Source organism: Neofelis nebulosa, chromosome 13 (genome assembly GCF_028018385.1).
Source record: "Neofelis nebulosa isolate mNeoNeb1 chromosome 13, mNeoNeb1.pri, whole genome shotgun sequence".
Taxonomy (NCBI): domain Eukaryota; kingdom Metazoa; phylum Chordata; class Mammalia; order Carnivora; family Felidae; genus Neofelis; species Neofelis nebulosa.
In genome coordinates this window covers 9,415,375-9,487,463 of record NC_080794.1, presented here as the reverse complement: position 1 = coordinate 9,487,463, position 72,089 = coordinate 9,415,375, and the positions used below count along the sequence as shown (strand labels likewise).

At 37.1% G+C, this 72,089-nt stretch overlaps 1 pseudogene; it reads left to right on the top strand.

The window, feature by feature from the left end:
• Nucleotides 1–13,975: 13,975 nt before the first annotated feature.
• On the top strand, nt 13,976–71,447 carry LOC131493657 (mitochondrial intermediate peptidase-like; annotated as a pseudogene).
• Nucleotides 71,448–72,089: the final 642 nt, after the last annotated feature.

Genomic DNA, 72,089 nt, shown 5'->3' with positions numbered 1-72,089 from the left:
GGTCCAGAGATTGAGCCCTGCACTGGGCTCTGTGCTGGGAATGGAGCTTGCTTAAGATTCTCTCTCCCCTTATCCATCCATCCCTCCCTTACTTGTGCATGCCCATGTACCCACTCTCTCTCTCTCTCTCTCTCTAAAAAAACAAAAATCAAAAATGTTCTAAATAAACTGTTAAGAAACATGAACTTGCAATGAAAAACCTTTAAATACATAAGGGAAAAAAATGATGGTCAACAAAATCAACAGTGTACAATTGCAGATAGGACATTTATATATAATGAATATAATGGTCATTCTTTTTTTTTAATGAACTATAAAAAATAAAATCAAAATTATGAAGAAAAATAAAAATCTATTAATGTGACCAAGCTTGTTTGATTAAATAAAAATACACTTTTAAGAAATTAAAAATGTTAGAAATGCTTTTAAAATTCAATCAGTGTGTTGGTAAGCCAAAAATAAGGCACAGTTGGGGAGAGAGTAAACTGGATGACACATCTGAAAAATAGAAAACCCAAGATAAGAGACATAGAGAGAGGAGCTGGGAAGTGTGAAGGAGAGGAAAATTGGAATAGAGAAGAAAGCAAGAAAAATTTTGGAACAAAATGCAAAATAAGATACCTAGGAATAAACCTAACTAAAGAGGTAAAAGATCTATATTCTAAAACTATAGAACAGCTTATGAAAGAAGTAGGAGAGGACAAAAAGAAATGGAAAGCATTCCGTGCTCGTAGGTTGGAAGAACAAACATCGTTAAAATATCTATACTACCCAAAGCACATTTAGTGCAGTCCCTATCAAAACACCTCCAGCATCTTTCGCAGAGCTAGAACAAATAATCCTAAAACTTGTATGGAAACAAAGAAAACTCCGAATAGCTGAAGCAATCCTGAAAAATGAAAATAAAACTGGAGTCATCATGATTCTGGATTTCAAGCTATGTTATAAAGCTGTAGTCATTAAGACAGTATGGTACTGACACAAAAAGAGACACATAGATCAATGGGACAGAATAGAAAACCCGGAAATGGACACACCACTATATGGTCAACTTATCTTTGACAAAGCAGGAAAGTATATCCATGTAAAAAAGACAGTCTCTTCAACAAATAGTGTTGGGAAAACTGGGTGGTAACATGCAGAAGAATCAACCTAGACTATTTTCTTACACCATACATAAAAGCAAATTGAAAATGGATAGAAGCCTTACATGTGATACAGGAAACTGTCAAATTCCCAGAGAAGAACACAGGCAGCAACCTTTTTGACCTAAGCTGGAGGAGCTTCCTACTAGATATGTCACCAAAGGGAAGGGAAACAAAAGCAAAAATGAACTACTGGACCTCATCAAGATAAAAAGCTTCTGCACAGTGAAGGAAACAATCAACGAAACTAAAAGGCAGCCTGTAGAATGGGAGAAGATATTTGCAAATGACGTATCTGATAAAGGATTAGTAACCCAGATCTATAAAGAACTTATCAAACTCAAAACCTAAGAAACTATTAACCCAGTTAAGAAATGGGCAGAACAGATGTATAGGTACTTTTCCAAAGCAGACATCCAGATGGCTAACAGATACATGAAAAAATGCTCAAATCACTGATCATCAGGGAAATACAAATCAAAACCACAATGACTTGTCAAAATGGCTAAAATTAGCAACACAGGAAATAACAGGTGTTAGTAAGGATGCAGAGAAAGGGCAACATTCTTGAACTGTTGGCAGGAATGCAAACTAATGCAGTCACGCTGGAGAACAGCATGGAGGTTCCCCAGAAAGCTAAAAATAGAACTACCCCACGACCCAGCAATTGCACTACTAGGTATTTACCCAAAGGATACAAAAATGCTGATTCGAAGGGGTACATGCACCCAATGTTTATAGCAGCACTATCAACAATAGCCAAACTAAAGACAGTACCCAAATGTCTATCGACTGATGAATGAATAAAGAAGAAGTGATATAAGGGTGCCAGGGTGGTTCAGTCAGTTGAGCATCTGACTTCACTTCAAGTCATGATCTCATGGTTTGTGAGTTCGAGCCCTTCATCGGGCTCTGCACTGACAGTGCGGAACCTGCTTGGGATTCTCTCCCCTCTATGTGCCCCTCCCCCACTCTTTCTATCTCAAAATAAATAAATAAACTTAAAAACAGGTGTGATATACAATGAAATATTACTCAGCCATCAAAAAGAATGAAATCTTGCCATTTGCAATGATGTGGATGGAGCTAGAGAGTATTATGCTAAACATAATAAGTCAGTCAGAAAAAGACATATGATTTCACTCATATATGGAATTTAAGAAACAAAACAGATAAACAGATGAGAAATGAGTGGGGGGGAAGAAGAGAGGGAAACAAATCACAAGAGACTCTTAATGATGGAGAACAAACTGAGAGTCGCTGAAGGGAGGTGGGTGGGAGATGGGCTAAATGGGTGATGGGCATCAAGGAGGGCACTTTTTGAGATGAGCACTGAGTGTTGTATGTAAGTGATGAATCACTGAATTCTATTCCTGAAGTCAATATTGTACTGTATGTTATGTAACTAAAATTTAAATTTAAAAAAGAAAAACAGAAACAAAATATTTCTCCATGTAAATGATACACAAAAGCCAAAAGAAGAGTATAGAAAGAACAGAAGCGATGCAGTTTTCAAAGTATAAAGCAAGTGATTCTGGCAGTACCCGGCTGGCTCAGTTGGTGGACTGTGTGACTCTTGATCCGGAGGTTGTGAGTTCAAATCCCACTCTGGGTGTAGAGATTACAGAAAAGTCAAATTTAAAAAAACAAAACAAAAGCCCACAAGTGATCTGTTCCAGTATTGATGGAAGCAGGCACAGGTCCTTCATTTCAGAAGTTCAGTGATTCCCAAACAGGAATAACACTGAAATCAGAAGATACTTCAATTAAAGGGATTTATAAGTCTCCAGAAAGAAGGGCTATACCACCAGAAAGGAAGGGCAAAGAGCATGATGATTTCTTGTTTCTTTATAATAATGATGCAGCCAAGAGCCAGTGGAATAAGAACTTTGAATTTGAAGGCAAGTTGCCCTCTACATAGAATCCTATACCAGGGATGCTATCTTTTAGGAATAAAGACTTATACTAAAGAGTTTATTATTAAAATATCCTCTCTAAAGGAACTTTTAAAGATTGTGCAAAAAAAGCGAGAAATGTTATAAAAGAAAGAAGTTGTGGAAGGAAATTGGTTCACTAATGAAATGTTATACTTTGCACAAACCTAAGAAAAACGTGACTTTCACGTTCCTATGAATCAATTTGTTAAAATCAGTGGAGGTACATTAGTGAAGTTTAAAAAAATTAAAATATTAGAGTTTTAATTACGTTTTTTCATGTGTAAAAATTATAGGAAGTTCTAATACACCGCGTGTTGTTTAACCCTGCCAAAAAAGAAGTAAAGATTTATCAAGTACAGGGCCACCTGGGAGGCTCAGTCAGTTAAACATCTGACTTGGGCTCAGGTCATGATCTCAAGGTTCGTGGGTTCGAGCCCCATGTCGGGGTCTTGTGCTGACAGCACAGAGCCTAGATCCTGCTTCGGATTCTAGGTCTCCCTTTCTCTTTCTGCTTCTCCCCAACTTATGCTCTCTCTGTCTCTCTCTCTCTCGCTCGCTCTCTTTGTCTCTTTCTCTCTCAATAATAAATGAACTTAAAAAAATTATTTAAAAAAGGAATGAGAAAGTCAAAGTATAAAAAGGTGGTCTATGTGCATTACATCATTTAGCATAGAAATAAGATGAAATGACTATTGTAAGCACTGCTACAGAAAGAAGGCAAGTGTAAATTTCTTTCTCCATACAAGTTATACATGATGTAAAACCACATGGACTAATAACATACAAGCAAAACATTTAGGGGAGAAGTAACAGGTGGTATGAACACCACACAGAGTAGAGAAAAACTTGATATTTACCTAATTCACCAGGGTTTAAGACTGTTTTACATTGGATTCTAAAGTGTAAATAACTTCAGAAATATGAAATGTAATTATTACTAGAAGACAAAAACCTCTGTAAGCACGCTGTAGAAAACAGGAGAAGGTGAACACTAGGAGTTATAGTTGATATCATAGAAAAATTACAAAAAAATAGAAGGAAAATAATGAAAAGAAAACAATGCAGTAAATGAAGTCAAAGATACCTAATGTATCACTTACAAGTGCTGGCTACTACAAAAATAAAGAATTCTTTATTATTGTTGCTCTTCAATTCAGCCATCCCATGATGATTTGCCAAATTAAGGGTTTATTTTTTATTTAAAATTTGTTTAATGTTTATTTATTTGAGAGAGAAAGAGAGAAAGAGAATGAGCGGGAGAGGGGCAGAGAGAGAGGGAGACACAGAATCTGAAACAGACTCCAGGCTCCAAGCTGTCAGCACAGAGCCAAATGCAGGGCTTGAACCCATGAATCATGTGATCGTGACCTGAGCCGAAGTCCGATGCTTAACTGACTGAGCCACCCAGGCACCTTTGCAAGATTAAGGATGTTTTTAAAGAAAATCAAGCAAAATTGCTGAGTACATTTAAAACAGGAATTATGAAAATACTCATCCTTCATATATCAATCATAGAATCTAAATGAGTAAGATTTTTGATATATTTATAAATACATATACAATTAAAAAGCCTAAATACATATCTATACTTATATTGAAGCCATTCTTCCCTACATATACAAACATTTGTTCCAAAGGTTAAATAATAACTTTAAGTGTTTTCCAGAAAGAAACATCAACTGATTCCAACAAAAAAATTGAACAGGCCACCAGATATTATTATAACATTAAGTCTAGGAGTCAGTTACAAAAGTTAGAGAAAAAGATCTCAACAAAATTATGAAATATATGCAGATACTAAAAATGAGAATTGTTTAGGATCTCTAGAGAAACAGTTACCGATTTTTTGCCGAGAAATATAATCATTCAATACATGGAACACTGACTCACCTGGGATTTGATGACATGTTGATCAAACTAGCAAGATTTTTGTCCTTTACGAAATAATTCTCCTATCAATGTGGACAAGTAAGACAGGATGGCCAAGACAAGTTTTGAAAAATCTTCTAAATGTAAAAACTTGACCACCCAGTTATTAAGTTATATTCGTAGAAGTAGGAGAAAGAAGTTGGTGCCAAATAAGGTTCAAGTAGAGAAAGTGTGAAACAGATTTTCAACATGTACAGTTCTGATCTGTCATAAAGGAGCATCCTGAATCAATATGCCAGATTGCATTATTGCTTTTATGAACTTGGGACGATAGACTAAATAATTCGTTAGTCCAATTCCTCTCATATCGTTTACGCAAATACATACTGGATAGACTAAACATTTAAATACAAAGAGGGAAACTGTAAACATACTTGAGGGATATGTCAGTGTGGTCGGGAAGGATTTTGAAGCAGGAACTCAGAGAAAGCATTAAAAATATGTAGATAAAACTCCACTAAGTGAAAACTCCTAAATTGGGAGAGATTTGTCACATACAAATTCAAATACGTGTTAAAAATTAAGACAAAAATAAAAAATCTGTATCATAAAAAGAAACTGATATAGTCCTTCAAGAGTTCTTACATACAGAAATAAGGCAACAATAAAAAAATAGGATGTAAATGATTGTTAGTTATATGCTGAAGTCCAATTCAAAAGTAATCAAAAATATGAATTAAACATTTTAATGGGGGGGCGCCTGAGTAGCTCAGTTGGTTGAGTGTCCAACTCTTGATTTCAGCTAAGGTCATGATCTCATGGTTTGTGCCCTGGAGCCCTGAGTCGGGCTCTGTGCTCACAGCGTGGAGCGTGCTTGGGATTCTCTCTCTCCTTGTCATTCTGCCCCTCCTTCTCTTGTGCATGTGCTCTCTCTCTTTCTCAAAACTAAATAAATAAAATTTATAAAAATTAAATGTATTTTTAGCAGAAATGAAAAATATAATTATCTGTATTGATGGGGGAATACATAAAATTCCCTCAACTATATATCTATGTATATATACATATATACAACATACGTACATATATATTATTGAGGGAATTACAATGGTATAAGTTTGGGCAATTTCTTAATAAAAGCCAAAATACTTGGATAACACCTATTGTTTGGCATATGATTAGCTCTCTTACTGACTGTAACTAGCCATAGTTTTATTGCCCATAACATGAGAATAACAGTAATAATTTCTGATTATTTGTGTTGTATTTATTGGCATAGAAAGAAATTAACTTGTTATAAAGTAAGAAGAAATTACCTAATTGTATATATTCAGGTACCCAGTTATGTACCTTAATAAAGAAAGAAAGTGGGAGGCATACAAACAAAAGTTATCCCCTGGTGATTGGATTACATGACTTTTTTTTTTACTTTAATGAACTCCTATTAATTGTGTAATTAAGTATAAAATATAAATCAAGCCATAAATTGAGTAGGAGTATAAAGCAGAAATTGTATTTCCTTGCCCTTGAGTGTAATCAAATGGTAGTGCCTTTTACCAACTAACTTTACTAACACTTTCTTTGTGGTGTTATAAATTGTACTTCCCAAGAGATTGCTCCAAGTCTTTTTTTTTTTTTAATGGATCTAGCCTCTGTGAGAAGTCAGGTACGATGACGTCCCAGCTTATTTCTTTGCACCTGTTTTATTGGAGCTTCAATGTTTCCCATTGTTTATTGGCCTTAACTGTAATACAAACCCCACTCTGTCCATCTTCCAGGTTGGTGTGGATTTCTCTATTAATTCATTCCCCATTTGCTACCTTCTTACCATGTTTTCACATTCCCCTAAACCCTTGCGTATTCTCTATATTTACACTAATAGATTTTGTGCTAGCCTTCTTTTTCAACTAGTCCATCAATGAACCAAACAACAAGCTCACATTAAAGGATTTAGACGTTTTACATCAGATGAGTTATCAAATGATAAAGACGTTCAGATAGATAAAAATATTTTTGGTGATCAAGACTTTAGTTTTTTTACCTGTGCCATTTAAAATACCCCATCTCAAAACAGTGTGGAGGTTCCTCAAAAAATTAAAAATAGACCTACCCTATGACCCAGCAATAGCACTGCTAGGAATTTACCCAAGGGATACAGGAGTACTGATGCACAGGGGCACTTGTACCCCCGTGTTTATAGCAGCACTCTCAACAATAGCCAAATGATGGAAAGAGCCTAAATGTCCATCAACTGATGAATGGATAAAGAAATTGTGGTTTATATACACAATGGAGTACTGTGTGGCAATGGGAAAGAATGAAATATGGCCCTTTGTAGCAACGTGGATGGAACTGGAGAGTGTGATGCTAAGTGAAATAAGCCATACAGAGAAAGACAGATACTACATGGTTTCACTCTTATGTGGATCCTGAGAAATGTAACAGAAACCCATGGGGGAGGGGAAGGAAAAAAAAAAAGAGGTTAGAGTGGGAGAGAGCCAAAGCATAAGAGACTCTTAAAAACTGAGAACAAACTGAGGGTTGATGGGGGGTGGGAGGGAGGGGAGGGTGGGTGATGGGCATTGAGGAGGGCACCTCTTGGGATGAGCACTGGGTGTTGTATGGAAACCAATTTGACAATAAATCTCATATATTGAAGAAAAAAAATAAAAAATAAATAAAACTTTCAAAAAAATAAATAAATAAAAAATAAAATACCCCATCTCCTCAGTATAAAAATAACATGTTGCATGTTCAAAGTAGTTGTAATATGTGTCTAATAATGCAGTTTGCAATTCTATGTTATGTGCAAAAGAAAAAGGAAAACAGGGTTCTAAATGAAGAGTTGGGCTCAGTGGCTTCAACAGCTGTTACTTGCCATTTATTAAATTTATTTAAGTAATAAAGCACAAGACTATGCAACTGTGGTGAAACTTCTCAATTGGTTTCAATACAACATAGAGTTGATTAAGGTTTTTATTATATCTATCTATCTATCTCTTACCATTTGACTTTCAACTATTTAAAATATATTTGTCAGTTGTCTACTAAAACTCAGAATACCAATGCTTAAATTTTTATGAAGTTCCTTGTGGTCGGATGGTGACATATTTCATCAACTATTTTTATAATATTTTATAATATCATATTCTATAATGGTCTGCTATATGGGGTTGTTTTTATAAAAATATGTGAATAACACTTAAAATACAAAATGTTGTTGCTTGAAAATTGGAATGGCAAGATCAGATCTAGGATTTTTTTCAACTGGAGAAGAAAAATGTGATGAGATCAGAGGATAGTGACAAAAGGAACCCCATTTTTTAACTACGTTGGGCACATTCTTTTTTGTTTCCCAATAGTAAAATAAAAGTTGTAGCACGAAATATTACAGAATTCTTGCTGAGATTTTTCTTTTGTAATGAACTCTGGATTCATATGGCATCAAAGGGTGAGGAAAAAAGTTGGATTAAGCCCATTTCCAGCTTGCTGTTCTTATTTCTTTATAGATGCCTGCCTACTTTCCTGGGTCTGAGTCTCCAAGGATGATGTTAGGTTTACTTCTAAAAGAAAATATTATCAGCAATCCCGCACTTCTGAGCAACACTAGCATAACACGTAGACCCCTGACACTATTTCTTCAGTGTATTAGGCAATGATCTTAAGAAACCACGAAGTCCTTAGTTATCTGACTGTGAGTTGCAGGTGGTAAACATTTGATTAGAACCAACCATCACATTTAAACTCCTAGACCATTGCTTATTAGAGTTTTATTTTGTTTTTCTTTTCCAGTTAATTTTATTGGAAATATTCCGGGGGGGGGGGGGTTGCAAGTAATTTCATGAAACAAATCTGTTTGGGGAATAATTTAATATTGAACACAAAATTGTATCTGTCCATTGGATTTCATGTTGGGTTGATTTAATTCAGAAACAATATATGAATTATCCAGTAGTTTTACTTAAAAATTTTTCCTAGTTTTTACTTCCTTTAAAATTCTTATACACTTAAATTTTATCTTACTAATGGACAGTTAAAATGTAATTGATACATAAAAATATAAGTTTGCTTTTCATCTTAAACTAGAGCTTTTCTAAATTAAATAAATGCTAAAAAGGTCTTCAAACTGAGGCCATAGTAGATACTCTCATAGAAATGACAGCAATAATGGGGCGCCTGGGTGGCTCAGTCGGTTGAGCGGCCGACTTCCGCTCAGGGCATGATCTCACAGCTCGGGAGTTCTAACCCCGCGTCAGGCTCTGTGCTGACAGCTCAGAGCCTGGAGCCTGCTTTGGATTCTGTGTCTCCCTCTCTCTCTGCCCCTAACCCATTCACATTCTGTTTCTGTCTCTCTCAAAAATAAACATTTAAAAAAAATTAAAAAAAAAAGAAATGACAGCAATAATAATTAGATGTCAACCATATGTTATTTGTACCTATTACCAGATATCAATAATCTGCACACAGCACAAACAGCTCTTCTTATTTTCTATACACTAGAACAATCTCTAGCTAGTTAGTTCTCAAACTAAGAAAAGAGAAAAATCTGTTTCAGGTTCAATATCGTGTATCATATTTTAATTCAGAAGATGTATCATCGGCTTCTCTTTGCAGTAACCTGTATCCTAACAGGTAAACCATAGAGAAGAGATTCTAGTTTAAAAAAAAAAAATGTGTTTATTATATAATCTCATTATCTGAAAAAACAGATCATTCTTTCTTCCTGCCAATATTGTCCAAATTTTCCATCATTAGTGTGCATGTAAAATAACACACATCATTTTTTTTTCACTTTGTAGTTTCTTTTTTTTTATGCTCAGCAAATTACGCCTAGTCAGCTTAGCTTGTTTAGACAGATTTTCATAGCTTTTAATTTAAATATTGCACATCATTACTCTGATTTTATGACTTTGGAGTGATACATCAAGGAAACAATCCCACCCTTCCAAAGGCAAACACTGTCACTACACTGGAATAATAAAAATGACCAGAACACCAATAGTGATGAAGGTATCTAACTGTGAAAAAGTCCGCAAGGTGTTTCATGAGCTAAAATGAACTGTATCTGTTGTGAGCTTGTTTATTGTGAGCTTATTATGTTCCAGGAAATAGGCTAGGAACTTGCACTTTCATGAACGTTTTCATCCTCATAACAATGGCATGAGGAAGATACTGTTATTATCATTCTTCAATCTTTTCTACTCTGGATGCTGGAGGATCACTCCACTGAGTAACCCTTGATAAGGTCAGGAGACCAGCAGGTCGATAAATCAGATAAGTATTTCCTGCCCTTGTGCACCTGGGCGGACTCACACTGCATTTTCTGTCCCGCTCCATTCTTCTCTCCCCTCTCTTCTCTTCCCTCCTTGCCTATTTTATTGTTTCTCATTCTTTGCCCCTTACTCTTTATCTTCACTGCAGTACAGTGAGTCTGAGCTGGTATGCCCTTCAGAAACACAAAATAACAAAATTAATACCAAAATCAATTTGACTTCTCCAGTGTGTCATTCATCTGCCTTTTATTTTCTCCAAAGTAGCTTTTCTAAGCATTTAATGTCAGGGAATATCAAGTTTGTTTTGCACTGTGCAAGAGTCTTACACACTTCTATCTTCTCTCAGCATTTTGCCTTTGCTTTTTATGACGAGCAAATTTAAATTGTAGGCCAGATTGTGCCATTACCTGTGCCTGGTTTGTTCATTTGAATACTGTTTCAACTTACACTTATGAGCACCTAAGATTTTCTAACACAGTCCTGGGCTCTGGGCTCTGGAGATGCAACAGTGTAAAGACCAAAACATTGGGAGGAAGGAGCATCCGACAAAGCAGAGTAACTCAGACTTGGGGACTCAGGGGACTTGCAGAAAGTGGCTCTGAGGAAATTGTTTTTGATCTGAGATCTGGTGAAAGGACTGAAGAGGTTTCCGGGCAGTGGGGAAACGTATCTTGGCATTTTCTATACCTGTGGTCTCTCTTCTAAGTATATGTATCAAACCTTTCTGCTCTCTTAGGTTGAGAGTTCTTGAAAGCTAGCATGAATATATGTGAAGCACACCATCAACTGTGTTCATTCTCCCCTCTCAAACTACAGCTCCAAAATTCTTTTTTTTTTTTTCAACATTTTTAATTTATTTTTGGGACAGAGAGAGACAGAGCATGAACGGGGGAGGGGCAGAGAGAGAGGGAGACACAGAATCGGAAACAGGCTCCAGGCTCCAAGCCATCAGCCCAGAGCCTGACGCGGGGCTCGAACTCACGGACTGCGAGATCGTGACCTGGCTGAAGTCGGACGCTTAACCGACTGCGCCACCCAGGCGCCCCTACAGCTCCAAAATTCTAATTACTCAACTGGTAGGTTAGACACAAACGTGTGCATGCGCACGCACACAAAAGAATGAAGTAATGGAGATGCTTCTAAGGAAGGAAGAAAGGGTTCACTGAATTGTCAGGTGCTGATGCAAAACAAGCTATGGCTTCCTAACTTGTGTTCTGAATTTTATCGTTTTAAATTAAGGAGAGTGGCTCTGAGTTTCAGGGAAAGGTGCCAGATTATTTTATTGAGAGTATGAATTCCCCCCAGCTGAGAGAAATAGATATGATAGGTTTCTTAATAGCTATCCATTGTTAAGTTACAAGATCTATTTGTCATTTAGTTCTCATGCTCAATCTTGGTATCTTTGCTGATTTCATTAATTGTAGATTTCAATAGATTTCAGCATTTCCTCTTTCACATTCTCTCTCATATTCTACACTTTTATATTAGAAACATCAAAGTTACTGTCAGTTCCTGTCATGACAAAATCATTTTGGGGAAATAGGTTCATGAGCGTGACAGGACCAAAGAGGAGTTATACATTCCATCTCTTAATCTACATTTCATACTTTGGAAATGCAAAACGGAGATAGCAAAAAGACATGGTCTTCCCCAACTCCACATATCACAACCGCTCAGTAAACAAAGCTCGTCAATGTCGGCAGCTGAGTGGAGGGGCTGACAGCATTTATACAAGTGCTTTCAGGAATGAGTGGGCAAACTCATTTAAAAACTGGGACTATAGCCAATGCACATACCTCTTGGTTTTTTGGTTTTTTTTTTTTTTTTTGCTCTTAAAATGTTTGACAAGTGAAATACTGTAATGTCATGAAAGAGAGGATTCTTGTCATATTTCCAAGTTGGCTGAGTTGAGGAAGCATTGCTGGAAGGTTTTTATTCTTTCAGGATCCCACTCTAAACGGAAGACCCAACTTCCAACATTTTCTCTGTGCTTTCCTCTTTTGCTGTCTTTGGCTTTTGTTTTTATGATGGCCAAAACAGCCCTGTCAGACTTAATAATTTTGGAAAAAGTATTTCAAAGTACCACCCAAAACAATTCATGTATCACTTTGACATGGATAACATGCAGAGAGACAAAAAAGAAAAAAGAAAATACGTTATATTTTGTTATTTTTTCATATTTATACTTGTTAGATGTATTTTCTTTCATAAGAAAGATGAGTTTTGAAATAAAGAAAACAAGTAAGTCAGGAAGAGAAGCAGAGAAATTTGGTGTGAAAAATATAGTCTTTGACAATGGGAAGATTTGGATTTAAACATTTTCTTGGCCACTTAGGAGCTAAGTGACTTACAAACAATTTTCAAAATGTTCTTAAGATCTCGATGCCTCATGTTTAAGAGTAATAATGTCAACTTTCAAATGTTCAAAGGTGGAGAAGATGAAGTGAGTTTACATATAAAAGCTACATGCTGTGGTATGTGGTATTTGTTTTAAATGGTATATTTTGGCTGCTGTTATTATTATTATTAATTATTATTATTATTCTGCCATCCTCAGGAAGCCACATCAAATATAAGGTATGGGTGTTACCTCCTGTGTTTGAATAGTGATCAGTCTGTGACTTCAAGCATCTTTCTGTCAGAATGAATTTCAGATTATGTGAAGGTTCATACATTAAAAGGAATGGAGGAAAAAAAATAAAAAAAAAATAAAAGGAATGAAGGGGTGCCTGGGTGGCTCAGTTGGTTGGGTTTCCAACTTTGGCTCAGGTCATGATCTCACGGTTGGTGGGTTCCAGCCCCGCGTCGGGCTCTGTGCTGACTACTTAGAGCCTGGATCCTGCTTCGGATTCTGTGTCTCCGTCTGTCTCTGCCCCTCCCCCACTTGTTCTCTCTCTCTCTCTCTCTCTCTCTCAAAAATAAATAAAAATGCTTAAAAAAATTTAAAAAAAGGAATGAAGCACAATAGAGGAGATAAACCACAGAACAAATAACAGATCAAAACCACCAGCACCACAATATAGTTAAGTAATGTGGCAAATAATCATGGCCAGATTGTTATTGAGCAGGCTTGGCCCTTATCAGAAGAAAATGTATTACATTGATCCTGTGGTCCCTGGAACAAGAAAGGAAATACAACTTGTATTATTTTAACTAGCATCTTCTCAATATAAAGTCTACCATTATGGAGGAAAATATTCTAAAATGGTGTTTAAATGAACACTGAATTCATTTTAGAACCGGTTTGAGTAATAGAAAAGTAGAAATTAAACTCTTGGCTCAATTGGAAAAATAAAACTTCTTCATCTCATGCCCTTAACTCGTGAGGTTGTGGTACATGATATAAACTATTTATTATGGGGTTGAGATCTCCTACGGTTATGGGAGAAGTTGAGGAAATTAACTGTCAATGGGAGTAGTGGTGGATCAGAGAAACGTCACCAACCAGAGATCACAGAGTGAACTGGGGACAAAGTCTCTGCAGGGCTATGGACTCTGCTTTTGCTGAGTGGATAGCCTTGATGGAAATTCAGCAAGGCAGGCAACTTCCAGGCAGCATAAAGGAAGAAATCAACAACAAAGTGGGACGTGCAAGACAACTCTATAAGGAAAATCAGGAAACCATGAAGACAGAGTGGAACCCCTGTCTCCCACCGACCACATACGTACCCATAGAAGAACTTTCTGCCCTTCATGCCATGGTTGCACACACACCTGGCCCAGAACTCTGAAAACATAGGGAGGAGATGCGATGGGAAGTGGAAGGGTGAGGACATGGTTGTCCCACGTCACTGAAGTGAAGCAGCCAGTCTATGACAATGTGTGGGAGTTTGGCTTGCAGAGTAGAAGTTGTCCTGTTTCTCTCCTGCCTTCCACATCTGCTAATTTCTCGTGTGGTAACCCTAACCCAGAACCGTATCAGGAGGAGAACATGGGAAGCATAGCCTCCATCTTGGCAAAATTGACACAGTAACAAAACAAAACAAAACAAAAAAACTCACAGTAACAAAACAAAACAAAACAAAAACACATCAATGCCTTAAAGATAAAGCAAGTAAATTCTGTTGATTTGATGATAACAAATTGGACAAATCAATTAAGAAAAGATACATTAATCGTAAGAGGTGTGCTTCAGTAAATTTGGGACACATTTTAGGTTTCCGTAAGAAAACAAATGCTAGGTACAGATATTAATTCTTGCTGGTCATTGGTGTTTCTCCTGCATTGTCCTGAAGTCAGAAATTTCTTAAGACTTTCAGGTGGCTCAGTTCTATCAAATACAATCTCTTCCACTCAGGCTCAGAGTGAGACTCAGAGGTACATGAAATTAGAAGCACATGGGGCTGGAATCTCTGAGCTCCTCTTGTGTGCATTATATTAGGTGAGCATCAGCTTCCTACTGTATACAACAGAGCAAATGTTTCACTTGAATCTCGAAATGCTAAAATCTTGAATTTCACTGTAATTCACCACAGCTGAGCGGATGTAGTCATGGCTCCTCGGTCCCACTGTTACTGTTTCCTCCTTCTTCCCTCTGCTGGGAGCTGTCTGTCCATTCTCATCATCTTACACACATCAGGTCAGGTCTCTATGCTAACTAAACTATAAATTCTCCTGCAAAGAAGCATGCTTTTATTATTTTCACATCTGACCTTCTTTCACATTATGATGTTAGGTGGAATGTTTTCTTTCTCTCTCTCTTTTTAAGTCATCTGTACGCCCAACATGGGGCTAGAAATCACAACTCCAAGATCAAGAGCTGTAAGTTCTACTAACTGAGCCAGGAAGGTGCCGCCAGAATATGCTCTTAACAGAGATTTGTGAAAAGGTGAATGCATCAAACCGAAGCCTTTGTGCACATCTTTCGCTTGTCCTTGGTTAGTAAATGCACACGTAGTTGGCTTCTGCTTTGATTTGTGTTTGGTGGCTGCTCTGTAAGTATTTCAAAAACTTGGCCATGGTTTGTCTGAATCATTAGCTTCTTCCAATAGTATCATTAAATTCTTGAGCTTTTGCATGGCGTCTTCTAAATATATTTCAAATTTACAGTTTGATATGCTGTGACCCCATGTTGATACAGAATGAATGGCGGTTGACACACTTCCGTCTTTCTCTTTTTACTTCAAAGAGAACTTGCACGCAACTAAAGGATTGATTTTCTTGGAGAGTATTATCATGTTTTTAACAGTTACCTGCACTTACTCTATTTTACAAGTGTTCCTTTGTGCTTACTGTTGTTATTCTATTACATTTCTTTCCTAGAAATAAATATATAGAACATTTTTTTTCAAGTTTTGCTCACCATTCATTAGTTAAGCTCAGCATTGAGAAAGATGATTAAGAGTATCTTTCAGTTACGGTCACCTGATGGCTCCGTCAGTTAAGCATCTGATTTGAGCTCAAGACATGATCTCATGGTTCCTGAGTTTGAACCCCACATTGGGGTCTGTGCTGACAGCTCAGAGTCTGGAGCCTGCTTTGGATTCTGTGTCTTCCTCTGTCTCTGCTCCTCCCCTGCTCTATGCTTGCCCTTTCTCTCTCTCTCTCTCTCAAAAATAAACATTAAAAAAAAAAAAAGTATCTTTCAGTTATAAAAACAATCAAAGTTTAAAATATTCTATTATTTTAAATGATCCTTAAATTTGAAGTTAATAGAATTATCTCCTTGGTGATGAAAATCCTTTAAATGTTAATTTCAGAGGCGCCTGGGTGGCTCAGTCGGTTAAGCGTCCGACTTTGGCTCACGTCATGATCTCACGGTTTGTGAGTTCCAGCCCCGTGTCGGGCTCCATGCTGACAGCTCGGAGCCTGGGGATTCGGATTCTGTGTCTTTCTCTGTGCCCCTGCCCTGCTCACACTCTGTCCCTGTCTCTCAAAAAGTGAATAAACATTAAAAAAATATTTAAAGGTTAATTTTATTCTTTTGTTTACTTATGTAACATATTTGACCTTTCAGTGTGAGCTCTACACTAATGTAAATTGGGAGAAGAGTTGAAATGTAAACCTATATCATAAACCTGATGAAGTCTAGAAAGTCTTAATCCATATCAATTTTGTCTGTTCACTTTTATGTCCCCTATTTCAGTAGTAGCTACTACTCTTATTAATTAATGTTACAGAAATGACTCCTTGATTGAATTTCTTTTTTTAACACAATTTTAAAGAAAAGAGCTATCTTGTCATTATCAATAGTAATCTGGCAATATAAAAAAGGAAATATTTGAAACTACAGTGTAAATGACTTGGTTCATCTAGTGTATGATCTAGCAAATGATTTATGTTTTAAAACATTATCCTCTGTTGACGATCATATGGCAAAGAAAAGAAATTTGCTTACAATGGGATTTCAAAGGGTACAAAATCATGTATTTCATAGATTTTTAAAGCAACCAATTTTATAGTTGAGAACATATTTCTCCGAAAACAGACTAAAGAATTTCTCTAAAGCAGTTGTGATCAGGCACACTGAAGTGAAATATAGAATCTTAAGCATGAGTGATTTTTTTCCAGTTTTAATTAAATTGACCTTAATAGTGCTGATATGTCCCTGTCTTTAAATTGAGCAGAATTTAATGTGTACATCTTTATAGTAATGGCCTCTTATGAATAACACTTAAAAGTTCTTACCCGTGTACTATGATTAAATGCCTTTATCTTGAGGGACCACATTCTACTTTATTTGATTCATTTTTCCCCCCTCTGTCAACTCTTATTCACCAAAATCAAAAGTTTGGAGTCTGCGTGGTTGCAGAAAAATGTTAACGTGAATTAAATAGCAGAATAAATGAGGATGTGTCTTAAGATCTTTTCCGTGAAAGAAACTGTCACGCTCTTCGCTGATAATCACGTCTACACCCATAGCTTGAACCACCCACCCAAATGTGGCTGATTCTGCTTCCACAAAACCAGCCTCAAACATTCGCCTGTGATTACTTATTTCTCACCTTGTCTTGGGCCTTCTTACTCCGTGGGAGCAGTCAACGCTAATGTTCGAATCACAGTGCCTTTTACTCTCCTCAGATGTGTCTGCCAGTTAATTTTGGGGGTCCCTGCACGCGTTGCACATGCTAGTAGACGTGTCTCCTCCTGGTCAATTGCCCCCTCTGCATCCCCATGAAAGTACCTCACCGCTTCTGTGGGAATGCCAGCTTCTCATTGAGAAACTCAGCTGACCCAGACAGGTGCCCCTGTTCTGCCTTCAGGATGCCCCTGAAGGCAAGTTTCTGGAGCCTGTGGCAGAGCAGCGGGGAGAGCAGGGCTCTAGTTAATCTATGTGCTTCTTATGCCCAAAGAAGCTGGTATAAGAAGGACACTCTGACCCTCCGTTGTTCCTCTGAAGGCAGGAAATAAATCTCCCACATGAAGCTACCCTCCGGGTATAGGGATGACATCCTTTTTGCCAGAGATAGGGAATCTGGGGACTGAGAAGGCTGTATACACAAACCTCATTACTTCACTAATTTGCTTCTGCAATATTTTTATTTTGAATATTTTAGGGGCGCCTGGGTGGCTCAGTCGGTTGAGCGTCCGACTTTGGCTCAGGTCATGATCTCACCGTCTGTGAGTTTGAGCCCCGCCTCTGGCTCTGCACTGACAGCTCAGAGCCTGGAGCCTGTTTCAGATTCTGTGTCTCCCTCTCTCTCTGACCCTCCCCCATTCATGCTCTCTCTGTCTCAAAAATAAATAAACATTAAAAAAAAATTAAAAAAAATATTTTAAATACCTGGCTATTTGCAATGGCTTTCTACTTTTATTAGCTTACATCTGAAAGGCAAAGTGTTTATCAGTAAGAGTAATGGTTGCAAATCAAAGCTTCACATATTTTGGAAAATGTGCTCATGTTTTGTGCTAAACTATTATCACACCCCGTTAGATGCCCCCTGTGTTTCCTCCTGCTAGCATTGACGTGTCAGATGGGCCTCTAAGTTCTGACTGGGTCTCTGCTCGTGGTTAGAATGTGCAGCCTGTGATACAGTTAAAAGTGTATGTAAGACCATTCCTTGAGGCACAGTTTAGTTGATGTATGAGAATGTCATCTGTAAAGTTCCTAAATCGCAGTCTTTAAATCTTTGACACTTCATAGCAACTTCTAGATAAAATAAACGAGTCAAATTAAAAGTAATAATATTCTACCACACTCATAAAGAAAGTCTTCAATCCACATTCAAACATTCTCCACCTCTAGCCTTGCTATGACACTCTCATGTAGCCACTCATTATGATCCTTCACTCCGGCGACTGTACCCAAGTGGATCTCTTTATCATTCCTTGGTTACATTTCTGCTTTCAGGCTTTACTTCAAAGCGTTTTTTATCCTTGTGAGGCCATATCCGCCCTCACACCTCTGAGTGTTGAAGTCCTGTTATCTTTCTAGACTCCCTCCAATGTGACCTTTCTTATGAGGTCTTCTTTGATGACACCAACAAGGAGTCACCTATCCCTTCTTTTATCCCAACAGCACTTAACCATATCTTGGGTAACAGTTACTTTGTTACTGCTCCGTAGCAAAGTGGTGTATGAATACTTTTCTCCCACTAAAATACACAACGGACCAAACCACGTTGTTTGCATACCCCCCTCCATTCTGCAGAAGACCGTCTTGGTAAATAAATGTTAGCACGAGGAATAAATAAAACAAGTATCTGTATTACCTTTTAAAAATGAGGGGCACTGGGGTGGCACAGTCAGTTCAGCCTCTGACTCTTGATCTCAGCTCAGGTCATGATCTTCCAGTTTGTGACTTTGAGCCCCGCATCGGCTCTGTGCTGATGGTGTGGAGGCTGCTTGGGACTCTGTCTCTCCTTCTCTCTGCCCCTCCCCAACTTGTGTGCTCTCTCTGTCTCTCTCTGTCTCTCTTTGTCTTTCTGTCTCAAAATAAATAAACTTAAAAAAATGACAGTTTAGAAGCAAGATTTCTTTGCTCCTTTTGTGCTACACCAGAAATATTAATGGCAATGTTTTGAACCTATTCCTCATATATTATTTTGGACAATGTTAAAATTGCCATGTGTGCTTTCCATGCATGAGACTTTCTTGGTGTAATTTTTACCTTTTCAAAGTTAGATTTTTAAAAATTCCTACAAGTTTGTTTATTTCCTCTCTCACCAGCTTCCTACAGTATTGGTTTCCTTGGTACACAACTTTCCATTTCACTTACTTTTACTGAAAAGATTTAACCCCTGTGTACAAGTTTATATTATATCAAATTAATACAAGAGTGCAAACAGGCTTCATTTTAAAAAGGATGGAAGATGGGCACCTGGGTGGCTAAGTCAGTTAAGCGTCTAACTTCAGCTCAGGTCATGATCTCATGATCTGTGAGTTCAAGCCCTGCATCAGGCTCTGTGCTGACAGCTCCGAGCCTGGAGGCTGCTTTGAATTCTGTGTCTCCCTCTCTCTCTGCCCGTCCCCTGCTTGCCCTGTCTTTCTCAATAAATAAATAAGTAAACATTTTTAAAAATTTAAATGAATAAATAAATAAATAAAATGGAAGATTTCACAAGTTTTCAAGTTACCCTTCAGCAGAATTATGCTAATCTTTGTTCCAGATTTAGTGCAATTTTCATCAAAACAAGCATGTCCTGATCATTGTTGGAAACTATAAATCCTATAGAAATATAACACAGTGAATTTAACTACAAACATTCAGAAAACTATCTGTAGTGCACAATCTCAGAACTAGGAAGAGTGAACAACTAAAAAAAAAAGTTTTACAGCTAAATAGAACATTAATGAAACTTCTAGAGAAACCAATAAGAAACTTTAATTATCTTTTTTCAAGTTGTTCAAATTATTCTATCATGTTAAAGGGAATATAGTCAGTATACTGTACTGGAGAGAACTTGAGGTCAGAATACCTGATTTTAAACTCTTTCTTCCATTATGTATTCACTATGTATAAGTCTACTACGGCAGGAAACCTCTTCTATGCCTCCTCACCGTATTTGACAGTAAAAATGGCAATATTTGGGAGCCTAACATTTTGGTGAATATATGTGTTTATAAGTCAGTTTTAATCACATTAGTATTTAAGTCAAGTTAAAGATATTAGCTAAAATTTTACTATTGCTTGAATCCCTCAATTTGCTCACAGAAATTTTGTGTTTTTTAATAAATGTATTTAAAACGTATTCATTGTCATGTGGGAGCTAAGCCTATAGCATGCATGTGGGACAGTTCAGGGAAGTTAAGAGGGCAAAAAAGTGGTTCTTGTTTGGAGAGAAGGGAAACGTTCTGTATGAAATTGTGAGGGAAAAATATTTTGACCAGAAATTTCCTGCCTTGCCAAACTATGATTCACAAACAATGAACCATAAAGAAATGTTTGGAGATGAAGGTATCCTTGCTGGGAAAAGAATTACACACCTAAATATTTCATCTAACTGTCAGATTATTCAAAGTAAAAATACAAGGGCAGGGACAATAAGATAAAATAATGATGTCAAGCAATGATAGTTGGAAAATATGTACTGTCTACGTACTTTGATTAAACTATACAAGTGCAAGATACAAGTCCCTTATGAGGTACACAGTTTACACATATTTCATCCTGTTTTGTGGGGTGTCCTTCACTTCTTCCATGGTGCCTTTTTTTGGCACACAATGTTTTGATTCTCAACTTAAACAAAATTGGCCAGAAGGCTGAGTTTAGGTGGGAATGTGGACGAGGGGCCAGCATGTGATTTCTTCCCAGTATCAAGGTAATCTAACTCCTTACATGATATACCCCAGGCCTCCCCAGATAGAGTGTTTTAAGACTTGGTTAAAATCCACAAGACTTCGGGGCATCTGGGTGGCTCAGTCAGTTCAACATCTGACTTTTGGTTTTGGCTCCGGTCATGATCCCACGGGATTCTCTGTCTCTATCTCTGACCCTCCCCCACTCACTTTCTCTCAAAAATAAATAAACAATTAAAAAAAATCTGTAAGACATCATATGATCCAGTCTTAGAAGTTCCAGCTCAATTTCAGGGGCAGAAAAGTTAGGTCTGACATGAGTCTCTTGTAGGCAGCATATAGGTGGGATGTAGGCAGCATTTAGATGTTCTTTTTATTCGTCCTGTCACTCTGTGTCTTTTGATTGAAGCCTTTGGTCCGTTTATATTTAAAGTAATTATTGATAGGTATGTATCTATTGCCATTTCATTACTTGTTTTATGGTTGTTTCTCAGAATTTTATGTGACCCTTTATTGTCTTTCTTTCACAGTTTTCTGGAATTTATTTAATGATATATTTGGACTTCTTTTTTCTTTATTTTTCTTTATTTTTTGCATATTTATTAGTGGTTTTTGATTTGTGGTTACTGTTAAGTTTGTATATAATATCTTATGCATCTAGCAGTCTATATTAAGTGGATGGTCATTTAGGACTGAATCCATTCTTTAGTCCTTTCCTCCCAACGTTTTAGGTATATGGTGTCACATTTTACATTATGTGAGTTCCTTGACTGATTTTTACAGAAAAGTTCACTTAAAAAAAATTAATGTTTATTTATTTTTGAGAGAGAGAGAGAGAGACAGAGCATGAGTGGGAAGAGAGAGAAAGGGAGACACAGAATCCGAAGCAGGCTCAAGGCTCTGAGCTGTCAGCCCAGAGCCTGACGCAGGGCTCGAACTCATGAACTGTAAAATCATGACCTGAGCTGAAGTTGGATGCTTATCCCACTGAGCGACCCAGGCACCCCCAGAAAAGTTCACGTTTACCTCTTTTGTGTTTACTATCTTAATACTGTCATTTTTGGTCTTTCCTTCCTACTCAGAGTCCCCTTTACTATTTTTGGCAGGGCTGGTTTAGTAGTCATGAACTCCTTTACCTTTTACCTGGGAAACCATCTCTGCTTCCGCTCCAAATGATAGTATTCTTGGCTGCAGGTTCTTCCCATTCAGCATGTTGAATATGTCATGCCACACCTTTCTGGCTTAGAATGTTTCTGCTGAAATGTCCACCGTTAGGCTTATGGGGTTTCCTTTGTATGTAACTGTTTTCCTTTGTCTTTTTGCTTTGAAGATTTTTTTCTTTATCATTATATTTTGCCATTTCAATTACAATATGTCTTGGTGTGGATCTGCTTCCATTGATTTTGTTGGAGGTTCTCTGTGCTTTCTGGATCTGGATATCTATTTCCTTCCCCAGATCAGGGAGATTTTCAGTTATCATTTCTTCAAATAAATTCTCTGCTGCCTTTTTTCTTCTGCTTCTGGGACTCCTTTAATACAAATGTTTTGTTTTTGTTTTTGTTTTTTTTTTTTTTTTATGGAGTCACAGAGTTCCCTAAATCTATCCTCGTTCTACATAATTCTTTTTCTGTCTTCTGTTCAACTTGATTACTTTCCATTACTCTGCCTTCTAGAACATTAATTTGTTCTCCTTCTTTTTCCAGCCTGCTGTTTATATCATTAAGTGTGTTTCTCATGTTATTTATTGATCCCTTTGCTCTGCTATGTTATTCCTTATCTCTGTGTTAATGGTTTCTCTGTGTCCTCCAGTCTTTTCTCAAGTCCAGTGAGTATCCTTAAGATCATTGCTTTAAATGGTCCAACAGGCATGTTACTTATATCTGTTTTGCTTAGATCTCTGGGCTTAGCCTTGTCCTATTCTTTCACTTGGGACAAATAACTCTGTCTTCTGATTTTGTCTAAGTCTTTGTTTCTGTCTCTGTGTGATAGAAGAGTCAGCTATGTCTCCTGTTCTTGAGGGTAATGGCTACATGAAGAAGAGTTCCTGTGGTGCCTTGCAGTATAGTTGCCCCTGTTCCCCAGGCCTCGCACTTCCAGGAGTGGCTCCAATGTGTGCTGCATGTCCTCTCCTATTATGTCCTGGCCACTTTATTTTTCAGGCCGCTCATCTGCCGAGGCTCCTTTTACCTGACATGGGCAGTGTTTGGTCCCTGGCCTGAATGTGGTGAGTTTTACTTACGTGTATCCTGCTCTGCTTGTGAGAGGAGACCTGTTACTGCCAAGCCCTCCCACAGCGTCTGGGCTGGGATATGTGGTGCTGGCACTGGTTTGGGCTTATTTTCTGAGGGAGGGAGCCCACTGCACCGGGACTGAAACAAGTGTGACTGGGAAACGTCATTCTTCCTGAATGTGTGTGTGGAGTGGGGGAGGCAGGCCTTGGTGTGAGTTAGGTGACCAGTTTCAGCATTGTGCTAGTTCCTGCAGGTGACTCTGTTTATGCTGAGGGGTCAGGGAGAGAAAGGGCACCTTCCAGTTCCTTTGTTCCTGGAGGGGACTTTCTGTGAACACTGCTTCTTTGGGACACGTTCCAAGATGAGCAAATAACCTCCCCACTGTGGGCCCCATGTGCTCCTCAGATTGTTGTTTCCATACGGTATGCCCATGGGCTATTTGCCCTGCCTTTTCTCTAATAGCAGCCCCATGTCCTCAGAGGTCTTCCAGAACCAAGCACGCTGACCTTGAAAATTCCAGGCTTTAAGCCCAGCTGGTTGCAAGAACTCATGAAATTCAGGCCCTCTTGTTTTCCAAGCCAGTTGCTATGGGGAATCATCTTCCTCATGTGCTGCCCTGTGAGCTAGTCTGTCTCTTGCCCCTTCTCCACCACTGCAGCTCCCTCCCCACCATAACAGCCATGATCTACTTGTCTCCTAAGTCACGCCACCACACTTCCTACCTTCTTTGATGTGGCCTGTTCCTTACCTTTAGTTGTGGAGTTTGTTCTGCCAGTCTTCAGACTGATTTCCGGAGTATTGAGGGTGATTTGGTGGTTATCTAGTTGTGTTCATGGGCGAAGCAAGCTTGGGGTCCTCCGACTCTGCCACCATCTTCCCCTCCCTCTCAAAAGAAATCATTTTTGATGATTTTTAAGTATAGGTCGTGCATATAATAACTCATATAATAAAACAATGTTAAGTGGGGTAGTAAATACCACAGAGCAATCTAGTAAACTTAGACAAACTTCATGAGCATTTTCCATAGTAAACCAAAATGTTATGACTAAGAATTAGGAGTTACATATTTCTTTCAACAAAATTATTATGCATTACTCTTTTAATAAGTATCTAGCATATGCAAAGCACAGAGAATATAACAATGAAGAGGAAATTAGTCCTGTTCTTAATAGCTTAATCTAATGGGAGAGACAGCTGATTCCCCTGAAATATCCCCCCCAGTGTAGAAATTATTTAAAGTGAAAAAGGGGTTCACAAAAAAGGAAACAATGAATTCTATTTGGGGGCTTAAACAAAGGTTTGACAAGGTTCATGGCAGTTGAGGTCAGTGTTTTGATAACTTACTTATGTAAAATACATTGTACATAATTTATTTTGTGACTTAATAAAGTCAGATATTGAAAGACATATACCTTTTTAATTAATATAACCAGTAAGTTAAACTAGCATTACTCATGGATGAAATCACACAGCATCTTAGTTTTGTCTTCTATGTCTTTTTAAAATATACTCTGTAGAATTTTTTTTTCCTCCATTGCTCCAGATGGAACTATGATGGTGTCAGGATTTTGTAACCACATGTCATGTCTTCCCACTATAAATTAAAACATTTCATTTCACAAATTAAATTGTATGACACCATTATATAATGGAAGCTTTGAAATTAATTTTAAGTCTATCTACTATCCCCAGGTAGGTAGGAAGGGGTAATTTGATCAGCAAATATCTGCTCTTTGACTTCTAGCTTCTCTCTTTACATGTTTTTCTTCTCTATCTTGTTAACTGTAGTTTCTGAGAAATGGGAGGGATGGGCAAAATAAAAGAGGGAGCAAAAGTGTTTTCACTTGTACCATTGGTGTGTGTTTAATTGCTGTTGTGAGCTTTATTTTAATTTATTTGCTTTTTAAGGCATGCTAAAGCTAGTGATTTTCTTGTATTTATTTTATAGCAGACCACCTTATTGAAAGTTCTAACATATTTACCAATGTGACAGACACTTTTCTTGGTTATTCCAAACCAACAATAATAACATTAGCATAAATATATGTTATGTCTCGGGGCGCCTGGGTGGCGCAGTCGGTTAAGCGTCCGACTTCAGCCAGGTCACGATCTCGCGGTCCGTGAGTTCGAGCCCCGCGTCAGGCTCTGGGCCGATGGCTCGGAGCCTGGAGCCTGTTTCCGATTCTGTGTCTCCCTCTCTCTCTGCCCCTCCCCCGTTCATGCTCTGTCTCTCTCTGTCCCAAAAATAAATAAAAAATGTTGAAAAAAAAAATTAAAAAAAAAATGTATGTTATGTCTCTTTCATTCTAATATTTATATATCTCTTATTTTTATGTCTTAGATTATTATATAGAAACTGCTGGCAAATATTGAATATTAAAGATGATATTCAGCATCCATGTTTTTTTTCCTTGACATTTATATAAATGTTTCTAACATTTTATTATTTGGTATAATGTCTGCTATAGATTTTGAAGATATGCCTCCCAAATTATATAAAATATATAAAAATAGTATATATGTATATATAATTTTTGAAACGAGTTCTGATTTTCCTTCTCTTATTAGTATGAGAGCTTATCATGGAAAATGGAATCAAGATAACACAAGAGGGAGTCTAGGGTGGTCCCTGTAAAACTGAAAGGGGAGTAATATTTGTCCTTCTGGACTCAAGAGACAGTGAGTGTATAAAGCAGACAATAGTAGTGTACTAGTGATTAGTGTGAAAGGGAGTGATTAGTGTACTAGTTTTGTTTTTAAGTTGTATTTATTTCTTTTGAGAGACAGAGCAAGTAGGGGAGGGGCAGAGAGAGAGAAGGAGAGAGAGAGAGAATCCCAAACAGGCTCTGCACTGTCAGCATGAAGCCCAATGGGGGGCTCGAACCCATGAACCATGAGATCATGACCTGAGCTGAAACCAAGAGTTGGACGCTTAAGCAACTGAGCTATCCAGGCGCCCCAGTACACTAGGTTTTGATTTCCTCTACCAACTCCTCGGAAGTGATCATCAATGAGAAAGTGCTGTTTTAGAAACACCTAAATAAATGTTGAAGAATATTGTTTCCAGTGTTCTGCTTCTCAAGACGTTGACCCAGTATAGTTTCCAGCATGGAGTGGGCATGGTGGTGCAAAATGAGGGTGGCATGGGGTCTCATCCCAGAGTCTGAGAGGAATTCCTGGATATACGTGGCTTACCCACAGTGTGAAAGGATCCACACGTTTCTGCTTACTCTAGTGATAAAATGCACAAGGTCCGAGAATGGCCTGTGGACATGCAGAAACCTAATCAGAGAGAAAACTCAGAAAGCATGAGAAAATGGCTAGGATATGGACTTGGTTGCTGTATCACAATATAACCTTTCAAAATTTCCAGTGGAATTTGCCACATTTGGGAGTTGCCAACCCAGATAACAGGCCAGATGAAATTGCAGCAGAAAGAGAATTTGTAAGACATCGTATGGATCCATAGAGATAGAGTGGACATCTTCATAACCAGACACTCTTTGGAGAGAAGGGAGAGTGGCATTTTGAAAGCATTTATCTCAAGAGAGACAATCGCCAAAAAGACTTTCGAATTCAGCAACCAGTAGGAAGCTGAACCTTGGATACCATACCTATTGCATAGTAGATACAATGGAAAGATGGCAATTACACTTGAAAAGACCAAATTATTCTAGATTTGGAAGTATAAATTTTAAGACTATTCAATCTGATGGAAACTTTTCTTTGCATATCTGAGTATATCTTCAAGGAATCTGTGATAATTAATATTAAGAATACCCCCTGCTTATTTCTTTATTAGAAAAATGTTGCATTTCTTTACAAGATGTATTTTAGGTATCATTTGAGAAGGTTATATATTTCTATTTTAACGTGTTAAGGTAGGACAGTGATTCTCAAAATTTTTGACTTATGAACTCGTTATACTTTTTAAAGTTACTGAACACCTCAAAGACCTTTTGTTCACTTGGGTTATTCTATTAATATTTACCATTAGAAGTTAAAACTAAGAAAAATTTTAAGCATTTATTAATTCATTTAAAATAGTAGTAATAAACATTCCATGTTAACTTAAGTAACATATTTTGGTTTAAAATCTTTGTATTTTTGGGGGGCTCCTAGGTGGCTCACTCGGTTAAATATCTGACTCTTGATTTTGGCTCAGGTCCTGATCTTACTATTGGGAGAACGAGCCCAGAGTCAGGATCCCCAGTGAGTGCGGAGCCTGCTTGAAATTCTCTCCCTCCCTCTCCCGTTACCCTTCTCCCACTTGCACTCTCTTTCTCAATAAATAAATAAATAAGTAAATAAATAAAATAATTATATTTTGGTAAAAAAAGAAAAATGGTTAGAAGAATGGCACTGGTTTGCATTGTTGCAAATGGCTTTAGTGTCTGGCTGGATTTTTAAATTTGCTCCTGAATTCATTGTTCATACTTCGTGTACTTTATCTACACATCATACTTCATGCAGCCTCTGGAAACTCCACTCCACACTCGTAAGATAATGGCACTACAGCAAACATACAACATATTAGTATCATTATGAAAATAGCCTTTGAGCTACTGAAATAATGTCAATTTGTGGTTTATAGTCAAGGTGTATGGCTTTCCTGTACAGATTGCTAGATAATCAAAAACTTATATAAGGTAGAGGACATGTGCGTTGTTCTGAGTCTTCTGGTGTCCACCCCATTCCCTAGCCCAACCTCTGGTCTCTCTTCTGGACTCCCCTGATCTACAGGTGATGCGGTACGTAAGTGACCCCTCCTGGCCATGAGTCTTCAGGGCTCTACTCTAGCCCGGATTGGCCACTGGTACCACAAGATTCAGGTGATTCCTTGCATATATTATATCTTGTGTAGTCACTGGCTGCTTGCTTCCAATCCCGCTATAATTTGAGTTATTGTTACATTGTGAGAATACTTCAGAAACTCAATAATCTATTACTTACCAGTACACATATATTTGAGGTTCATATTTTTGAAATTGCTGGGCTGGTCATTGACTGTTTTATTATGTTGGCAGAGATATAAGAGCAAATAAAACCGCAAGCTTTTATTTAAAAAAAAAATGGTTCAGCTTTTTGAAGACTTTGAGCCTTTGTGTGTTTAAGCGTGAGACTATGGTTAAGCTTGAGACTATGGTGAGTTTGCAGGTAAATTTAGGAAATTTAGTGTTCTGTAAAGCAAAGCTGGCTCCTGTGATAGGAACATCACTGTTCCATATGCTAAAGCGTGCAGTGGCAGGGTGGAGCGTTGATTGTTTTTACTTTTATAGAGCCTAAGGGATATTTTTCTGTATATTAGTTTGTATGCTTATGAAGTTAATGGTGTCTGAGAACACCAAAAAGGAAGTTTCTTTTGGATAACATTTGATGATTACTCTCATAAAAAATTAATTTAAGTAAATTTTGACAACTTAGACATCAGCTACTCTTTTTTATTAAGTTTTTAAATTCTAATTCCTATACAGTTAACATACAGCGTTATATTAGTTTCAAGTGTACAATGTAGTGATTCAACAACTCTATACACAACTCAGTGCTCGCCACGATAAATGTCCTCTTAATCCCCTTCACCAATCTCACCCATTCCCCCCACCCACCTCCCCTCTGGTAATTATCAGTTTGTGCTCTATAGTTAAGAATCTGTTCTGGATTTCTCTCGGTCTCTGTCTCTGTCTCTCTCATTCCTTTGTTTTGTTTGTTAAATTCCACACATGGCTGAAATCATATGGTATTTGTCTTTCTCTGACTAATTTCACTTAGCATTATACTCTCTAGCTCCATCCATTGCAATGGCAAGATTTCATTCTTCTTTATGGCTGCATAATATGTAAATATATATATATATATACACATATATATATACACATATGTATATGTGTATATATATATGTGTATATATATATATATATTTATCACCTCTTCTTTTTCTTTTATTTTTTAATATTTTTTTACATTTATTTTTGAGAAACAGAGTGAGACAAAGCGTGAGCAGGGGAGGGGCAGAGAGAGAGAAGGAGACACAGAATCTGAAGCAGGCTCCAGGCTCTGAGCAAGTGCAGAGCCTGATGTGGGGCTTGAACCCATGAACTGTGAGATCATGTCCTGAGACGAAGTCAGACGCTCAACCGACTGAGCACCCAGGCACCCCTCACCTCTTCTTTATCCATTCATCAAACAATGGACACTTGGGCTGCTCCCATAATTTGGCTATTATAAATAATGCTACAACAAAAACAGGGGTGGAAATATTCTTTCAAATCAGTATTTTTGTATTCTTTGGGTAAATACCTACTAGTACAATTATTGGATCATAGGGTAGTTCTATTTTTCGTTTTTTGAGGAAACTCCATGCTTTCTCCACAGTGGCTGCACCAGTCTACATTCCCAACACAGTGCATGAGGTTTCCTTTTACATGAATTACTCTTCATGAAGGCATTAATGATTCTACTACAGAGAGCAGATATATAGGATGTGTCAAATAACGATTTAAACCATATAAAATTGCTATCATTTTCAGATTAAAATGTACTTCCTCAACCTCCACTCCTAGGGTTTACTGTCTCTCAATACATCCAGTGAATTTCTTAAAACTCAACAACTCAAAACAATGTATTAGTAGCAACTAAATTGAAGAAATTTATGCTAGTCTTTATCTCAACCAAAAAGAAGTCACAGTACTAGAAAGAAAATAACCTTGTTCTAAAGTAGGACATTAAATTGTTTGTATCATGGAGCCATTCAGCAAACTGATGGAGTCTGTGACTCTTCTCTCCAGAATAGAAAAAGGAACAAGTCCACAAAATGTTCCATAAAATTTCACTGAGTTCATGATATTCATCTGTGAACTTTGAAAGGTTTCATGGATCCCAGATAGCTGAAGAAACTTTATAAATGAAAACACGTATAAATTTTAATGAAATGGAAATTACCAGCTGTACTAATTTTGATAAATGTTTCAGTCTTTTACATTTAATGATCATTATCTATTGGTGTAGCCAAAGCTGAAAATTCAAAAACTTATTATTCCAGACAACACTCATGGATGCTGGCTGCTTCAGAATTAAAATTCTGACAAATTCACAATGGTGTTTTCTGACTTGTGTCTTCTCAATGCCAAAACTCAGAGAAAAATGCAGTTTGTTGAAAAAAAATCAGTGAAATGATGTCATTAAGCTAAAAAACATTTTGAGTGGATTTATCGCATTTTATTATAAGTCATCAGATGAGCCCTTACTATCTTACTCATGAAAGTGTGGCTGATCAGGAGTTCTGTGTTTTTTCCTTCTGGACCAGCTGTCCAAAAGAAATCTAATGAGAGCTACAAATGTATTATTCAGTATTCTACTATATTTAAAAAGGGGTGATATTAATTTTAATGTTATAATTTTATTCAACACAATATATCCACAATATCATTATTTCAACATGCAACCAATATAAAATAAATGTCCATTATATATATATATATATATATATATATATACTTCATTTATTTCATTTTAAAAGCAGTATTATTTCATTTTAAAAGCATTTTATTAGGGGGACACTTGGGTGCCTCAGTCGGTGAAGTGTCCGACTCTTGGTTTCAGCCCAGCTAACGATCTCACAGTTTGTGAGTTCGAGCCCCATGTCGGGCTCTGTGCTGATAGCACAGAACCTGCCTGGGATTGTCTCTCTCCCTCTCTCTCTGCCCCTCTTCTGCTCTCTCTGTCTCTCAAAATAAATAAACTTAAAAGAATATAGAAAATAAAGCATTTTATTAAGGCTAAAATGAATAACATTGGGTTTCTCTATTTGTAATTCTCTGTAAATGTGCAGGTTTTAGAAATGTTAACAGTTAACGATCTGATAAAGATACTGTAGTTTCATAGATATTTTTAGTATGCAGTTTGGCTCACAAGTCTGGTGGCAAGCCACTGTCTTCTAAGGTTAGACAGAAAGGCAGGTGGGGACCTGAGTCAAGTAAATAACCTGCAAGGTATATTAAGACCCTGATAAAGTCTCTTTCTTTGGAGTATAGGCTTCTGTTTTGAGGAATGTTCTGGTTGTACTTCAAATGGTTAATTTTCTCCTCCTACAGACAGAGCCATGATGTTATCTTTCAGAATCTTCACTGTGAGAACCCACTGAGTTCCTTGAGGCAAAATCCACAAACTTGTGGGGAACCCCTAAGACTGGCCCCCAGGAGTTTCTCTCTTGTACCAGTATTACTCAGACTCTAACAACATCCAAAATCACATTTAAATGTTCCTACCTGTTCAGTGTTCTTGTGGCTTCTGCTCCCAGTAAGCAGATCACTGCTGTGACTCTAATTCACAGTTATTTGTTCGGATTCGGGGATGGCTGATTTCCCTGTCTTGAGTTATCTGCTGGGTCCAAGAAAACTCACTGAGTTTTAGTGCAGCTTTTCCTTTCTATAAGGATAAGAGTGACACAAGTCAAATGTTTTATGTGTCAGAATTGAAACCATAATTCTCTAATCCCCCTCTATAATGTTCTTGTGGCAAATCAGGTGGGATCTCTCTTATTATCACACATTACTCCCTCACATCGCTCCCTCTCATGCACAGGCATGCGATCACACACGTGCACATTCTTCAGGATGTCATGTATCAACTTTAATATTTCGAAAGTGTATTGGAAAGACCTTTATGGGTGTGTGCGGCCTAATTGGGAGTAAGGGGTTGAGAGCATCACATATAGTGATTTCCTAAGGCCTTGGAGATTTTAATGCTACTCCAATAGTTGTAAACTGTTCTTTTAACAAGCACAGTAAATCAAGCAAGATATATAGTGGACATTATTCTGCAGTATTTACACTGAAATACTTTATGTGTTGGGCTAAACCAGACAGTAGATTCCGTTTGTATAGGAATCTGTCTGGTCTTCTGAAACAGAAAAGCATAATCTCAATGTATCTTAACATTTGGCTCATGTCTTTACATGTATCCAGCTGCATATATAACACCATATCTAAGAGTGGGTTAATTACTACATTTCAGACATAATATATCAGTTCTCACCAGTACCCCACAGAGCTATAAGTTTCTGTACTTCAAACTTACTATTATTCTAGGTTAGCTTCCGATCCCAAAACTTATATAGAAAACTAGTGAATAACTGCTGTGTGGCTATGGAAATGTATTCTGGAAGAGGTAAAGAATAAAGAATATACATAGAATTTAAAATAACATTTATTTTTATTTATATGTTTAACTCTAAAGGTTATTAGTGCTGCCAGATGTGACTCTTCATTTGGAAGATTATATCCCACATTGTAGTGACACTGAAAATTTGATTTTGAAAGAAACTAAAGCTGTCACATATCCCAGGAATTTCAATTTCATCCCTGGTTATCATAATGTCTTAAGAGCATTCAGCAACACATTTTGGGAATGGGGTGTCACGGTTGATGAAATAAAATGTCACGAGTAGACCACGTTAAAATAAAATCAGAGGACATATTCTTTGGTTTCTACTAAAATCATCCTTTGAACAAGCATATTCTTGAAAATTGCCAAGAAATTTGGGATTTCAGCTGCTTCGTAATTACTATGCCATGGCTAGATTTACCAAGCATCTTCTTTGTCATTGACTAAAATTCTGCTGAGATTATCCACACATTTGAAATACAGAAATATTTACAGTATTGGAAGCATTGACTAACCAAGACTTTTTGTAATATTAAGGATTTAATTACAGACATACTTTGAGGTTTATAATATCTTAGTATAAAAGAGGCACGACTGAATAAGATGAATCATTAGGCTCTAGTAGGACTAATGCAAAGGGGAAAAATAACTAATTAATGATGCATTATTATTTTCTCTCCCTTTAGATAAACTGGTGTAATTTGATGTACAGTGCTCCAGGAAATCATTAAGACATAAACTAAAGCACATCTCTGTGTGTGTGTGTGTGTGTGTGTGTTTCTGTACAATGTGTTATAGAGAAAGAGATGTTAGGAATTTCATCTATGGATTTCAAAAACATAACTTAATGGCAGGAACTGAGAGAAAATCAAATTGTTTTCCTGGGGTGTATCTTGTATAACCAAACACATTTATTAGTTGAGAGTACATGGCAATACAGTGCACCCTTTGAAAATGAAACAAAAAGCATGATTTCAGAGCTTTCTCTGAAGAACATTTAAAAATTTATGCCATTTTCCCCTTCCCTTCTCTTATTATACAGAGAACATTTTTATTTTTATTTTTATTTATTTTTTATTTATTTTTTTTTTTAAATTTTTTTCAACGTTTTTTATTTATTTTTGGGACAGAGAGAGACAGAGCATGAACGGGGGAGGGGCAGAGAGAGAGGGAGACACAGAATCGGAAACAGGCTCCAGGCTCCAAGCCATCAGCTCAGAGCCTGACGCGGGGCTCGAACTCACGGACCGCGAGATCGTGACCTGGCCGAAGTCGGACGCTTAACCGACTGCGCCACCCAGGCGCCCCTTTTATTTTTATTTTTATTTTATATTTAAAAAAAATTGTTAATGTTTATTCATCTTTGAGAGATAGAGAAACAGAGTATGAGCAGGGGAGAAAGAGGGAGACACAGAATCTGAAGCAGGTTCCAGGCTCTGAGCTGTCAGCACAGAACCTGACGTGGGGCTTGAACTCATGAACCACGAGATCATGACCTGAGTTGATGTTGGACACTCAACAAACTGAGCCACCCAGGCGCCCCAGGAGAGAATGTTTTTAAATTGAAAGGAACTCTATGGTCAGATTCTCTCAATATTTGAGATACAGACCTAGTTTGGAATTTTGAACAATTCTGGCAAAAAGAAACAACTTAATATGCGTGTATTTTAATTTATAGTAATCATATGAAAATTTCTGAGAAAAACTATCTAAATTATATGAAAAACATTTACAAAGTTTGTAATTTAAATAAATGTATAATTTGAGAATAGCAAAGAAAACAATCTGCTTTAATATTTCTGTGAATCAATACATTTTCTCCACAATACACTGCCATATGAAAATAAATACCATGCCATTAGAAAAATACACTTTATTTCTCATGATAAAATTAGACAAATAAATACTATACCATGCCATAAGAAAAATGCTCTTTATTTCTCATTATAAAATTAGACGTAATTATGCTGTACTTTAACAATTTGAATTAAACATTTCATAGTGTATGAACTTGGAAGGATCTCCTCAACAGCTACGATAAGCCTACATTTGATGGACAGCCAATTAAAATGAATGTTACATTAGGTCTTTTGCAATACTTAAAGTGAAGGTCATTTTTTAAGATGATTATATATTAGAAAACATTGTATATATATTAGAAAATATATATATTTGTAAAAGCTTTAAATATGCACATTTTTTGTGGTGAATGTAACTCAAGAACCTTATTTGAAGTCCATGAAATATAACTTTGGTAGGTTCTGATGGACTGCCAAGTTTTGTTTTGTTTTGTTTTGTTAAGCGTTTCTGTAGATTTTCACTTCTGTCCATATTGGAATAACTTGTGTTGATACTTTTTGACTTCGGAAAATAGGCAGTTTAGGGCTGTAAACTCTAAGAACGGGAAAGAAACACATGAGCCTGAAGCTAGTACAGGCTTTCTGCCTGTAGGCATTTGTCAGAATAGGGCTGGAGAATCAAAAGAGTATATATATATATATATATATATATATATATATATCATCGAGCTGAAGATACAGCTCTTAAGGATTAGGGATTTAGGAGATACAGATTTGAGAGGCAGAGAATCAGAACGAAGAAAGATAGGCAGGGAAGCACTCCCGGTACCCACCGAATGTTTTCCCGAATCATCATGGCACATACGAAAGGTAAAAATTAGATATGAGATGAGGTAAGTAACTACAGGTTGCCATAAGCTGCAAAACCAGCAAAGGATGCATAGTTTGAGCCTTAGTTCATCAGAGTGGAGACCGATTGATGATACTGGAGAGAATCTTGAGGGACTGAAGAAGGAGGTGCCTTAGGAATAGGGCCAAGCAAGCCTTAAAATGACCACGCTGATATGCAAGTAAATTGACTTCCTCAGGGCACAAAACTAAATAGTCTTTAGAGAAAGGTGATAAAATTCATATGCTTAATAATCTAAGAATCGATATTCTGAGCAAGAATCCAGTTTTACCAGAGAGGAAAGTATGTTCCACAACCAGGAAAAATTAGTCATTAGAAACAGATCTAGAAAAAAAAACAGTTTGAAAAAAAGGTTGGCAAATTTTCATGTTTAATAAAATCTATAGCAAGCCATCATAACCAAACTGTAGAAAAACACTGATAAAGAGGAAATTCTAAAAGCACGTGTTAGGGGTGATATTACATATGGGGAAAAATAATGACAACCATTCTCAGGAAAAATATTAGCTGAAAGAAAATTGAATAACATACTTAATGTGCTTAAATTTTTTTTAACGATTTTTTATTTATTTTTGAGACAGAGAGAGACAGAGCATGAACGGGGCAGGGGCAGAGAGAGAGGGAGACACAGAACCGGAAGCAGGCTCCAGGCTCTGAGCCATCAGCCCAGAGCCCGACGCCGCGGGGCTCGAACTCACGGACCATGAGATCGTGACCTGAGCTGGAGTCGGATGCTTAACCCACTGAGCCACCCAGGCTCCCCGTTAAATTTTTTTTTTTTTTTAATATTTATTTATTTTTGAGACACACAGAGAGAGAGAGCATGAGCAGGGGAGGGGCAGCAGAGAGAGGGAGACGCAGAATCCGAAGCAGGCTCCGGGCTCTGAGCTGTCAGCACAGAGCCCGAGGTGGGGCTCAAACTCACAGACCACGAGATCATAACCTGAGCCGAAGTCGGACGCTCAACCGACTGAGCCATCCAGGCGCCCCTTTGTGCTTAAAGAGGAAAATGGAGGGCATCTAAAATCTATGCCTAACAAAGTAATATTTCAAAAATAAAGATTGAACAGACTTTTCCAAAAAAATTGATTGGTAGCTGGCATGTAATAGAACACATGCTAGGGCCGCCTGGGTGGCTCAGTTGGTTGAGCGTCTGACTTCAGCTCAGGTCATGATCTCGCAGCTGGTGAGTTCGAGCCCTGCTTTGGGCTCTGTACTGACAGCTCAGAGCCCGGAGCCAGCTTCAGATTCTGTGTCTCCCTCTCCCTCTCTGCCCCTCCTCCACTTGTGCTCTTTCTCTCTCTCTCTCAAAAATAAATAAACATTAAAAAAATAATAAAATTGGGGTGCCTGGGTGGCTCAGTCGGTTAAGCGTCCAACTTCAGCTCAGGTCATGATCTCATGGTTCGTGAGTTCAAGCCCTGCATCAGGCTCTGTGCTGACAGCTCAGAGCCTGGAGCCTTCTTCCAATTCTGTGTCTCCCTCTCTCTCTCTCTGCCCCTTCCCAGCTCATGCTCTGTCTCTCTCTCTTTCTCAAAAATAAATAAACATTAAAAAAAATTTAAAAAGAACACATGCTAAAGGCTATTTGCAGGCTGAAAAACAAGATATCAAATGTAAACTTGGATCTGTAGAAAAGTATGAAAATGGAACAATGGAAAAATACATATGTGGGGAAATAAAAAAGGTTTTATCATTTAAACATTTGAATATTAAAGTGTGAATGAAGATATACCATATCGTAAGAGTTAGAATGACTATCAGTATGAAAACAAATAGACATCAGAAAAAAAGGTTTTATTACACTGGACAGTGAAAGACATTTTATAATGAAAGAAGGTTACTTCCTCAAGGAGTTAATAATCCTAAAAATGTATGCATCTATTGGGGGAGCCACAAAATGCATGAGTCAAAACCTGATGGAATTAAGAGAAGTAGACAGAGCCACAAAGACTTGAAGATTTCAACCCTTCTCTCTAAGTGATTGATAGAATTAGTACACAGAAAATCAAGAGAGAAAGAGAATGAACAACTATAATGCATTTGACCACACTGACATTGTAGAAAGTTATTGCGAACTTGTTAAAACACACATTCAAGTAAAATGAAACATTCACCAGAAGGATCATGTTAGTCATAAAAACGGTTGAAATACTCTTAGTGCTTTTGAAGTTATACACAATGCATTTTCTAATTAGAGGAGAAATAAATTAGAAAGTAATAATAATGAGATATCTAGGAAAATAAAAAAATATTTGGGAATTAAATGATATACTCCTCCACAATCCATTGTATAAAGAAGAAATCATAAGCAAATTAGAAAATATTTCAAAATGTATGAAATTGTAAATATAGTCTAATAAAATTCATGAATGCCACTAAAACGGTTTATTGGGGGAAATTTACATTTTAAATACTTTAATTAGAAAATAATAAATAATAGCATAATAATAAATAATAACATAGTGAAGGTCTAAAATTAGTGATATAAGTTCCACTTTGGAAAGTTAGAAATAAAGGGCCAAACTCAACCCAAAAGAAGTAAAAGACATGGAAGTAACCTAAGTATCCATCAATAGATGAGTGGATACATAAACTATGACTGATACATAAATGAGATCTTACTCAGCCATAAAAAAGATGAGATTGTGCCATTTGAGACAACATGGATGGACCTAGTCGGTATTATGCTAGGTGAAATAAATCAGGCTGAGAGAGACAAACATTATATGATTTCACTCATAAATGGAATCTTAACAAAAAGAAGAAGAAACAAAAAGCAGAATCAGAACTATAAAAAGGGAGATCAAAATGATGGTTGCCAGAGTGAAGATGAGTATGGGGGGATGGGAAAAATGATCGAAGGGGAGAGGGAGATACAGGCCTCCAGTTACAGAATAAATCACAGGAATAAAAAGTGCAGCATAATGAATATTGTCAATGATGTTGTAATAGCGATGTAATGGGACAGAAGGTAAACTATACTTGTGGTGAGCACAGCATAATGTATAAACTTGTCAGATTACCAAGTTGTATACCTGAAACGAATGTAACATTGTCTGTCAACTATACTAAAAAAAAAATAAACAGAAGAAAGGAATCACTAACGATGAGAACAAAAATTAACAGAATAGTAAATATGCAACAAGAGAAAATAAAACTAGTAAACACTTGGTTCTTGAAATTAAGCAAAATTTATAGGTCCTTAGATAGATTAAGAAAAAAGGAGGGGCACCTGGGTGGCTCAGTCCGTTAAGCTTCCCACTTCTGCTCAGGTCATGATCTCACGGTTTGTGAGTTCAAGCCCTGTGTCAGACTCTGTGCTTACAGCTCAGAGCCTGGAGCCTGCTTCAGATTCTCTGTCTCCCTCTCTCTCTCTTCCTCCCCGGCCCACACTCTGTCTCTCTCCCTCTCTCTCAAAAATAAACATTAAAATTTTTTTTTTAAATGAAGGAAATATTTATCATCAATATCAAGGACGAGAGGGATGTTATTACCACAGATCCTAATGACATTCAAAGGACAGAAAGTGATTTTTGTTGCTACACATGTGACACTTATATGAAATGGATAAATTTCTTAAAAGCTATAATTTAAAAAGTTTGGATACAAAATTTGAATAGTTCTGTATCTATTAGAGAAATGGGCTTATCATCCAAATTCCCACCCTGGTAGCTCCAATCCCACATGCACATGGCTTCCCTGGTGAATTATATGAAATATTTTTTACTGTAACCCTTATCAACAAACTTGCAAACTCTAGAAATAGGGAGTGCTTTATTTATAGTTAGTTTCATGAAACCAGCAAAAACCCCAAATCAAAATCTAACAGTCATTAATAAAAATAAAAGTTAATTAATGTTGTAGGACACTGTGTGTCCTATAAAAATGTTAGCAACTTTCCTTTAAGACTGAGGATAAAGCCAGGATGCCTGTTCTCACATTTTTATTCAGTCTTATACTGGTTGTCCTCGTCACTGTGAGAAGAGAGTAGATTGCATAGTTGTCTACAGAGAAAATGCTAAGAATTCTATAAAACTTCTATCACTGTTAAATGAGTTAAATAAACTTGTAGGGGCACAACCTTAGGACATAACCATCAAATATATTTTATGTGTTCAGTAAATGATGCCTACCATGTTTTTTATTCCTCTGTTCTAAACTGACCAGATGAAAACAACATCTTACAAGACTGGCTCATGGTTTGTTGAAGGAATGAAATGTAGAGTATTATGCATCAATGATATTCAAATAACATTTAGTTACTAATATCATAATTTCAAATACTCAAAAATTACCAAATTCTATAATAATATGAAAAAAATCATTTATTGTTTCGGGTGCTGGATAGAAAAAATGTATAATATGAAAATTAAGAGATGATGGTGCTCAAAAAAATAGAATACTTAAAGGTAAGAGGTGTGCAAGACTTCTTCACAACCTCTGAAAATTGTTGACAGATATAAAAGGAAAACTAAACAAATGATGAGATTTATTGTGTTTACAAATTGGAAGGATCAATATTGTCAAAATGTAATTTAATTCCAAATTGATCTATAATTTACAAACAATTCATTCCGTCTATAATTCTATCAGGAATCTTCTAGAAATTATTAGGTTTATTACAATAGAATATAGAAATATTAATGACAGAGAGGAGCCAAACCATTTTTAAAAGATGAAGGAAGCTGGAAGAAATTACTGCTTGATTTCAATGCTTATAATGAATTCTAGTGCTAGCAAGAAGTAACTGGATGGAATTACCCTCCAGCCTTAAAAACAAACAAACAAACAAACAAACAAAAGGAAAAGGTTTGTGTCTTTAGATTTTCATTACATCTTTTTTTCCCCCCAAGGAGGCTCCATGACCACCATGGAGCCCAATGCAGGGCATGAAATCAAGACCCTTAGATCAAGACCTGATCTGAGATCAAGAGTCTGATGTTTAACTGACTGAGCCACCCAGGTGCCTCTCATTACATCTTTTTAATTAAATATTTTACACTGGTTCATGTGCTGCCTTCCCAACAGCTTGCAATACAGAGCCATATCTAGCACTCTCCTCATATATACTCTGACATTCATAAAACTTATAAATGACCAACTTGAAAGAGAACTTTAAAGACAAAGTTTAGGGGCCCCTGGGTGTCTCAGTGAGTTAAACATCCAACTTTTGTTTTCAGCTCAGATCATGATCTCATGGTTCGTGGGATCAAGCCTCGAATTGGCCCCTGTCCTGACAGTGGGGAGCCTGCTTGGGATTCTCTCTCTCCCTCTCTCCCTCTCTCTCTCTGCCCCTCCCCTGCCCATGCAACTCTCTTCCTCTCTCTCTCTAAGTAAGTAAAAAAACTTAAAAAAGACCAAGTTTAAAGTATACTAATGCTATTATATACTTATATGAAGTAAAGTGCTTCTTATGAAAGATCACATTTTGAAGTTTTTCAGACCTGTGTTTGAATTCAGCTCTGCCACTAGTTAAGTGGAACTCCTTAGGCAAATCAGTTATTCTCAATTTTCTTACTTTAAAAATAGCTAAAGGAATGTCTAACTCATTGATTTGTTTTGAGAATTCAGTAGATTAAAAAGCAAATTACCTTGCATAGTCCTGGGCACACACTGTCTGCCCATTAAGGTAAATTCTCATATTTCTTCGTATCATCTCAGTATTTTATCTAGAGAAAACCATATTATAATAAGCGTTTTGACTTTTCTGTATGCTATTGCTTTTGAATGGAAATTTGAAGGCATGAAAGTCATGAAAAGTCCCAAGGGGCACTTGAACACACACATTCATTTTCTCTGATAGGCAGTCACTGGTAATTCCTAGACTCAAGCTTTATAATTGCTGCCTTTGAACTCCCCACGGACAGGGTTGATTTAGGACAAAACTCAGGAGAGAATAAAAAAGAAACAGGCAATCAAGACAAAGTAATTTCCCTCAAGGGAAAAGAACGAGGGCACCCTAGGAATCTGTAGATATCATTCCAAATCCTGAGAGAGATAAATGATTTTAGGGAGCAGATGGTTGCAATCAAATAAATGATCACAAGTCTTTACACTGAGTCAAATACCATATCATTGGAGAGAAGATAAAGTAGAAGCTTTAGTGAGTTAAGAATCAAGAAAAGACTCACACAGAATATATTAACAAACTTTTCCAATTAAAAAAAAAAAGAGTCACTTTGAGTTGATGCTGCCTTTACATTTTTACTACATATAGTATTCTCAACTTTTTCCATCAAATGGAAATCATTTCCATATTAGTCTAGGTATGACGGGAAAACATATAGTACATATACGTAAATTTTCAACATAGTTACTGACTTTAAGAATTTCTTCTTCCTTTTTTCTTTTCTCCATATATACTTGTTTCTTATAGTTTACAGTGGCAGTCATCTTGACCTTTTTTGGGTATTAAGTCAGAAATAAATACATGAATTGCAAATATAATTGGCATTTTATTTTTGTATTTTTATAGTAAATTTTGTAAATTTGAAACATTATATCATGTCCTTGTTAAACAGATATTTATTAAATGGTTATTAAGACATCATGGGTACCTTCATCCATTCAGATTGCTGTAGCAAAATGCCACAGACTGGGTTGCTTATTAACAACATAAATTTATTTATCACAGTTCTAGAAATTAGAAGCCAAAGATCAGTGTTCCAGCATGATCATGGTCTTGTGAAAACCGTCTTCTGGGTTACAGACTGCTGACATTGCTATATCCTCATATGGTGGGGATACAGGAACGGGGGAGCTCTGTGGTGTGTCTTTTATAAGGGCACTAATACTATTTATGAGGGCTCAATCCTCATGAACTAAGCACCTCCCAAAAGTCCCATCTCCTAGTACTACCACATTGGACATTAAGATTACAACACATGAATTTTGGGAGGTCACAAATATTCAGACCATATCACGAGGCTAGGCTCTGAGATTATAATATTAATATAATTATAATTATAACATAACATACATAATAAAATATATTCAATGCACTACCAGTTTAAAGAAGGAATGACTGGCATAATCATTGCTCTGTTAAGATTATTTTACCCTATCAGAACATGGTGTAGAGACGTCTAAACACATAGCAAGGTCCGTGTAAGGGGTTGGTCAATGAGATGGAATAAGTCTAATGTAAACTGAATTGTAAAGGGTAAGTAGGAGCCAGATTTGGTAGGGAGAAGTGAGTAGGATGAGGATATTCAAAATTGAATGATTAAAGAACACAGTATATACATTATTAGAAACTAAAGAGAATGTTTTTAAAATGCTTTAGAAAGTGCAAAAACAAAAAAAACCCACCTCAGGTTAATTGTGGGAGAGACAGAAAGAGATGCTGGAAATGGGGCTGTACCAAGAGAAAAGCAGAAGAGATAAGTAGGGACTAGATAATGATATCATGAATGGTGGTAAGGATTTTATTCAAAAAATGAGACCACCCAAGATTTTTAAGCAGAGAATTAACTTGGCTAGGGTTGTGCTGAAAAAGTGCCAGTCTGACTGCATTGTCAAAATTGATTTCAAAAATTTCAAGACTGGAATCATAGATATGATCTCGAAGAATTTCCATTCATTCATCTGTAAACTGAATAAATCTTGGGACTATGTTGTGGCTCTACCTTGGTACAATGTAGCACTCAAAGACATACCAGAATGGCATAAAAAATAATTACCAAGCAATTCTAAATCTTTCCAATAGTTTCTAAGAACATAAAGAACACAATAAAGAACACAATTTCTCAAATCCTCTTTCCCTCTTTCTCAGTATCTCATATGTTTCTCAGTTATTCCCAGTGTCTTTTGTTAACAACAAACCCAAGTTACTGAAACATGGTTTCTAAACTTGCTCTAGAAAGGCTCTTTAGCTCTTTCCTCTTTTTAAGAATCATACCTATCGTAAAGACAGATAAAGATCTTTTAGCCATTTCTGTCGTAACTTAAGCTAGACTCTAAGCCTTAGGGAACCTCTACCCCTAGCTTTACCCATTATATTGATCTGCAAAATAAAATTTAAAATTACATTAAGTAAAATATAATCTATCCCATTATGCACTCGTCCAAGGAAAACGTGTTTGGCATATTCAAAAATGGCTTTTGCATTTCTCAGAGAAGTTGGTTCCTTTGACGAGAATCCGTTTCAGTTGAGCGTCAAGCATTGATACACATCTTCAAAAAGCTTCAAGGGAAGTGGGAAGAAAGGAAGTAGCATATTTAGTATAAACAGCCCTTAGGAGGAATACTCGTGAAGATGAAAAGAAGAGAATATTATAGGCAAGTGTATGCTTCTTTTTTTGATACAGAAACTCCTTTGTGCATTATTCAATATTGCTGGGGTTTCTGCAAATATGAACTCTGCCTACACGTATAGCTTAGATTTCTTAATTATTGAGTCTCTATGATAATCACCATTGTTAACATTCTGAGAGATGGTGAGCATTTTTGACACGTTTAAGATGTGGAAGACCTTGGCATTTGATGAAATAGAGTACTTGTCAAAAGCTGTTGCTGAATTAAGGGGTTGGTTCTATTGGCTATCTTGAGTCAGGGAGGCTCTATTGTAGTCCTAATCCCCCCTTTTCCTAAATTATCCAAGATTATTGGTGTTTTTACCTTAGAGTCAAAACTTACCTCTTTCTTCCAAGCCATACATTCAGTCAATCAAGAAATCCTTGGTTCTGCTTCAACATAAACCTAGCATCTGACAAATTTTCTTACATAATCATCTCCCACTTGGATTTTTGGAACAGGTTCCAAATTTATATCACTAATTATGTTCTTGCTGCCATACAGTCTATTCTTAACATAGCAACAGGAGTGGGTTTTTTTTCTTTTAATTAAGCCAGTGTCTAGCAAACAAAAGATAATTACAAGCAGCTCTTACTGGGAAAAACTCCTTGAGCCAAGAGCAACAGCAAGAGTGTGGGGTCCTTGCTGTCCAGTGCATTATAAAAAGTGCTTTGAAATCTAATGTGGATGGGCATAAGATGTAGGAAGAGGGATGTTGGCCCTGAGTCTTTTAATGGAAGTGCTTCCAATGGCTTGACCAGGGACTGAGATCCAGTAGTTAGATGGCAGGGAAAATCCTTGGCTCTAGCCTTAATGCTCCAGCTTACAGGTGCAGAAGCCCAACTTCCAGAGTGATGAAAGACCAGTGATGCAGGCTTATAGCTGCAACTGTGTAATGACATGATTTGCTACCTCAGCATTACTGGTTGGAGAGAAGAGGAAGGTGTTTTGAGTCAAGTCTTGCTGTTAATTATTTTATTATTATTATTTTTTTTAATCACCAGGCTGTAACTGGTCTCCAGGGAGTCCTCTAAGAAGTGGGCTCCTTTTCAGGGAGGCAAGCCTGCAGGAGATCATTCTTGGACAAATTAACTCGTCCCTGTGCCAGATAAGGTCACTCTCATACTCAGTAATTTCCAATGGCTACTCACTCCACTCGGATAAAATTAAAAATCATTACCATGGCTAGTGAGCCCCACATGAACCAGCTGACTTTTCAGACTCTCTGATTCAATTTTCTATCATTCTCTCCTTTATCATTGCCTTCTATACACACTGGTCTTTCTTCTGTTTCTTGTACATGGCTTTGGATGGATATTTTTAGTGCCATTGCAATCTCTTGCCATCAAAATATTGGGGATTGGTGTCTACCAAAATCTTGGCACGTTTTCAGCCATTATGCCTTCTATGGGTCTAAATGTGATTTTTCTTTAGTTTGTTGATATAGTGGATTGCATTAATTTATTTTCGATTGTTTAAATCTTCATTCTTTCAAATTTTGCCATTCTAGTGGACATGTAGTGGTGTCTCACTGTCATTTTAATTTAAATTTCTCCGTAACTAATCCTAAAGATATTTTCATGTATTTGCTACCAGTATATTTAAATTTTCAAAGTGTCTTTCAAATCTTTTATCAATTTAAAAATCAGTTTGTTATATTATTTTAAAATATACATATATTTAAAGTTTACTTTTGAGAGGGAGAGTGAGAGTGTGAGTGGGGGAGGGGCAATGAGGGAGGGAGAGAGAGGATCCCAAGCAGGCTCTGTGCTGTCAGTGCAGATCCTGATGTAGGACTCAAACCCACAAACCATGAGATCATGACCTTAGCTGAAACCAAGAGGTGGATGCTTAACTGACTGAGCCATCCAGGCATTCCTAAAAATTGTTTTGTAATATTGGCTTGTTATGTAAGAGGTTTTAAATATCTATCTATCTATCTATATCTATAGATATAGATATATATAGATATATATATAGATATATATAGATATATCTATATATATATTCTGGATACAAGTCCTTTGCCAGATTACAGTTTTTAAATGTTATCTCCCTGGGGTGCCTGGGTAACTCAGTCAGTTAAGCATCGACTCTTGATTTTGGCTCAAGTCATGATATCACATTTGGTATACTGAGCCCCCGTGTTGAGCTCTCTGTTGATAGTGAAGCCTACTTGGGAGTCTCTCCTCCCCCAACTCCTTCTCTCACTCCCTCTCTCCCTCTGTCTCTCTCTCTCTCTCTCTCTCAGAATAACTAAATAGACATTATATAAATAAATAGTTATCTCCTTATTTGTGGATTGCTCTTTCTTATGTGTAATTATGTTCTAAAGATTATTTGTTTTCATTCTGAAGAAGTACAGTTTATCAATCATTGTCTTTTACAAGGGGTAACTGTTGCAGCACCCTATTTAATAAATGTTTATGAAACCCCAGAGTCACTTGGATTTTCTCCCATATTTTATTTTCTTTATTTTTTTAAGTTTATTTATTTATTTTGAGAGAGAGAGAGAGCATAGGGGAGGGGCAGAAAGACAGGGAGAGACAAAATCCCAGGCAGGCTCTACTCCATCAGTACCGAGGCTGATGTGGTGCTTGAACTCCAACAAAACTGTGAGATCATGACCTGAGCTGAGATCAAAAGTCAGACGCTTAACCAGCTGAGCCACCCAGGCTCTCCTCCATATTTTCATTCAGAAGTTTTATAGGTTCAACAACTACATTTAGGTCTTTTGGCAATAATTTTTGTATATGGTTAAAAGTGAGAGCCAAGGGTTATCATTTTCTTTGTGGCGTATGAATATCCAATAACTACAGCACAGTTTATCAAAAACTATCCTTTCTCCATTTAATTCCTTGGGACCTCTGTCAAAACTCAGATAATTTGAATGCATCCATTTCTGGACTCTGGTACCATTTATCTATGTATGCATTTTTATGCTAATTCTATACTTGCTGATTATAGTAACTTTAAAATACTTCTTGAAGTAAGTAGTGATGTGTTCTAAATTTTATTTTCTTATTCCAATTTGTTTTTGCTATTTTAGGTCTTTTGAATTTCCATACTAATTTTAAAATCAGCTTATTTATTTCTACCAAAAGCAATCTGGGATTTTGACCATCATTGCATTAAATTTGTAGTTCAATTTGTGTAAGAATAGACATCTTAACAATATTGAATTTCTGGATCCATGAAGGGATAGATCTCTCTACTTATTTTGTTCTTCTTTAATCTCTTTTTGCAGTGCTTGTAGCTCTCAGTATAAAGATCTTGTGTACCTCCAGACAAATATAGCTGTAATTATTTTGTACTTTTTGAAGCTATTTAAATGGTATGTTTTAAATTTTAATTTTTTATTTCCTTTTCTAGTGCATAGAAAACCAACTGGTTTTGTATATTGACCTTGTATTCTGCAAACTTACAAAGTTACTTACTAGTTCCTTTTTATAGGTTTCTTCAAATTTTCTACAGATAGGATCATATTATCTGAGAATAAATATAGTTTTAATTTTTCCCCCCATCTCTATAGATTCATGACTATTGTGAGCAGCACACCTGTATCCATATGGCTAAAATTATTGGTGCACAAATGGATATGTATCTTAAAATCAGGCATTTCATATGTTTTATAAGATTTTATTATTACACACAGAACAGGAAAAGATCTCTTTCAGTTCTGGAGCATGTAAAGATATATATAGCCACATTTCTTGGTCGTAAGTCCATGTGCATGGGGAAATTCAGAGAATAGAAATGAGAGTTGAAGAGAGAATATTCTGAGAGTATGCATGTGAGATTCTGGATGCAGCTAGATCCACCCTCTGGCTACTCTTATCATTTTAGTACAGAAGACAATATATTCCTCCTTCCTTTTAGTTTTTGTTCAACTTAGTTTAATTTGGGTTTACATCATTTGCAAGTGAAATGATCTTGAATAATACAATAACGATGAATTGCAAGGATTATAGCAGTTGTAGATGTAATATGAATGCCAAATATAACACAAAGGCTGGGACAGAGACAATGGAAGTATACTTACTGATTGACAGCCCCAAAGGTGAATGCATATTTATACTTTGGCAACAGCCACCCATCACAAAGGGGTTTTGTTCTGGGTGAAGCTAAATATATATACATACATTCCATATAACTCTAGTCATTAAGTAATTGGAAAACAAATAAAAATGTATAAATCAAAACACCATACTGTAGTTCCTAAAAAGAACAATTATAGTAGAAACTCTGTCAAGATATAGCAAAAATAAAGACACATGGACACTCAAATACACACAATGAAGAGTCATAATAAGATACATTTTGCTTAACATGATAATTCTATGAATAAAAACACCTTTTTTCTTGAGGAAGTAATTATTTTTCAGGAAAAAGCAATTTAATAAGAAGAAATAAAATTGTTTTCTGGTTCCACATGTAAGAAGCTTAGAAGCTGACAGTCTGTGCTACCAAAAAGTAACAAAATAGAACAGTTGACAACTCTTCTTGGACCCATAAGAGAAATAAGTACAGAGGGTAGACCACTGAAGCCAAGATTGGAGAGATAAATAGACAAATACAGGGAGTCATGTCTTTAACAGGACAGAGACTTATGAGCGGAAACTACCACAAGAACAAGTACCAGGATAGGAAAATCTGAACTGCAGTTGAAAATTGATTGGAAGTTCAGTGTGCACAAGTCTGAGAGTTAAAACTCCAAGGATACCTTGCCAGAGTGCCTACAGTATCGTGAGATTCACGTTCAGGAGCACAACCATATTCTCAAGGTGAATATTGGGAAAAAAATCTCCTAATGCTTCCAATGGGGAAGAAGGAAGAAAAGAACCATTTCAAAATATACCAGAGAACTCTATTCTTCTTAACGAGGAGAGTCTGGTTAACTAGGGCTTTAGCCTATTTGCCCTGGGAGAAGAGAAATCCCCAACTTTAATCTGTGTTAGCCATCTTATCCCTCCTAAAGAGGGAGAGAAATAAAAACTGAGAAATACCTGTGAAGTTTGCCATGCAGAGACCTAGATTCACTAAAAGACTGAGACAGCATAATAGGACAATAGAACACTTCCTCTCTCCACAGAGCTTATCACCACATGACAGTAGTTATATTTATAGTAGTTCTATTTATGTGGTACAACATGCCTGGCTGTCAAGAAAAAATTACAAGGCAAACTGGAAGGTAAGAACCACAGTTTGAAGAGACGAAGCACTCATCAGAACCAGACATGAGAAGAGTACTGGAATTATCAGGGAATTTTAAGGCAACTATGATGACTGGACTCAGGGGTCTAATGGATAAGGTAGAAAAAATGGAAAAATAGATGAGGAATGTAAGCTGAGAGATGGAACCCTTAAGAAACAACGACAAAAAATGCTAGTGATCAACACCTTTGTAACAGAAATGAAGAGTGTCTTTACTATGCTTATTAGTAGACTGGACCCAGTGGAGGAAGGACTCTGAGCTTAAGAACATGTCAACAGGATCCTTGAAAATCAAAAACCAAAGAGAACAAAGAGAAAAAAACCACTGGATAGCCAGGAAATGCAAGACAACTGCAAAGGATGTAGCAAACACATAATGGAAATAACCAAACAGCAAAGAAGGAAACAAACAAATAATATTTGAAACAATAATGACTGAGATTTTCTGTAAAATAAAGTCTGACACTAAACCACAGATTCAAGAAGCTCAGAGAACACCAAGCAGGCTAAATGCAGCAACAACAACAAACCACACCTTGGAATATCATTTCCAAACCGCAGGAAATCAAAGAAAAAGAACAAGTCTGGAAAAAACCAGAGGGAGAAAAACCGCCTTACTTATACAAGAACAAAAATACGAATTACATTGACTTCTTTTCAGAAACCATGCAAGCAAGATGAGAAATGAAGAGTGGAGTGAAATATATAAAGTGTTGAGAGGAAAAGAAAACCATGAACCTCGATTTTGGTACCCTATAAAAGTATTTTTCAGAAGTGACGTAGAAATAATGACCATCTGAAACAAAAATTGAGGAAATTTGTTGTCAGTATACCTACTTTGCAAAGTAGACCTTGTTAAAGGAAGTTTTCTTGAGAGAAGGAAATGATGTAAGTAAAAAAAAAAAAAAACTTGGATCTACATGATGAAAGGAAGAACATTGAAGAAGAAATATTTGAAGGTAAAATAAAAATTTTATTTTACATACTCTTAATTGATGTAACAAATACCAGTTTGTTCAGAATAGTAACAGTGACAATGCATTTAATTATGTATTCTTTTATGTGTGTGTGTGTGTATCTGTGTGTGTGTATGCTTATGATGCTTGTATATAAATGAAACAAATGATAGGAATAATGCAGTGATGAGGGGGAAGGAATTAGGATTATTTTGTTATTATAAAGTGCTCAAACTATCCATGAACTGCTACAGTGTTATTTGAAAGTGGACTTGGATTAGTGGTAATGTATATTGCAAATTTAGGTCACCACTAAAAAAAGGCAAAATAATAATAATAATAATAATAATAATAATAATAATATAGTAAGAAAGGAGAGAAAATGTAATCATACAAAATGCTCAATTAAAATGACAAGAAAGAGGGGCGCCTGGGTGGCTCAGTCGGTTGAGCGTCCGACTTCGGCTCAGGTCACGATCTCGCAGTCTGTGGGTTCAAGCCCTGCGTCAGGCTGTGTGCTGACAGCTCAGAGCCTGGAGCCTGTTTCCAATCCTGTGTCTCCCTCTCTCTCTGCCCCTCCCCCGTCTCACTTTGCCTCACTCTGTCTCTCAAAAATAAATAAATATTAAAAAAAATTAAAATAAAATAAAATGACAAGAAAGAAGTTAAATTGTGGAAGACAAAGATGGGAACATAAAACGAGACTAACAAACAGAGAACAGTAATAAATAATGGTAGATATTGATCTCAATATGCCAATAATCACTTTGAATGCCAATCATTTAAGTGCACCAATTAAAATACAAAGATTGTAATGGATTTGTAGTGTATTAGAAAATAAGACTCACCTAGATGTTATGTACAAGAAACCCACTTTGTATATAAAGACACATATAGATTAATAGTGAATGGAGAAAAATATGTCATACTTACACTAATCAAAAGAAAGTAGGAGTAGCTATATTACTTCCGTAGAGAGCAGAATTCAAAGCCAGGAAAGTTACTCAAGACAGATAAGAGAGACATACAATGATAAAAGGGTCAATTCTCCAAGAAGACATAACAATGCTTTATATATATATATATGTCTAATAATGGGATATGAAACTATATGATGTAAAATCTATATGAAGCTATATGATATAGATTTCATATAAAATCCTATATGAAACTATAGGACTGCAATTGGAGATTTCAGTAACGCTATATCAGATATGGACAGATCTGGCAGGCAGAAAAAACAGTTAAGGACATAGTTGAACTCACCACTACCTCCAATCAACTGGATCTAATTGCCATCTGTTGACTATATTATCCCCAAACAGCAATATCCAAATATATGGGATATTCATGAAGATATACCACATTTTGGACCATAAAACACACCTTAACAAAGAATAATTAAAAAACATGCAATGTCTGATCTCAGACACAATGGTACTAAACCAGAAATAACAGAAACATAACTGGAAAATCCCAAAACAAATGGAGATTAAAAAACATGCTTTTAAATAACACTCATATCTAAGAAAGAATCTAAAGAGAAATTTAAAAAAAGATCCTGAACTTAATGAAAATGCAAATACAGCATACCAAAGTTTGTAGTATGTAGCATAAACAGTGCTTAAACAGATACTTATAGCATTAAACACATACATTAGAAAAGGAGAAAGATCCAAAATCAATAGTCTAATTTTGCACCTTAAGAAGCTAGAAAAAGAAGAACAAATTTAATACCATATGATTTCACTCGTATGTGGAATTTAAGAAACATAACAGATGAGCACAGGGGAAAAAAGAGAGAGGGAAACCATAAAAGACTCAACTATATAGAGCACACCGAAAGTTGCTGGAGGAGAGGTGGGAAGGGGAATGGGCTAAATGGGTGATGAGTATTAAGGAAGGCACATTTTGTGATGAACACTGGGTCTTGTATATAAGGGATGAATCACTAAATCCTACACCAGAAACTAATGTTACACCGTATGTTAACTTACCAGAATTTAAATTAAAACTTGGGGCATAAAAGGAAAAAGAGAAAGAGAAGAAAATAATAAGAGTAAGAACAGAAATCAATGAAATTGGAAATAGTAAATTGAAAAGGAAATCAATGAAACCAAAGTTTGGTTTTTTGAAAAGATCAGCATAAATCAATAAACCTTTAGCTAGCTTAAGAAAAAAAAGAGGGCAGGGGCGCCTGGGTGGCGCAGTCGGTTAAGCGTCCGACTTCAGCCAGGTCACGATCTCGCGGTCCGTGAGTTCGAGCCCCGCGTCAGGCTCTGGGCTGACGGCTCGGAGCCTGGAGCCTGTTTCCGGGCCTGTTTCCGATTCTGTCTCCCTCTCTCTCTGCCCCTCCCCCGTTCATGCTCTGTCTCTCTCTGTCCCAAAAAAAATAAATAAAAAACGTTGAAAAAAAAAAATTTAAAAAAAAGAAAAAAAAGAGGGCAAAAGTTACCAATATCATAAATGAATTATTAAAGATTCCATGGACATTACAAGGATTGTAAAGGAATATTATGAAAACTCTATGCCCACAAATTTGACAAAATGATGAAATGGACCAGTTAATTGGAAAACATAATTTGCTGGGGCTCCTGGGTGGCTCGGTTGGTTAAGCATCTGACTTTGGCTCCAGTCATGATCTCACAGTTCATGAGTTCAAGGCCCACATTGGGTGAGCTCGAGCTCCTCTTTGGGTGAGTCCCGCTTCTCTCTCTCTCTCTCTCTCTCTCTCTCTCTCTCTCTCTTTCTCTCTCTCTCTCTCTCTCTGCCCTTCCTGTGTGCCCTCTCTCTCTCTCAAAAACAAACAAACAAACAAAAACAACAAAAACAAAAAAACCCCAACACATGCACAATTTGTCAAAACTCATACAAATAGAAAATCTGAGTAGACCTATGTTTATTAAAGAAATTCAAACAATGATTAACCCTTCCAAAACAAAAGGCACCAAGTTAACTGGTGAACTCCACATAACATTAAAAAATAAATTATACCAATTCTCTACAATCTTTTTCAGAGGATATAGGCAGAGGGAGTACTTCTCTACTCAGTGTATGAGATGAATATTACCCTAATATCAAAACCAAAGACATCACAAGAAAATAAACTAAAAACTAATATTGCTCTTTCACATAGAGGCAAAAATTCTCAATAAAGTGTTAGCAAATTGAATCCAACAATGTAGAAGAATTATAGACCACTTTTAGCTTTATTCTAGGTATGCAACATTGGTTCTACATTCAAATATCGGTTAATGTAATCAAAAAGGGAAAGGAAAAGTAACATGATGATATCAATAGATGCAGAAAAAGCCTTAGAAAATCCCATACCCATTCATGATAAAAACTATCAGTAAACTAGAAAGAGAAGGAAACTTGTTCAACGTGATAAATAATCTCTATAAAGAGCTAAATAATCTCTATTTAGAGCTATATCTGTGTTAGCTATAGCTAACATCATACTTAATGATGAGAAATTCTAAGCTTTTCAATTGAGATCAAGTACAAGACAAAGATGTCCCTTTACACTACTTTTCAACATTGCACTGGGGGTTCTAACTAATGCAATAAGAGATGAAAAGGAAGTAAAAAGCATAAAGATAGGGAATGACGACATGAAACTGTCTTTGTTTGCAGATGACATGATCATCTGTAGAAAATGTGAAAGAACTGGCCAAAAAACACCAACTCCTGGAACTAATAATCAATTATAGCAAGGTTTCCAGATACATGGTTAATACACATAAGTCAGTTGTTTTTCTATATCACTGAATATATAATTATACATACATATAATTATACATACATATATGTGTGTATACATATATACACACATACACACACACACATATATATGTATATATATATATATACACACACACATATACATTTCTATATACTTGAATGAATAAGTGTGACTTGAAATTAAAGCATAATAACTTTGGGTTGCCTGGGTGGCTCAGTCAGTTAAGTGTCTGACTTCAGCTCAGGTCATGATCTCATGGTTCTTGAGTTGGAGCTCCGCACCGGGCTCTGCATTGACAGCTCAGAGCCTGGAGCCCGCTTTGGAATCTGTGTCTCCCTATCTCTGCCCCTCCCTCAGATGCTCTGTCTCAAAAATAAATAAACTCTTAAAAATTAAAAAAAAATAAAGCATAATAACATTTACATTTGCACCCCCAAAATGAAGTACTTAATTATATATGTAACAACATATAGGATATTTATGAGGAAAACTAGAAAACTGTTATGAATGAAATCAAAGAATAACTAAAAATAGAGAAACATCCCATGTCTATGAATAGGAAGATTCAATATTGTCAACAAGTGACCTCCTCCCAGTTGATCTGTATATTCATACAATCTCAAGCAAAATCCCAGTGAGTTATTTTGAGGATATCAATGGGTCAGTTCTAAAGTTTATATGCAGAAGACCCAGAATAGCCAACACACTTTTGAACACCAGTTAGAGAACTAACACTACCTGACTTCAAAACTTACTATAAAGCTGACGTAATCAATACAGTGTGGGATTGGCGAAAGAATATACAATTATACCAGTGGAATAGAAGAAAGAGTCCACAAGTAGGCCATATAAATATAGTCAACCGATTATTTCAAGGGAGCAAAGCCAGTACAAGGAAGAAAAGATAGTCTTTTCAACAAATGGTACAGGGGCAATTTGACATTCACATGAAAAATACTTAATATAGATACAGACCTTATATTTCATAAAAACTAACTCAAAATGAATCATAAACCTAATTGTAAAATACAAAACTATAAAACTCCCAAGAATACAACATAGGAGAAAATCTAGATGACCTTGGCTATGGTGATGTCTTTTTAGGTACAACACAAAAGGTATGATCCATGCAGAATCGACAAGCTGGACACAATTAAGATAAGAAACCTCAGCTGTGTTAAAGATAACATCAAAAGAGAACAAACCACAGACTAAGAGAAAGTATTTGTAAGGACACATCCGATAAAGGAATTTTTTCTAAAATATATAACAAACTCTTACTTAAAACTCAATAGTAAGAAGGTAAACAATGGACCAAGAATGGACCAAAGACATGAACAGACTCCTCACTGAAGAGTATATACAGATGGCAAATAAATGTATGAAATGATGCTCCACGTTATGTGTCATCAGGAAAATAGAAATTAAAACAACAATGAGAAACCATTATACACTTATTAGAATGATGAAAGTCTGGAACATTGACAACACAAAATGCTGGGGAGGATATGGGGCAATAGGAACCCTCATTCGTTACTGGTGGAAATGGAAAATCATACAGCTACTTTGGAAGGTAGTTTGATGTTTTCTTATAAAACTAGACTACTCATACCATATGACTCGGCAATCATGTTACTTGGTATTTTTTCCACGGAGCTGAAACCTTATGTCCATAAAAATACCTACACACAGTTGCGTATCAAAGCTTTATTCATAAATGCCAAAACTTGGAAGCAACCAAGAGGTTTTTTAGTAGGTGAAAAGATAAATGAACTTTGGTGCATCCAGACATTAGAATATTGTCCACTGCTAAAAATAATTGAATTCACAAGCCATGGAAGGACATGGAGGAAGCTTAAGTGCATACTACTAAGTGGAAGATGCCAATCTGAGAAAGCTACATTCCATATGTTTCCAACTATTAAAGGCAAAACTAATGAAGACTATAAAAATGATGACAGGTTTTCAGGCGTTGGTGGGGGTAGGAATGAATAGGTGGAGCACAGAGGATTTATAGGGCAGTGAAAAACTCTTATGATACAGTAATGGTGGATTCATGTCATTATACATTTGTCTAAACCCATAGAATGTAAAAACCAAGAGTGGATTTTAAGATAAACTACAGCCTTTGGTAATTATCATGGGCCAACATAGGCTCACCAGTTGTAATAAATGCTCCAGTCTGGTGGGATGCTGACAATGGGAAAGGCCGTACATGTGTGGGGGTGAGGGCATGTGGGAAATCACTGTATCTTTCTCTCAATTTTGCTAAACTGCTACCACCCAAAAACAGTCTACAAAAAGTCAATTGAAAATAGACTATCTGGATAGTCTAATAAATATATGCCAAACAGGTTTTAATGAATTCCAGCCAAAATGTACTAGATACAGATAATTTTAGAAAAAGATAATTTAGTTAAGTTCCAAATAACGTGCTATGTAGGTAGCATAATAATTTTTCAGGCAATGTAAGACTTTACATATTAATTTTCTCAATTTATTTGAAGAATATAGTATCACTTTAATAATAAAACATACAGAGAGCTCATTTACAGAACATAAATTGTTCTTCCCAAGGCCTTGCTCCTCTCAGCAAATTTCTGTATTTGTTTCCATCTGTACAGTATCCCATAGAATTTCTTGAAAGTTATTGTATTTTGATTGCTCTGTGCCTTAGTTTTTAATATTCATGCTTGCTTTTCCTTATTTTTATATTTTTAGCCAATTTTAGTATTTTAGTAGGAAATAATAGTATGCCATGAGGCTTCCATTATCCATTTATAAACACTCTTGCTTGTGAAATGATCAATTGAGGGAAAACTCATAGATCATTGAGGTGATAAAGAAGATATGAAGTAATAATTTATTTCTCTAACATCTGTTTATTTCCTAGTTCAATATCTGATACTGTAGTTATCCTGATTTAATGTCAAATTCTCTATTGAGAATTTTACTAACTTTTTAGATGACACGTGTTGTTATGAAGCAGTTCCTATCATAAGAATGGAAGGAAAGAGAAAAATCTATGTATGTTGAGCGCTTAGTCTTTTCATTCGCAGGTTTACCTTATTTTCTGGGGGGTGGTGAATGTGTTGGAATGTTGGGGTTTCGATGTGAGTTATAGCCTATTAAAAATCATATATTGCTATTGAGCTATATTTTTTTCATGATGTGCTTTTTACATATATTAAGTTGAAGATCGGGCACTGTGCCATGACGAAGTGTGTTTTTGGCTCTGCATCATAGCAGGTCTAAAGAAATCTGATGAAAAGGGAAAGAAATGAATATGTCCCATCTACATCACTTGGGTGCAGAGAGCCAGTTTTTTTTTTTAATATCTAACTATATCATTATATTGATGTGGCAAAATTCTTACTTCTGACTTTGATCCAAGTGATGTCAGAGAAGTGATCTTGGGAACATTATCTCACCATAATGTGAAAATGTTAACATTACTTGTGACAGTATTAGTAAAGCAACTTAATGCTGTTAATGTTCTGTGTGTTGTTAAATTGTAAGAAATTTCTATTTAAAATTAAAAAAATTGACAACAAGTTATTCATTATGCAAACTAACAGTAACAATAGTGCTTCATATATATTCATGAAGAGTAACCACTCAATGTGGTCCAATTTTCCTCTCAGTCAGCCTTTCATCCTGACATTTTGTTTTAAAATGGAGCAACATGTTTTTCTTTTAATTTTCTCTTGCATGAACAAGTTCAAGGCAATCAGTCTATAATTATCCATTCACAAACAATACCTAATTGATTTTTGTAAGTTTCTACTCTATCATCTACCTGCAGAGAAAATTAAGCACACATCAAGAAAATCATGTGCTCACTTTCAGTGTAGTGTAGACTTCATTTTACCTTTGGATATGTTGATTCAATTTTTCCTTTGACAGTTGGATTCAAAGAGCTTGTTGGCATCTAAGTTAAGATGCTTATAAAAGAGGAAAAAAATAATGTGATATAGTCCTATAGCTTGAGGCAAAGCAAAATATGTTTGATGTAGTAAGTACTACAATGTTATAACATACATTTTTTTAAAAAACCAAAATATTGAGTGCTGATTGCTAAAGAGCATATCTGTCAATTCTTAGTTTACACTATTTTTTTTAAAAAAATTTTAATGTTTATTTTTAAGAGAGAGAGTGCGAGTGGGGGAGAGCGAGAGGGAGACACAAAATCTGAAGCAGTCTCCAGGCTCTGAGCTGTCAGCAACACAGAGCCCGACCCGGGGCTCGAACCCACGAACCGTGAGATCATGACCTGAGCCGAAGTCGGACGCTTAACCCACTGAGCCACCCGGTGCCCCTTAGTTTACACCATTTGACAATAAAGAGGTCAGGTGAGCATTTTTCTGGAAAAAAAATGACAAAGCTACCAAAAGGTCCCGTCAATGTCGGAGACGGTCCAAAGAATGGGAGAAATTAATTCTTGGCAAATGAAACATTATAGGGTAGCTTTGCACTCTTGGGTGCACATAGGCTGTCCAATACAGTAGCCACATGTGGTTATTTAAACTTTAATTAAATCAAAATAAAATTTAAAAAAATTCAGTCCTTCAGTTGCTATAGCCACATACCCATATGTGACTAGTGGTTATGCTACTGGCAAGCACAGAGAACATTTTCATCATCTTAGAAGTTCTACTGGACAGACCTGATGTAGATGTAGATGACCTACAGATGGAGATGTCCAACAGTTGGGAATGTGGATTTGAAAGTGAAGAGTGATGGGGCGCCTGGGTGGCTCAGTCGGTTGAGCCTCTGACTTCGGCTCCGGTCGTGATCTCACGAGTTCAAGCCCCATGTCGGGCTCTGTGCCGACAGCTCAGAGCCTGGAGTCTGCTTCGGATTCTGTGTCTCCCTCCCTCTCTGACCCTCCCCCGTTCATGCTCTGTCTCTCTCTGCCTCAAAAATAAATAAACATAAAAAAATTTTTTTTAAAGGTTAGAGTGGGAGAGAGCCAAAGCATAAGAGACTCTTAAAAACTGAGAACAAACTGAGGGCTGATGGGGGGTGGAAGGGAGGAGAGGGTGGGTGATGGGTATGGAGGAGGGCACCTGTTGGGATGAGCACTGGGTGTTGTATGGAAACCAATTTGACAATAAATTTCATATATTAAAAAAAATAAAATAAAATAAAACTTTTTAAAAATTAAAAAAAAAATGAAGAGTGGCATTCTGTATAGGATAACAAATTTTATGGTCACCCATATAAGAGTACGAGTTGGAACCATGCAATAGGTGAGATTGCTAAGAAAGGTAAGGCACAACCATTTCAGGAGCAGGAAGGCTAGGAAAACAGAGAATGTTGACTTAGAGAGGAAGGTTCAAACTTACCAATGTCATCAAGGTGTTGAGTAACTGGACCAGGACTATTAGAGTCATCCTGAAATTACTCATTTCCCAAAATTTGTGCAATGTACGATCTCACACTGAAGAGCAGGAACATTCCTCAAGGTAGACAGATTTTACAATCTCATCCTTTGGAGGGACTGTCACTACCTGTCCTTTTGGAAAATTTGCTTCTTTTTTTTTTTTTTTTTTTTTTTTTGCCTTTACAGTCTGCAGCAAGCTGAGTCCCCAAGCATAAGATGTCTTTTTCTTTCAATGCTAATGAAAGACATGAGGCAAATCTTTCTTTTGGGCAACTTTAAGGAAGTTCTATATCTCTGACAGACAGTTTTAATGAAAAATGCAAATAAGTACTTAAAATGAAATCTGTTACATAGTATCATTTGCTATTCCCAAGGATTTATAAACTGACTTAGCATCTGTATCAGTGGATCATGTCCCACAGTTGGTCTCATGATACTTATGTGTTTCTTCCCCTCCCCCAGGTTGTAGGACAGTCACATCTTCAGCCTTGCTCGAGGATGCCATTTTAGGAGTTCCTGTTTATGCTCTCAATAATTATTGATATTGTCAGACTTTTAAAATTGAAATGGGATTTTATTTTATTTTGCATTTCCCTGAATATTAGACAGTTTAAGCATCTTTCCACCTGGTATTAGCCACTTAGTTTCTTTTTCTGTGAAATGGCCTGTTCCTCTAGTGAGTTATTTTTCTTTATTTTCAATAATAATGCATCTATTTATTTATTCAAATCCTTAATGTGCTCTCTTATTTATGTTTTCAACATTATTGCTTTTTTCCATTGCTTGTCTTTTAACTCTCCTTATGGTATCTTTCTGTGAATCTAAGTTTTGCATTTTAATATAATCAGATTTATTGAACTTCACTTTTATGGTTTATACATTTTGTACCTGCATACATCTTACCCACCCAAGGCTAATGACATGTTCTCTGACATTTTCTCTTAAAAGTTGTAAAACGTTGCTTTCATTTATACACTTATTCTAAATTGATTTTATATTTCCTATTGTAGGAATAATTAATTAATTTTTAATTAATAATAATTAATTAAAAATAGAGGAACAGCTAATTGCTTGCAACCAGTTATTGATGAGTTCCTCATTTTAGGGCTATTCTGTACAGCCACTTATGTCATATATCAGGGTTCCATGTATGGGCGTCCTCTCTCGGTTTCATTGGTCTCTTTGTCCCCCTGTGCAAATACCATAGTGTCTTAATTACTATCGCTTGACATTAGATCTTGACATTTCATGGGCAAAATATGTGTGTTCTTTCTTCAAAATTTTGATCTTGCTGCTGGTCCAGGAAGTGGCTTAGATTATTTCTGAGCTGAATAAGCACTTTCATTGTATCTATCTTCACAGAAGGCTGCATGGACCAGATTCTGAGTTTGCTCTGCAGTCTTGACCTCACAAAGGCCTTGGGTGTCCCTGTGTTGATCTTGTTCCTATGCGCGGTCCACTCACCTGTGGTCATGGTGTCGAACGCCTATGGTGCTCCCACAGTATTCTTGGAAATGGAAGCATGCAGAAGACCGGTAATCGTCAGAAAGGAAGGAAGCTGTGCAGACAACCCAGATGTGTCTTCAATGCATCTCTACTGCTTCTGGTATCACTGCAGCTAGGATTTCAAAAATTTCCTGTTGATATTAGGGTCAATCATTTCAGTCAAAACCATGATTCACCTTCCAGAATGAAGTGGTAATGTCAGACTCCAAAACTTCAAAAACATTATGTTCCCTGGTTGAGGTTTCTTGGCCCTAGGAACCCATGGCTTAGACTGCCATAGTTCAGAATCATAAGGATCAGAAACAATGATATGAAAAACGAGTCCTTTGTTTACAACCATAGGGGGCACCAGCTGTATCTCCAACCCTTGATCTGTGGACTTATTTTGATGTTCTAGCAAGAGGAGGAATAGTCTATTGTATTATGGACCACCTCGTGTCTTCTAAGCCAGTTCCCAGTTTCGTAATTTGGTAGCCTCCAGCTTGTGAAGCAGGAATTCTCTTACTATGTAAGGTCTTTGCCTACAGTTGATAAAGCGCATGATACTAAGAGTGAGTCAGTCCTATGGCTCCACCTCCTCCTCCTTCCCCTTTCTCAAAAATCTAATGTGTACCTGTGTTGGGAGCAATGATGTGATCTAGAAATACTCTGATCTAGAATATGACACTTAGCTTGGACATTCCTATAGACTGAAGGTTTGTGTCCCTCCACCCGCAAATAATCATTATGAGTCCATAATTGCACCTTACATTTTGTAGCGTAGTGAAGCCTCTCAATAATTGCATGCTTGGGGCGCCTGGGTGGCGCAGTCGGTTAAGCGTCCGACTTCAGCCAGGTCACGATCTCGCGGTCCGTGAGTTTGAGCCCCGCGTCAGGCTCTGGGCTGATGGCTCGGAGCCTGGAGCCTGTTTCCGATTCTGTGTCTCCCTCTCTCTGCACCTCCCCCGTTCATGCTCTGTCTCTCTCTGTCCCAAAAATAAATAAAAAACGTTGAAAAAAAAATTAAAAAAAAAAATAATTGCATGCTTACTTGGTAAATATTCTGTAATCTTTTGGTTTTAAAAAGGAATTTAAAAATCACTCTTTCAGTGTGCTATCCAAATACCAAAATTCCATTGTCTGGCACCTTACAGTTAGATTATAATTTTCTTATTTTGTCTCTAAGGTGAACAGGCTGTGTTCATAAGCTAAATGTCAGGGGATGATGTAAAAGAAAAATATATATATGTAAGATTTGGGGAGAAGATCATAGTGGTCGAAATTCTTACCTTATTAATTTTTTTTTTTTTAGTTTTTGCAACTACAGTGTCAAAAAAGTGGTTAAGTGTGGCACAAGTCTCAAGATAACTTTTATAAACCCCACATGCTTCTATTTACACATTTAGATTATTGAATTTGTACACAGACTCAGAGACCATCAGCCACTATTTTAAATCAAAGTAATTGCACTTCTCTAAATAGAACAGGCCACTTTTGTAGCAAAATCTATTTAATTCTGATGGTTTTAGCATACTTTAAGGAAATGAATCAAATATAATAATATTTTAAAGTAGAGAGTCACTATGTAAAATAAAATTGTAAGCCTGAAATTATTCAACATTGCACACATGGTCTAGGTAATTCCATTATGCTCCTAATTAACATCTAGTCTTAATTTAATTGGTGTGCTTTCTTCTTGTTATAGTTCATTTGTTATTTTTAAAAATATACTTACTGGGAACACACAATATGTCAGACTGTGCTAAGCACTCATGGAAATTATAATTCAGTAAGGGAGTAAAAATAATAAATTAGGCGAGAAATGAACATATAATTGCCAGTTGTGAACAGTACTAGAATTGAAAAGCAAAAACAGCCTCTGAAGACATTGGAGAGCTTATCCTGACTACAAAATCGAAAGAGAGTAGGTTAAAAGTTGAGGAAGGTGGAAGACAGAGCGATCAGAGACCTCTAGGCCACAGCAGTTTCTGGAATTTTACCCCGTTTGGAAGTCAAGGAAGGGTTTGAAGGTTGAGGCAATACTACATTGGTGGAATCTGAGGTCACTGGAAACAACAAAAGCAACAACTAAACCCGAATCCAGCTCACCTACTTATGACGTTGATTAAACCCAGAGTAATGTTGTGCTGAGACAGGAGGACGTGTGCTCATAAGATACAAGAATATATTATATGTCTGTAAGGTATGGCCCAGATAAGTGGTGACTATCAAAAAAGGATGGTAAAGGGGCGCCTGGGTGGCTCAGTCAGTTGAGCGTCCGACTTCGGCTCAGGTCATGATCTCGCAGTCTGTGAGTTCGAGCCCCGCGTCAGGCTCTGTGCTGACGGCTCGGAGCCTGGAGCCTGCTTCAGATTCTGTGTCTCCCTCTGTCTCTGCCCCTCCCCCCGCTCATGCTCTATCTCTCTCTTGTCAAAAATAAATAAAATATTAAAACAAATTTTTTTAAATAAAAAGGATGGTAAAATAACCATGAGTAATGCTTTCTTTTTTTTTTTAATTTTTTTTTTTAACATTTATTTATTTTTGAGACAGAGAGAGACAGAGCATGAACGGGGGAGGGTCAGAGAGAGGGAGACACAGGATCTGAAACAGGCTCCAGGCTCTGAGCTGTCAGCACAGAGCCCGACGCGGGGCTCGAACCCACGGACTGTGAGATCATGACCTGAGCCGAAGTCGGCCGCTTAACCGACTGAGCCACCCAGGTGCCCCATGAGTAATGCTTTCAAGGTTCTGGAGGGAAAGTTAGGAAATATACAAAAATAAAATAAAGAAGTTAACTTATAAGCAAGCAGGGGAGATAAAATGAAATAAAAGAAATAGTCAGAAATAGTCACAATAGTCCACAGAAAGGGATGTAAAGAAAGAAAATCAAAGAACACGTGGGAGAAATAGATGAATTTAACCATATGCATCATTGCATTAAGCAAGGCTAAACAAAATGATCTAAATACTCCCACTAAAAAAAGTAGAAGCTGTTACATTGAATTAAAAAAGACCAAATTACATGCTGTCTATAAGAAACTCCCATTAAATATAAAAACATAGGTAAGTTAAAGGTAAAGATTAGGTAGACAAGCACTTAACAAAAGAAAGTTGGGGTAGGTGTGCTAATTTCCAATAATGCAGACTCCAGAGCCAAGAGTCAACTCAGTGGGGAGACAAAACAACCCTAAATATTTTGAATCTAACAACACAGCTTCAAGATTCTAGCAAAACCTGCAGGGCACCTGGGTAGCTCAGTTGGTAAAAGCATTTGAGTCTTGATCTCAGCTCAAATCTTGATCTCATGGGTCCTGAGTTCAAATTCTGCATTGTGCTCCACACTGGGCATGAAGCCTCATTAAAAAAAAAAAAAAAAAAATCCTCAGCAAAACTTGGTGGAACTAAAATGAGAAATAAAACAAGAAGTTCAGGGTGCCTGGGTGGCTCAGTCGGTTAAGTGACCAACTTTGGCTCAGGTCATGATATCACGGCTTGTGAGTTTGAGCCCCATGTCAGGCTCTGTGCTGACAGCTCAGAGCCTGAAGCCTGCTTCATATAATACGTTTCCCTCTCTTTCTGCCCCTTCTCCACTTGTGCACTCTCTCTCTCTCTCTCTCACTCTCTCTCTCTTTCAAAAATAAATAAACATTAAAAAATTAAAAAAGAATCCAACCTGTGGTTGAAGACTTCCCCATTCTCTCAGTAATTGATGGAACAAGTGAAGAAGAAATCGACAAGATTATAGAGAACGAAAATAACAATAGCTGTCAATTTGGCCTGCATGAAATTCATAATCTATTTGTAAAAGGTAGAATCAATCTTTTTTTTTTTGTCTTAGAGTATTAACTTCAATTTAGAGGATTATTTTTCTGATTATGAAATTAACATGTTAATTGTAGAAAATCAGGAAAATACAAGGAATAAAGAAAAACATTATTTAAAAAAAGCCCTTAATTTCTTTTCTAGATATAACTATTACTTTTGTTTTGGTATAAATTCTGTTAAAGGAAAAAATAATCAGTGACGTTTGTTAAAGATGGTTAAGGCAAACTTTATTTGGGACCGTTAGGATAGATGTAGGTCCCACTATAATGGATTTCACAGTGCGGGACAGATACTGGGCTCAACACCTAAAAAGCATGAGTATGTGGGAATTAATGGCCAAGGATCAGGGTGGGGGCAGTGAATGAAAATTACTAAGAGGAAATATCAGGTGTAAAAGGCATTCTGGCTAAGTCAACCTCGCTGGATTCTTTGCAGGCCACAGGCCAGGGTGATCAGACATCACCTACAGGTGGTGGAGGATGAAAAATCTGATCAGATTTCTAGAGTGATCAGATATTGAGTTCTGATTAAACTGACTTAGCAGGATTCTTGCTAAAACTGGATTTTCAGCTATGCACACATGGGTCTAGGAGAAAATTAGGCCTGACTAAAGTTTGATGAAGCAAACAATCTTTGTTAGTATATTTAGATGAAATATTAATAAGTACACACTTGGCTATTATCAATACAGAATTAAAATTACATATAACATAGTCTTATAGTTTGCTCTCTCTACTCATTGTTTGTACCATCCAAATATATGGTTGCATTTATTCTATGTAAACAACATAGTTTATTTTGCCTTCTTTCTATATTCGGGCATTTAGATAAGTTTCCTTTTTGTGCACAAAAATCTCATCAACTCATTTAATTTTAATAATGGAAACTTTAAACAGAATATAATGTGATAATATATAGTGTCAAAGACTTAGAAAGAGATGCTTGAGTAAAAAGGTAGGGAGACTTAAAATACATTTGCAATACAGTGTCAAATTGTTTTTCAAAAAATCTGTTTTGTGTATAATGAATGATACTATCAGTTTGGGAAAGCCTGTTTCCTGAACATTAATACTTTTTAAATTTTTTTTTCAACGTTTTTTATTTATTTTTGGGACAGAGAGAGACAGAGCATGAACGGGGGAGGGGCAGAGAGGGAGGGAGACACAGAATCGGAAACAGGCTCCAGGCTCCGAGCCATCAGCCCAGAGCCTGACGCGGGGCTCGAACTCACGGATCGCGAGATCGTGACCTGGCTGAAGTCGGACGCTTAACCGACTGCGCCACCCAGGCGCCCCTAATACTTTTTAAATTACACTGTTTTGAAAGTTATTTTCAGGTAGTTGTACATTCACACGCAGTTGTATGATACAAGACGGAGAGATCCCATAGACAAGACGAGTTACCCAGTATGACCTAATGGTAACACTGTATCCATCTAATGGAAAAGGTCTTTACCAGAATATTGCACTCAGATAGCCAAGGTACAGAGCATTGCATCACCACAAGGTGAGCTCATTATTATTACATTCCCTTCCATAGTTATAGCTCACCTCTCTTCCACCTCTACTTTTTATCCCCTGGCAACCAGTAATCTGTCATGCATTTCTAAAATTTTGGCATTTCAAGGCTATTATCATACACTACATAATTCTTCCGGTTTGGATTTTTTTTCCACTCGTCAGAATTCTCCGGAGAGTAATCCATATTGTGTATATTAATAGCCTCTTATATATTATATATAAAGTGATATAACTTTATATAACTATGTAACTCTATATAACTCTATACCACTATCTATATCTATTATCATCTATATCTATATTTATATCTATATCATCTATATCATCAACTATATATATAGGATATCTATATCTATCTATACCATCTATATCTATACCTGTATCTGTATCTGTATCTATATCCAACTATATATTGAGAGAGAGGCTCATGCAGTTGTGGAGGCTGACAAGTCTCACAGTCTGCCATCTGTGGTTGGCAAGTTGAGGAACCAGGAAAACCCGTGGTGTAGTTCAGTGTGAGTCCTGAGTCTGGAGGCTGGAGAAGGAGGAACTCTTGTCTCAGGGCAGGAGAGGGTGGAAGTCTCAGATCAAGAAGAGTGAGAGAATGCCCTCATCTTTTTGCTTTGTACAGATCCTCAAGGAGTTGGAGGATGCCCACCCACACTGAATCAGTCGACTGATTCAAATGCTTGTGTCTTCCTGAAACACCTTCCCAGATGCGCCCAGAAATATTGTTTTACCAACTATGTGGGCATTCCTTAGCCTAGTGAAATTGGCACATAAAATTAACCATCACAGTCTTACCATTTTATTTTTGGTATCATTAGTTTTAGGAGGTCTTTCTTTTTTAATACATTCCTTAGATTTTTATACATAGCTAATTATGTCTCCTCCCAAAAGTACAGTTTTGTTTCTTCTTTTCTGGTATGCATGCCTTTTGTTTGTTTCTTTCTTTTTTTGGTCTTGCCTTATTTCATTGGCTACATCTTCCAGTGTTAGGTTGGATAAAGTGCTGAGAGCAGACATCTTACCTTGTGCTAGATCCTAGACAGAAAGTACTCCAACTTCCATCATTAAATAGAATGTGGGCTACAGGGTTTTCACAGATTCTATTTATCCTTTCTTTTTTTTAAAAAATATTTATTTATTTATTTTGAGAGAGAGAATGAGCATGAGTAGGAGAGGGGTAGAGAGCAAGGGAGAGAGAGAGTAGATTCTATTTTTCTAATTGAAGAAGTCCCCTCTATTCCTTTTTATCTGGGAGTTTTTATCACGAATGACTATTAAATTTTGTCAAATGCTTTTACTCCACCAATTGGTATGAACCTGTTTTCTCTAATTCAGACTGTTAACAATGGTGGATCTCGTTGTTTGATTATCAAATATTGATCAAGCATTGATTCTCTGAAATGAATCCAACTTATTCGGGTTTATGATTCTTTTTTTACATTTCCATGTTCCATTTGGTAATACTTTGTTAAAGATTTGCATCTGTTATCACAAGGGATATTTTTGTAGTTTTCTTTTCCCTTCCCTGCCCTCTCCTCCCCTCCCTTCTCCCCTCCCCTACTCTTTCTTTCTTTCTTTCTTTCTTTCTTTCTTTCTTTCTTTCTTTCTTTCTTTCCCTCTCTCTCTCGTATTGCCTTTGTTTGAGTTTGGAATCGATGTAGCACTAGCTTTATAACATGAATTGGTAAGTACTCCTTCTTTTGTCCTCTTCTGGAAGGGATTGTGTAGAATTGGTGTACATTCTTCTTTAATGGCTAGGTAGAACTTCAGTGAAACTATCTGGGCCTGCAGATTACTATTGTTTTTGAAGAGCTCTTAAGTTATGAATTCATTTTTCTGAATAGTCATAGGGCTATGCAAATGACCTATTTCATATTTGGTGAGTTGTGGTAGGTAATGTTTTTTAAGGAATTGGTCCATTTTATGTAAGTTGTAGAATATATGTGTGTACAGTTGTTCTCAGCATAATCTTGTCATCCTTTGGGTGTTTGCGGGATCTATGGTGACATCCTGTTTTACTGCTGATATTGGTAATTTGTGTCTTTACTCCTTATTTCTTTGTCAGTACTGCTAGAAGTCTGAGATTTTATCGATACTTTCAAAGAACCAGAAACACATTCTTTGAAACTGCACATAGAGGGGCGCCTGGGTGGCGCAGTCGGTTAAGCGTCCGACTTCGGCCAGGTCACGATCTCGCGGTCTGTGAGTTCGAGCCCCGCGTCGGGCTCTGGGCTGATGGCTCGGAGCCTGGAGCCTGTTTCCAATTCTGTGTGTCTCCCTCTCTCTTTGCCCCTTCCCCGTTCATGCTCTGTCTCTCTCTGTCCCAAAAATAAATAAAAAACGTTGAAAAAAAAATAAAAAAAAAGAAACTGCACATAGAAAATTCGTGAATAGACCATATTCTGAATCAGAACAAAAATCTCAATCACTTTAAAATCCAACAAAGTGTGACAGGGTGCCTGGGTGTCACAGTTGGTTAAGTGGTCAACTTCAGTTCAGGTCATGATCTTGTGGTTTGTGGGCTCGAGCCCCACGTCAGGCTCTGTGCTGACAGCTCTGAGCCTGGAGTCTGTTTCAGATTCTGTGTCTCCCTCTCTACCCTTCCCTCGCTCATGCTCTGTTTCTCTCTGTCTCTCAAAAAATAAATCAAAACGTTAAAAAAAAGTTTAATCCAACAAAGTGTGTTTTCTGATCACAACAGGGTCAATAACATATTTAGAAAATACCAACATATTTGGGAATTAAACAGCATGCCTTAAAATAACCAAGGGGTCAGAGAAGAAAAGTGTAGAGAAATTAAAAGAAATTCTGACATGGGGGCGCCTGGGTGGCTCGGTCGGTTGAGCGTCAGACTTCGGCTCAGGTCATGATCTCACGGTCCGTGAGTTCGAGCCCCGTGTCGGGCTCTGTGCTGACAGCTCAGAGCCTGGAGCCTGTTTCGGATTCTGTTTCTCCCTCTCTCTCTGCCCCTCCCCTGTTCATGCTCTGTCTCTCTCTGTCTCAAAAATAAATAAATGTTAAAAAAAGTTAAAAAAAAAAAAAGAAATTCTGACATGAATGAAAACTGAAAACTGAGTGTTGTGGAGAGCACAGAAGTGTTCAGATGGAAATTTAAAGGGATGTTCATCTTAGAATAGAAGAAAGGTCTCAACCTGACTTCAAGGTTTGCTAACTTCAAGAAGTTACCAAAGCATAGCCGATTTAAACCAAAGCTAGCAGGAAGAAGAAAATAAAGAGCAGGGGAGCCTGGGTGGCTCAGTCGGTGGAGATAGTGACTCTTGATTTGAGCTCCTCACTGAGTGTGGAGGGGCATTCTCTCTCCCCCTTTATCTCTGCCCATCCTCCTGCCTCGCATGTGCCCTCTCTCTTTCTCTAAACAAACAAATAAACAAACATTGAAAAACACACGGAAAGCGAAAGTCAAGGGAATCCAGGCAGGAGCTGCAGCACTGAGGCCGGAGGCTTTGCAGCTGGGGAAGGGTCTGTTCTAGACACTGCTGAACTACCGAAGGCTTGGGAGCCTCAGCCAGGATCCCAGCCACCCGAGTCAGCACCAACTATTCCTTGTCGGGCACGGTCTTCAATGTCAAGCCTCAGGGCGACTGGCTGCACTTGTTCACCGAGCACCTGGAGGTCCATTTGGAGTTTCTGAGCTCAGTACCTCAGAAGAATTTCAAATTGCACAGGAAAACTCCCTCAGAAAGGATTGCTGGCTGAGCTTGCATATCCTACATTGCCGGGGTCCCACACCACTCTCCGTGGATGCACTTCGGGATGCCTCGGGCAGAGGGGCTGATTTTGTGAAAACTGCTCATCCAAAGCAGATAAACCTTGAAGATGTATTGGCACCACAATCAAAAAGTTAAACACAAATGGAGAATTAAATCAAAGTTTGTGAAAATTACTCACTGATTAAAAAGCTTATGGATTCCTTTAATCCAGAAACCAAGTGAGCAGTTGAACTGTTTATGTTTGACTTTGAAACCAATGAAATCCATCTAGACAAAGAAAAGCATCGAAGAGCAGATCTTGTTAAAATCTTTTGAGTAAAGCATTTTTTTATGGGGAACAATTTTTCCAAGACTGATAAACAATTCTTTCCTTTATTATATATATTTTAAGAGAGACAGAGAGAGCGTGTGTGGGTGTGTGTGCGTGTGGGCATGAACGTGTGCAACTGGAGAGAGGGGCAGAAGGGGGAGGGAGAGAGAGAGAGAGAGGGCGCAAGGGAGGGTCAGAGACAGAGGAGACAGAGAATCTTAAGCAGGCCCCATGCTCTGCATGGGCTTGATCTCACGACTCTGGGATCATGACCTGAGCCAAAATCAAGGGTTAGGCGTTTGACCAGCTGAGCCACCCAGGTGCCCCTGATAATCATACCTTATCAGAACACATTTGCCATAACTTTTTACTTGATAGAGGTCCTGTAATAGTTGATAGTCTACATGCAGAAGCACCAAATGCTTTGTGCAGGAAGCTGCTTAGACAATTTTTTCTTTGTCCCAATGCCGGCTAATTGAAATGTTCAGAAAAGTTACTCAGCAGCCAAGAACTTAAGACAAATTTAGCGGGATATTTTATATTCCTCACAGGGCACCCCAAAGAACACTACCTAAAAATCAGACTGGCATGTGATTCCTTGAGAAACTATCTCACAAATTTTCTGATAGAACTATAAAAGATTTTTAGGTGACATGAATAAAAACGAAACGAAATCTTCGAAATTCTGAATGCATGCCTTGGGACCCCCTAGTACCGTGGTATGATTCATGCGGAGAGGTAATGTTGAGCCCAGTTTATACTGACCGTGTTTCTCCTTTAAAACGTGGATGGAGGGGGGCGCCTGGGTGGCGCAGTCGGTTAAGCGTCCGACTTCAGCCAGGTCACGATCTCGCAGTCCGTGAGTTCGAGGCCCGCGTCAGGCTCTGGGCTGATGGCTGGGAGCCTGGAGCCTGTTTCCGATTCTGTGTCTCCCTCTCTCTCTGCCCCTCCCCCGTTCATGCTCTGTCTCTCTCTGTCCCAAAAATAAATTAAAAAACGTTGAAAAAAAATTAAAAAAAATAAAAATAAATTAATTAAAACGTGGATGGAGGAAGGTCTGAATATTTTATTCAACTAATTGTTAAGGATGCCTGCAGCGCCGCCTGTGAAATGAGATGTGGCGTCAAGACATCAAGACGTTAGAAGAGTGGCTGAGGTTCACGAATCCAAAGTATTGCTAGGGTGCATTTCCTGCAAAGAGACAAACCACATTAGGATTGTCATTTGACAATCTGTGGAGGCAGATTGAAAGAAGATGGAGATTGTTAACGCCAGCTGCAGTTCTTAAGCTGAATCTTTCCCATTCCTCAAGGAGTTCACTGACTTTATTAACTCCTGGAATGATAGAAAATCTCCCCCAGGGAATGGGACATACCATACCTTCTATGCTGGAATATACTCAGTATCCAATATTGCAGTGAGACCGATGCCCTACTGATTTTGCTGAGGTTCTTTCTGTGCTGGTGATGTTTCAAGTGACGATAAAGTGGTTACCCAATTTGCCAGACATTCTCAAACTGGGCAGCCACTGCCCCAAAATATGGTGTCTCATCTTTGTGAGTTTAAAAAGGTTCGTGATGCAGCCAATATGCCAGTTCAGGTATTTTATGCCACTCTGGATCCAGTCTTTCATGAGGTCGACCCCAGACATCCTCAGGGAAACAGAATAAAGCTTATATCACACATTGCACATACTGCCTGGAAGCTGTGATTCAATCGCTTTGTGCATGGTGATTAACTCTTAATCTTACCAGATGTCCAGGGTACTAGCCTCCATGGTTCAGAAGGAATGTTTTCTTTCAACAGACTACAGGTGAGTGCTATTACAGGAAGATGCTGGCACATAGTAGTAACAAAGAGCCCAAACTCATGATTCCACGAACTCCAAAGGGCTCTGTTGTGAAGTATGTTTGAGAACTGCCACGTAAGCTTTGAAGGTTCACTCTGCACATGTTGCATATGTAACTCGGTATATCCCCAAAATACTTGACTGTAGGACCCACCTGTCTTTTTTGGAATACCTATCGACGTTTTTCAGAACTCTAGGACACAAATGCAAAAATCATTCATATAGAAATAACAGGCTTACAGATAAGAGGTTCAATATTAATGTGATTGCAGAATGCAATTGTTCATCAACCTTAAAAGCCAGAGACATTGAAAGGCTGGTAAAGGCTGAGATCTAAAATGGCATTCCCATATATATAAGGGCTCAGGAAACATCTCAATTTTGTACTCTTCTTTAAAAATTATTTAAAGAATATGTAATTACAATCAAGAGTCAAAGCAAAGGAAATCTCTAAGGAACTACTAAGCATGTAGAGAAGACACAGTCTCTTTTTGCAATATCTGGATAAATCATAATAGCAAGTGATTTAATTATGAAAAAATTTCCTACTGATGGGAATAAACACATAAGTACACAAACGATTCCTCGGGGGAAAGATATTTCTCTCATGAAGTTATGGTTAGTCCCCACCTTCCAAAAATCCACCTTGGAGTACTTTTGATTATGGAAACACTGAAAAATAATCTGAAAAATAATTGGAGGAAAATGAATACAATGTGAATGTAGCTTTCAAGAAAGTCAAGGGAATAAAGAAC